We start from the raw sequence: 52,755 nt of genomic DNA on the forward strand, positions 1-52,755 counted from the left end.
TAGAGCTATACCATCCTTCCTTGGAACTGTCGTGTGCTATTCCATGGCAAGGATGGGCTTTGCTTCCAGAAGCACCCACTACTGATGTCCATTCAGGCTGCTCACAGCTCTCACGATGAAAAATGAGGCTGAGGGAATTCCTTGGCGGTCCAGTGGTTAGGAATCGCGCTTGCACTGCAGGGGGCATGGGTTCAATCCCTGGTCAGGGACTAGGATCCCACGAGCCGAGCGGTGCAGCCAAAACAAAGAAAAATGAAGCTGAAATGCCCGTCCACATACAAACGTTCTTGTGCACTGTGACGTGTCCCGTGAAGGGTGTGGAGAGTCACCGCTTCTCATCTGTCACACTGCTAACGACATGTGTCATGGGAGTTCTCAACCTGGTAGCCAGTGGAGGCCTCGGGGGGGGGCCTCGAACCCCTGAAATCTCACCCAGAGTTATCTGCGTATGTGGACTATTCTGGGGAGAGGGTCCATAACCCTCACTCGTCTTGAGGTTTCCAAAGGGCCTTATAAAAGCTAAAAAGTGCTGTCCCATGCTAACTTTTGTGCCTTTACGTAACACCACGGTCATGTGCTCACATGGACAGGGCAGGCGGCATAAAGCCTATTCCCTCCCAGCGGTTTTGCCAACAAGGATTCCATCTAGTGCTGAGAGGACCTTTAGAGCCAGATCTACGTCAAAAATTCTGGCTCCAGCCCTTGTTGTGGGCAACTAAGTAACACCTGAGCCTCAGTTTCCACTTTACAAAGTCAGGTGAGTAATACCTGCTTGGTGGGGTTACTGTGAAGAGAGAATGAAATCACCTGCGCCAGGCATCCCGCCCCCCCACCACTCCACCCTCCCCCAGGGCCTCTGTCCATCAGACCCCCAGCCCTCCCCTCCAGCAGCATTGCAGAGGCTGAACACCCCAGCGCCACCAGTTCCTGGCCCTGGCACCTCAGACAGGTACCAGGTAATCCTCCAATCCAAGCTTCAGCTCCCGCATCTGTAGCACAGGGCAAAACCCAGAAAGATCGACGGACCCTACCTCCTAGGGCCCTGGGAAGATGAGCTATCAGCGCATGAAGCGATTAGAAGCCGGGCTGGCCGACAGGGAGTGGTCCTCAATGTGCTCGCTGTTGCTCTGGCCCCTAGGCAACACCCACAGCATCTGAAGGGCACAAAGACACCGCTGAATGATCACCGGGTAATCAGGGATGCAGAGGCCAGGGGACGGCACCAAATGATTGCTTGCTCTCCTCATCAAATCATCTTTCAACCTAAGTCAGATGAACCCCCAAATCTGTCCCTCTTGGGGTCTTCACCCAGAGCCCCACCCTCCACCAGGCAGTTTTGTTCCACTCTCCTGTGAGGGGTGGAGGTCGGTTTCCACTGGTCTGGGCGTCACTGGAGGCCTTCAGAGTGAAACACACACCAAGCTCGTGGGTCTTCTCATGCGGCTAACGTCAACCTCTTGGTACTCACCTTGCTAATATCTTCTTACCAAAGACCCCTCAAAGCCAGGGGAGAACCCATGTGTCTACAAAGAGTTGCTCAGGTCTCTCCATCCTAAAAAGCTCCTTCGGTCACCCTCTAGCTACAGCCCCCCTCTCCTCTTGAAGAAGTCCCCGACCCCATCCCCTCCTCACCCCACCGTGGGCTGCCCCTGACCCAGCTCTGCACCAGTGACAGCTGTGTGGTCATTTCCCCGTCCCTCTACAGACCTCACTGCTAAGGGCCCGGTGACATGTGACCAGATCGACCACTTCCTCCTCAAACCTCGCCCCCCTGGCCTCCTGGCCTCCACTCCCCAGTCGGCCTCCTCCCTCCCTGGCCGTTTCTTCCAGATCTCCTGCCCAGCCGCCTCCTCCTCCACCTGCCGCCCAAGCATCAGTGTGGCCCCAAGTTCTGCCCTTGGCTCACTGCTCCCCCCTCCCTCTCTCCTTGTGACCTCATGGTCTGAAGTACCACGTATATCCTGATGCCTCTGAAATCTCCCACCCTGTTCTCTCCCCTGACCTTGTGTTGAGTGTAGCCCACTGTCCCCCAACACTGGCAGCTCGACAACCAGAAGATATCTCCCTTGCTCCTCTCCTCTCCTCTGCCAGGACCCCGGACTCCCTGAGGAGCCCTGCAGTGCCCCCCACCCCAGCTGGGAGACCTAGAAGGCTCCCTCGTCTCCTCCCACCTCCAGACATTCACGGGATGCTGCCCATCCCCCCTTGGGGCAGCTTGACAGTCGGGTGGCCCAGCAGCCGTAAGACTCAAGGTGCAGGATGCTTGGATGCCTTTATTTCAAGGATGTGGCTCAGAGGAGGAGTGGCTCCGAATGTAAGGGCAGGGCCGAGAAGGGGCACAGGTCAGTGGAGGGTAGCAAGCCCCACGGCTGGGGTCACACGGCAGTCTGACCAGGCCATGCCATGGACCCCAGGGTGGTCTGCCCCAGCTGGACCAGGGATGTCGCAGCCATCTCCCCCCGCCCACCCAGCTCAGGCCACCACAAGTCACCCCTGAGCTGGCCGAGCATCTCACCCCCAAGCGGCTGCTCCCTCCCCACCCACCCTCTTCACCCTCTTTCACTGCTTCCCACCCCACCACGCAGTTCCTCTGAATACAGACCTATCCCAAATAGCTTGGTTGTGCTAACCTGAATTTCTGGACCCCTGTCCTGTCTCCCAACATGACTCCTCTATGCCATGCTCCCCCAGCCTGCTAAACGCCTATTCCCCCCCACCCCCCAAATAGATCTTGACTGCCATCCGCCATCCCTGCCCTGGCCTGGTGTTCTTATCATCTTTTTTTTTTTTTTTTTCTTATCATCTCTTGAACTTACGGTTCCTGCTGCCCAGCCGGCCCCTTGCACCCTCCCTTAGAGGGGTCCTCTGCATAGCACCGGGCCATCTTGATAATGCACATCTGGGGCGAGGAGGCCCTGGCCGTGTAAAGCAGGGCAGTGACAGGTCTAAGTCTGGGCTCCTGGCTGGGCCCGCCCGCCTCCACACTCACTGCTGCCCTCTAGGGCCCCCAAACTGCTGGCAGGTCCCTGTACACCCTACTGGGTATCACACTTCTGGCTCCGGCTGGGATGAAAGGTGCTCGGATGAAAGACTGTTGCTTGGCTAACTCTGACCAACCATCCAGCATCTAGAGATCCCCCCAGGAAGCCTCTCTGAATCTCCCAGGCTAATGGCTGCGTGGCACTTACCGTACAATGAACACATCTTGCCACCTCCCGGGAGCTTCTCCAGGGCAGGAACCATACTTTGTCCATCTGGGGACAAACAGTAAGTGTTTGCATGGGGCAGGGTCCAAGCAGACAGAGGTGCACATTCTATTAAGATCATTTGAGGGACTTCCCTGGTGGCACAGTGGTTGGGAGTCCCTCTGCCAATGCAGGGGACACGGGTTCGATCTCTGGTCCGGGAGGATCCCACGTGCCATGGAGCAACTAGGCCCGTGTGCCCCAACTGCTGAGCCTGTGCTCTGGAGCCCGCGAGCCACAGCTGCTGAGCCCACGTGCCGCAACTACTGAAGCCCACACGCCTTGGGCCCGTGCTCCGCAACGGGAGAGGCCACCACGGTGAGAGGCCCGCGCACCGCAGCAAGGAGTAGCCCCTGCTCGCCGCAACTAGAGAAAGCCCGCACGCAGCAACAAGGACCCAATGCAGCCAAAAATAAGTAAATAAGTTTATTAAAAAGAAAAAAGATCATTTGAGGAGGGTTTGACAAAGTGATATTTACAAAGGTGTGGACCAGGGCAGTGGACCACAGGCTGTGGCCAATGCCCCCGGAAGGAGAGCTGCCATGAGAAGCTGTGACATATGCCTGAGGGTTGTGGCCAGCCCTGCAGGGAGAAAGCAGGGGTGACGGTGCCAAAGACCCCAAACCCTCTCTTTCCTCTGGTCCTTTGAGTTCCTGCTGGTGCCGCAACTGGCCAAACCCAGCTGGAAATCAGAGGGCGAGGGAGCCCCTGGTCCGTCATGCAGGTCAGCTTCGTGGGCACGGAGCAGGGTGGAAAGGGGCAAGAGGGACTCTGAGGAGCAAGTTAAGATGTCAAGCCCCAGGCAACAAATGTGAGATCAGAACTTCACTGCTGAGACGTCTGATCAGGGCTCCATAGGCTGACTGGCCTCCACTCCAGGAGAAAAGGACATTCTGAGTGAAAGACATGCACAGCCAGAGCTGTGGGCTCAGCGGGGCGTGTGCTGATGGAAAGGCAGGGGTCCAGTGGACGGGGCTGGAGAGACAAAGTGAGGTGCGGTTTCTGGGAGGGATAAACCACACTTCACGCTGAAGGGATGGGCGAGCAGAGTCTGGCCTCTGCAGGGCTGCCTTGGCCTGGGTTTTCCAGCTGAGGGATGGGTTTGGAGAAGCAGAGACAGCTTTTCCTGGGGGTGGGGAAGGACCCACGCTCTCCATCTGGGAACCCACTAAGGACTGGGTGCCGAGAGCTGCACAGTGAGACAGGGCAACATACCCCAGGCACAGTGACCGCAGTGTCACCGTAGAGACTACTTGGAACAGAAAGTGTAAAGCGCCTGGTACAACAGTGGCACAAAGTAAGCCCCCAATACATTGCTTTCTCAATACAATGGTGTTTCTTTTCTGCTCCTACTACCATGCGCTACAAACCCCAGGCCTCTAGATGGGATGATGGATGAAGAGATGAGATTTCTACACTGAGAGCTGCCTCTGGTGCATGGCTGGATTGTGACAGTGACTAGGCAGCAGCATGCCCAGACTGGTTTGGGGCCCTGGGATGGACGAGGAGGACCACTGTGCTGTAAGAGAATGGGTAGCACTTTGTGAAAACTAAAAATGGACAGGGAACAGCAGGACAAACCCAAAAGTGACCTCAAAGTTGTGAGATTTGTAAGGTAGGAAGGCTGCTGGTGCCACTGCCAGGACAGTCATGGAGAATGAGCAGGGGCAGAAGCCAAAGTTTTGGGAAAAGTGACTCACCAAGGCAAGCCCACAAGCTGCTGACCTCGACCCCCAGCCCAGAGCCTCTCATGTGGACCGCGTCCCACTATCTGCACTCTGTGAGCCAGATGCCCCAGTGCTCTGATGGCCTTGACTCTATTTTTCAACCCTTTGGCAAGCCACAGCCTTCTAGATTCTCCATCACCTGCTCTACCTCTAAGGCTCAAGTCAGGGCAATGGGCAGATAAATAGCAGCCAAGTGCAGAGTTGCAAGGGTTCCAGTGTGGGTTCCATTCCTATAATTCTACACTGTTACTTAGGAATCAACGGTTTACAGTGACTCCCAGGTGTCCTCTGTCCCCTTACACACAAGAGGTCCCACCGAGTCTCACACACCAGGGTTTCTCACCCTTGGCACCATCTCCACTCGGGGCTGGTGGTTCTTTGTCGTGGAGGCTGTCCTGTACACTGTAACATGTCTAGCAGCGTCCCTGGTCTCTAGGCACTAGATGCCACCCCCAGTTGTGAAAACCAAGTCTCCAGACACTGCCAAGTGTCTCCCGTGGAAAACCATTGCCTTATCCTTTGAACAGCTTTCTTTTTTCCTAAACATGGTGAAGAGTAAAAAATTTGGGCTTCCCTGGTGGCGCAGTGGTTGAGAGTCCGCCTGCCGATGCAGGGGACACGGGTTTGTGCCCCGGTTCAGGAAGATCCCACATGCTGCGGAGCGGCTGGGCCCGTGAGCCATGGCCGCTGAGCCTGTGCGTCTGGAGCCTGTGCTCCGCAACAGGAGAGGCCACAACAGTGAGAGGCCCGCGTACCACACACACACAAAAAAAGAGTAAAATATTCAACATTAATCCATTAGTAAACTTGTTTATTCTACAACCCTCTGGGTAGGGAGAGTGGAGGAAATAAGACAAAGAAAGATGGAAAAGCTTTGTCAAAAAGAAGCAACAGGCAGCCTGGGCACTGATGAACACTGAGGCCGATTTATGGTGACACATTGTCATTTTCCATCACGTGCACCGCTTTCTTTTCTCCTCCTACTCCCTTTCTTTCTGTCCCCTGCCTAAGCCTGAGGACTGCTGACTGCTTCCAAGGACATCATTTAACCCAATGAACTTGAGCCAAGGATTGAGCTGTTCATCTTCCCCCTCCCATCCATCCCACAGACATCCACCTGCCTGAAGGGACTGCTGCCCTCGGCAGCCCGTAGAAACTATGGCCTTATAAGGTGCTTCATAACTATCTTTTTTATTGTTGCCTGAACATCTGAAGGTATTAAAATTTTTTGTGTGCCTGAAAGCAAGTTTAGGAATAGACTAAAGTAGTTTACGTTTGGAAAGGTTAGAAACCAAATTGCAGTTAAAGGCTCCTTGTTCATGCCTGGCTAGTCCTGGTAAGAGATACCCAAGGCATGGCCAAAAGCCACACCTCATCATGGGTTTTCTCCAAGGAAGCACACACTGATTCTTTGGACACAAACGTGAATTCCAGTTTAACAGGGTTATCAGTCCAGACTTGGCATGGGAAGACAGCCTATGAACAGGAAACGCTGGGCATCTCGCCAGCGTGGGTGAAGTCCACGGGGTAAGGATCTACATGCAGATCTGCAACGCTACCCAGCACCGGTCCTTGGAGATATACCATAAATGTCAATTTCTGCTGACTCCTATACTAGACATCTGTACAGACTCCTAAATTGAGAATCCAAATTTTAACCTTTGAGCTCTCAATATTTTTTTGATAGGTAAGAAGTGATTTATTAGAATAGGATGCTGGTGAGGCTTTCAAGCAGGCAGGCAAGCATTGCGCTGCCCCGACTACTTTAGTGGGTTACATTTTCATAATCAGAGGAAGACAGGGGAGGGGGAGAAGACCTTCTATATCTTTCTTGAATAGACATCATCGGCTCCTCCTCCAGGTTGGGCACAGGAGTTTTCTTGTCCCTACATGGTGAGGCCAGGACTGTCATGACACTTTGGAAAAATTATTTCAGGTCTCAGTACAATGAGGGTCTTTCACTTTGAAATGTCACCTTTCCATAAATGATTGTTTTTGTGTGTGCGCAGAGCATGTGCTGGGGGTCATTAACTTGATGACACCACTGGGCAGGTTGTAGGTCTTATTCTCCAATGTTGTATTGTTTTTAGGGCATTGTGCAAAGAGCAGGTCCTAGGGGTCAAAGAGCACATTTTGGGGGGTCATTAACTTACTGGGGCTCTCAATATTTTTTGTGCATTTACTGAGCATGGGGGAGACAGCCATGAACAGGATGGACACTGTTCCGGAGCCCATGGGGATTATCAGTTATAAAGAGGTGTGAAAAGCACTGTGTCTGGCGGGGGGGCTGGGTACCAGTCATAGCAAGCACAGAGTAATAAGAACACTGGGCTCAATTCCACTGCACACTTACTCAGTTTTCAGGGGGACCTCAGCCCTACCTACCACCCAGCTGGAGGAAGCCTTAGCAGTAGGCATGAGGTGAGATCACAAAGATGGGGGCACCTGTACAGCGAAAGGGCTCTGCAAAGGTAGAGGTTTGCTCACAGCAGTGTTCAGAGACCACAAGGACCCCAGTGAGGAAGCACCTTGCTAATCAGCAGAAGGCTGTGAGGTGCTCTGAAGCCCTCGGACCCAGTGGGGGACCTAAAGGGTCAGAGGGGAGGTTTCAGACACAGCATCACAAACCTGCTTCCTCCCAATCCCATCACCGCTGCACAGCCAACAGCCTGGTCACCACACCTTGGGAAATATGCTCACCAGGGAGCCCCGATCCTGCCAGCTGCTCACAAGCAATGCTGCTTCCTACCCCTACCGGCTGGGTACATATGGCCCCATCCAAATGTATTTTTCAGAAAGTTCCTCATGTTTTTATTTTTTATTCTTTTTTTTTTATCATGTTTTGAAACTCAGTGGTGAAAGGAAGTGCTCAGTGATGCTGTGGAAAAGAACAGGACTAGGCACCAGAAAACCCAAGGTCTGATTGAATCTGCTACTTTCCTCTGTGGAATTCGGGGGGCTCCTCAGCCCCCAAGTCTACACAGTCATAGTGAAAGGTTCAAACCACATGGGTGAGACAAAACCCCCAGTTTTGTTTTGAAATGAACTCAAGCCACAGGTGGGTTAGCTATGACATGCCCTTGGCGAGAGAGGTACCCTATACCTTCCCCAAAACAAAGTACACATCGACTAACAGTGTTACTTAGGAAGCGCAAAGTTCTCCTCACCTTGAAAAGCGCAACACAGACTTGAACAGAGGAAATCTATTAGTTTGACATTAACCGCACACCTACTATGTGCCAGGTGCTGGGAACACAGAGTTAAAAGAAATAATATAGCCACGTTCCTATAGAATACAACCCAAGCCCTGGCCCGGAAGTGGGGAGGGTGGTGAGAACGGCCAGGTCAGAAGCTGGTGCGTGGGCAGCAGTGAGTGGACTTGGCAGCCCTGGCTCCTGCTGCCTGAACTGTCCCGTCCCCATCAGCCAGTGCACAGCCACAGCTCTGGGGGCCAGCCAGGGCCCCGGCCAATGCAAACACGTTTCACACACAGGTTTGGTTTTATCATCAGAATTGTTTTTTGTGGGAGGAGGTGAGAGCCACATCCTTCTATTCTGCCATCTTGATTCCTCCTCCCAGAATTTATTTTTAAAAAAGCAGTCATTCCTTTTTATTACTTTTATTAGTAATATGTTGAAAATGTCAGACCTTTGAAAAGTTGAAAAAATAATATAATCTCCAAATACTCCTCATTTAGATGTATCAATTGGTAATTTCTTGCAGATATCATGATACTTCACTCCCTAAGTGCTTCAGCACCAGACTTTTTAAAACCATAAATATATCTTATAAACAAAGGGAACAGGTAAGACTAAAATTAATTTTTTTATTTTACAAAAGAAAAAATATGTATCGGTGGACTGTCTCTCTGAAAGCAGTTACCTACTAGAAAGCAATTTAATTAATTACAAAGGGAAGCCTATGGGACAGCAGATCTGCAGCAAATAAATGGAGAACCATGTAAGTAATTCTTAATCGTTTGTCTATTGTAGGGACCTAGCCTGGAGAACCGAAATCCACAGACAACTCTAAAATCTCTTTTGAAGCAAGGGTTTCATTCTTCTTCCCTAGCGAACCTTTAACCAGAGCTAGCAGCAAACCGATGAGTTAACGTAACTGGGTAAGGACAGTGCCAGTGAGGTATATGAACAAACGAAACCTCTGCTCTGTGCCAGCCGGGAAGGGCACTGGGTTAGCCCATGGGGATGGGTCAGTACCGCCCACTCCCAGTCCGGGAAACCATGGGAGGCCAGGCATGGAATCCCTTGAAAAGGCCAGCACTGGGAGAGAAGTTCTCTCTTTCTCTCCTCTTCCAGCCCTAGGAGGTGGTACAAATCACCAGGGAGCCCAGAGCAGGGAGAGGGCAGGATGGCTCTGATCCCACACCAGATCATCAGTCTCGATTGACCAAGAGCTGCATCTATTTGCCATATAAATATTTGGCCTAAAATCAACTGCCAAGCAGTTTCATAATATCCAGGGGTATCCCAATTATTCAAGGGTTCTTATGAAATTCTCAAAATAAGTTTAAATTCATTTTCATTTAAAAAAGAAAAAGCACGGACTTCCCTGGTGGTCCAGTGGTTAAAAATCCTCCTGCCAGTGCAGGGGGACATGGGTTCGATCCCTGGTCCGGGAAGATCCCACATGCCGTGGGGCAACTAAGTCCATGTGCCACAACTACTGAGCCCGCACTCCAGAGCCCACACACCGCAACTACTGAGCCCTCGTGCCACAACTACTAAAGCCTGCGTGCCTAGAGCCCACGCTCCGCAACAAGAGAAGCCATCGCAATGAGAAGCCCGCGCACCACGACAAGGAGTAGCCCCTGCTCACCGCAACTAGAGAAAGCCCACGCGCAGCAACGAAGACCCAGCGCAGCCAAAAAAAAGAAAGAAAAAGCTTGTGGTATGTCTTACAAGATAGCCTGTCATGATATCAAGCAGGTGACAACAGGTTATCACCGAATCTGGCTGGAAACCACTGGCTTTAAAAAGTCATAATGAAACTGGCTTGATGCTGAAAATTGAGAAGCAAACTCATTTTCACTTTGAGCTTAGAAAGTCCACCTAATTTGGAAAATTACCTAATATTTGGCAAAACAATTCAGCAAGTGTCCAAAATACTGAGGGGAAGTGAACTGTGGTCCATCCTCCAGGTGGGAAAGAATAAAATGAAATCCTGAAATTTTTTGTTAAAAGATTGAATCACAAGACTAGGGGAAGGAAAGAAATGCAGCTGCTGGGACAGATTTGAATTTCAGGTAAGCATTTGATTCCAATATCGTGCAATTTTCGTCAAAAACAAGAATTCTCAGCAACTGAGAAAGAACAAGAGAGAACAAGCGGCCAAGAAAGGCAATGGGAGGATGGAGCAGGGAAGCTAAGGAGGCTGTGCCCAGCTGAGGCCCAGCCATGCCCCGCGGGGCCTCCTCCTCACTCTGATTGTGCAGGAACCAGGCCTCTGGGGCATCCTGCCCACCAGGGGGCACCCCCCCTTCTGCCCCCACGCGGCACCTCACTAAAGCGGGGCTGGGCTTGTGGGTTTCAGGAGGGAACTGCCTGCTATGCGAGCGCTGCTGCAGCCTCGCCACCCAGATGGGAGGTGGTTGGCTTCTGGCTACTTTTCCAGGAGTACTGATGGTGACAGGGTGAGCCCTGCATTCTTCGGCCAGGTCCCCATCTGCAGCCAGGGGCACACCCTCCAAGGTCGCTGGGGCAAGGGTGCAGTCAGAGCCATGCCTGGTGACCCTAGAGGCATGCCCACCAGTGGAGGCACCAAGCCCCCAAGGGGTGAGCTCCCCAGCTCCCCAGGCGGTGACTCGCCCAGGGTCACATGGCTAGTTAGCACAGGCCCAACTGGAACCCAGGTCTCCCAACCACAACCCCCAATGTACAGCTTTCCACGTTTCTTCAGCAGTGGGGCAGCAGAGGGAGTCAACCTGTGGGTGGAGCCGGCCGCTGCAGCAGACGCTTGGATGAGGTCTATGAACCCAGAGAGATGAGGCTCTTTGACTTGTCTTAAGGGCATAGAAGGGAAAAAAAACAAAAGCAAGTTTATACTCATAGGGAAACATAATCTGTGATTATAAATATTTCATGAGCAAAGAAAGCGGTACTGACTGAGAGACTGGGGCGGGGAGGGTGGACAGCAAATTAGATTCCAGTTTGCAAAGTGATAGGGCAGCTGGGAAAGCAGCAGAGCTGAGGCTATTCTGGGCTGTGTGCTGCCAGGGCCTGCGTCACGGTCGGGGAGCGGTCTCTGGCCCCCAGCCCCTGGAAACCACAGCCTTCCAGCGGTCAGCACAGAACACCTTGGGAAGAGTGTTTAAGCCCATGGAAGACCTGAGCTGAGGGGGGATGGCAGGACAGTCATTTGAAAGACTCCCGCAAACCTCCACAGGAGGGAGGCAGGAGCGGGGCTGGAGCGGGGCAGCTGGTGCCCTGTAGACCCGTGAGAGGATGGACGCACGTTCTGCTGACTAAGGGCAGGGGAAGAAGTGAGCCCGACCCTAGACAGCGAGTGCCCTTCAAAGCTAGAGGGCAGCTTTGGTCAAGCTGCCCTGGTCAGAGCAAAGGCCATGCCCTGAGCAGGTGGGGCCAGGCTGAGAATGGCAATCCCGCCCTTCCTTTCCCTCAGGACAGGGGTCTCTTCCTCCCCCAGCCTTCGGGAAGCAGCCCAGAAAGCAGAAGAATTAAGAACTTGCTGAGTAGCAGCTGCTGCAGCTGGGGAGACACTCCCCCCACCCCCGCAAAGCAGGCCCCGGTGCAGACGATTCCTCCTCCGTGGCCAGCGTCAGCTGCTGAAGCAGAGCAGGTCAGCCAGAGTCCGCCGGCCCTTCCAGAGGGCCCAGTGGAGAGGGCTGCTAGCCCCTAAAACACCCAGAGGCACCTTGAATCAGCCTTTAATCAGAGCAGCCCTGGAGAGCGGTGCACGCCCCGACCAGGAAGATGGAAAACGAAGAGCCTTCGCTTCCCAGCAGTCAAGGCTGAGCTGGTGAGGCTCCAAGTGTACCCACTGAATTCGGGAAAACCAGGTTATTATCCTCTAGACTCACAGCTAGTGAGAATCAGCTCAAGATGGCAAGGACTCATCAACCACAAAAGTAAGACCCCCGGACATTGTGGGAAGACCCCTGCGTGGAGTCATAGGATCTGGCTTTGAGAACAGCCAGAACAGCCACGTTAGCCCTGAAACTCAGTGTCCTCATGTAAAACACGGGACCAGTGGCCGCCAGACCGAAGGGACTGTGAGGAATACCAAGAATGCACGTACACATAAATGCTTTCAAAATAGACACTGAGTGCTATTCCAATTTAAGAGACTATTTACATCCAGCTACCTACTTGACACCTCTTGGACATCTCAGAGGTGCCTCCATTCAGACGCCATTCAGCTGCTCGTCCTCCCCCACCCTCGGGCCTCTCCCAGAGCACCCAGCTTGGTGTTCTGCAAGACCAACCATCCAGGCGTGGAAGCTGGACACCTGAGACACATTCTTGGCCCTTCCCCACCATCCTAACGCATTGCCAAGCCCAGTCAACTGCACCCGCTAAAGGCTTCTGCTCCCCTCCACCACCGCCCTAGGCCAGCAGGTCATCATGATGCAAAGCCTACATTCGTCCACTCTGGACTCCCTCGGCCCCACTCCACAGTCAATCCAACCATATCTCCCCCACCACCACCCTGACCCTCCTTGCTGAATACCCTCCAACAGCGTCCCAACGCCCTCAGGATAAGGAAGGCTTCCCAGGCTTGGCTGGCCCTGCCTCTCCAGCCCCATCCCACAGCACAGTCCCTCCTGCTCGCCCTGCTCCAGCCACATCGGCTTTTCCTTTGAGTCCCTGGGACTCACCCCATTCCCTTCTGCCACAGGGTTTTTGCATATGCTCTTCCCTCTGCCTGGAACACTTTCCCCTCCTCTATCACCTGGCTAATGCCTGTCCATTTATTTTTACTAAGGTGTAAAGTACAGTGCACTGAAGTATATAGCTCAGTAATTATTTAGATGTATACATTCACGTGACTCCCACCCAGATCTAGATTTAGAACATTTCCAACACGCATAAGTTTCCCTTGTGACCTTTGTGGTCTATGCTCTTCCCCACTCCCCCAGGTAGCCACTATTCTATCACAATACCTATTCATTCTTCAAAAGGCAGCCGATGCAACCTTTTCTCAGGGAAGCCGCCTCCTGTCCCACGGAAAAAGTCTAACCTCTCCAACGAAGGCACTTGTTACACTTGGGGATCTGCATGTGTTGGAGTCATTAGGTGATCTGTGTCAATTTGCCCAGGAGAGCACGGACATGTACTTATCCTCACCTCTCTTTCCCAGCGCTGGCAGCCGCAGAGCAATGATGACAGAAAACAGCTGATGTCTATCAAGTGCTTATTATCGCCAGGTACTCATAGGCACGAACTCATTTCTTACATCCACCGTAACAAGCAGGTACCATTATCATATCCCCGTTTTACAGGTGAGGAAACAGAAGGTGTAAGAAGCAAAATAACCTGCCCAAAGGCATTACGTGTAAGTGGTGGAGTCAGGATTGGAACCCAGGCAGTCTGGCTACAGAGCGTGTGTTCTTAATCATCATGCCACTCTGCCTCTCAGAGGCCACTGGAATGTTTAATGAGAAGTGCCCAGGACAGTTTGAATGAATAAAAGAGTGACTTTAGAAATAAGTTGATGAGATTCCATTTAAAGAGACTAAGGGAGTGGCCCCAGAACCTCCCCAAGGAGACCAACAAACAAATGGGAGGTAAACTGTCACTGAATCCCCTGCACAGGCCCACGATTTGGTGCTCTGCAAACACCGGAGCTAGTGCACTTCCCCAGGAGTCAAGGCAGGAAGCTGTCTGCTCTGGGCACAGAGAAGCAGCCGGTGCCTAGCAGAGGGCACCCCATGGTGGAGGAAGGATCACGGTGCGGGTTCTCTCAGAGGCTGGAGGCCACGCTGTGCTGGAGGAAACGGTCTCCCGGCTCCATTCACGCTAACCCAGCAACCCAGTCACCTTCATACCCATTTAGCACCTCCGGCCCTCTGACACAGAAAGATGACACTCTGGAAGGCAAATAAACAGTTTGCCTGGCTAGAAAGTGATATTCCATTGCATATCTACAAACTGGCATTTGGCTTGTACCCCAGTTTTCCAGAGTCTGATAATCCTGGGTGAGTTCACAGGCTACTGCAGGCAAAGACCACCATCTCACGTGGGACCTTTTAACTGTTTCAGTACCGTTGACCCCATGGCCACACCCAGAAAGCTCAGGAAGAAACGTACAGGAAAACATTTATTTTCTCACAGCACACTGCGCCCCAGGCTCCCTCTCAGCAGAGGCACGGCTCTCAGAACGGCTCCATCCATGAGCCCCCAGGCAGCCGGCGCCTGGGCTCTGCTCACACAAAGTTCTGGGCAATGGCCAGAACCTTGGAAAACTCGCCTTCCCTCTGGCGTAGGCTGGTGGGGATGGGTGTCTTGATTCGGGTCCCCACAGGGTTCCCGTTGTCCTCGATGAGGACCACGTTGTTAGAGTCGAACCTGGGGGTCATCCTGGGACCGGGCATACGATGCCCCACAATAAGCGCCTTTTTCTTCTGCCCCTTGATGGCCAGCAGGATCCGGTCGCCCACTTTGCCCACCCCGTTCTTGTTATAGACGTGGATGCAGCGAGGAGGGCGATGGTACGGGGTGTTTCCCAGGGCACTGTTGTCCACCACACGCACCCGCGTCATCTTCTGAATGGCACCAAGGCTCCCAGTGGTGCTGGCAGAAGAGGAAAAGAGTCTGAGGTCTGCATCTCTGCTGGTCAGGGCGCAGAGGCCTCTGCCAGACCAGGCTTGGCAGCGTGCACGTTAGCAGGGCCCTGACAGAGGCGGTGACTGGGAAGCCTTCTCTGTGCCCAAGGCAGTGCCCTCACAGTTCTTCACGGCTTCTGCTGCCGGGTCAGGACCTCGATCTGGATGGGTTTTAAAGAGGACCTGATATTCTGTTACAACAAACTGCACAGCAGACTTAATTTAAAGCCTTTGGTTTCCAAAAAGCCTCTGAGGATTAAGGGAATACCTTATGGGCCAGGCCTCGCCCACTGCCTAGCCTGCAAAACCTGCTCCCCCGGAACACACTGACTACCAAGTGTCCCATCTACATGTTGCTGAGAAACAGAAGGTACAAGTGAGTATGTCTGCTAAGGGAGTCCTTTGACACAACATAGCAGAAACTGAAAATAAGTCAAGGTAACAATCTTTTGTTTTAATGTATTTTTCCCCACTATAAAGAGTACCTATTAAAGGCAAAAAAGCTATTATTAAGCCATCTGATGACAGTGGGAATTCTAGTTTGCTGCCACTAGGACCCTAGTGCTGGTGTTCTCCCGGGTGACCCGGCATCCTCTTCTGTCATTCCACATGCCTACCCTGGGCAAGGTTCTCTATCCCCATTGTTTCCAGCTAGTAAATTCCATCTCCAGCCCCACTTCTCTCCTATCTTTCGGTCCTATATTTCCACTCTAACTCCTCATGTGTCCTACAGATGCTGCAAACTCAGTAGGTCCTACAGTGACTTCATTGCCTCCCCCTGCAAACCTCCTCCCACTGCTGTGTTTCCTGCCTAGATGATGGCTTCTCCAGAAAATTCAGCTCCTGAGCCATAAACCTCTCTCCATCACCATACACTGGCTACCCCGTTCTACTGACACCAGTCCTAAACACCTCTGTCCTTTCCCTCCACCCCCGTCGACACTTCCTCCATCCAGCAGCTCACTCTCTTACACCAAGACTATTACGCTGGTGTCCTAACCAGCTCCCTGCGCACCTCACTCTGCCAACCAAGAGCTCTTTTTAGAATATAAAACGGAGGCCACTCCCCTGCTCAGGACTGGTCAGTGGTTCCCCACTGTATACACTGTCAACAACCTGGCCTCTACGTACCTGCCCTCTTAGGTCCTCTATCCTGCCACTCACACATTCACTCTGAGCCCCGACGGCCGGGAATCCCTGGAGCTCTCCAAGCGTGCCCAGCCTCTTGGCCCTCCCTGGGGGCCTGGACAGGACCTGCCCCCATGTGCCTTCTGGGAAGGCAGCTGCTACCCTCCTCCTCCGTTAGCAGCCCCTGCCTCAGGCCTTCCAAAGAAGTGTACAAGCCTCTATTATTATACTGGTCACATTTTCTTAGAGTTATTTGTTTCCAACTTTGCTCCCGTGGCCAACTGTGAGAACTCTTCCAGGGCAGGAAGCAATTCTTATTCATCTCTCTATGACCAACCCTGGGCACAGGGCTCAGTAAACACTTGCGGAATGAGTGCACGAACAGGGCCAAAAGGCATGTTTGCCAACAGGAATGCAACCTGTGCTCTCCGCCCTGGCTTAGCATCTAAACGGGGAGGGGAGAGGTTGTCAAACTTCCATCATGCTTGAGTTTATGGTAATAAGTATGTGATTTAAAAAATATATATATATATATATATATTCCATTTTTAAGAGAGAAGGGTTTTCCCCCCTTTTATTTATATGTTTTTTTAAAATGAAGCATTATAGCTGATTTACAACATTCTGTTAGTTTCAGGTGTATAGCAATGTGACTAAGAATGAGTATATATACTCATATATATATAAAGTATACAGATATATACTTTATATATATATAAAATGTGTATATATGCATATATATGTATTTAGAGTATATGTGTAAATATATACATATATATGCATATAGAGTATATATTTATATATACACATATATGTATATATAGAGAATATATATGTGTATATGTGTGTGTGTATATATATAAAGTGTATATAAAATGTATATATATACATTTTCTTAAAAGAGAAGGTTTTAATGCACTGGAGGAATGATAGGGTTGAGAGACATCAGATTCACTATAAGAGTCTGGCAAGGATGGAGGTTTCATCATTCTCCATATCCATTCCCAATCCCGTCCTCAACAGCAATATCGCCTCCTTACCTATCCCCCTCACCTGGCCTGACCAAACCCCAGTTCCATCTCTGCCTTTAGATTTCCCTGACCCCAAGCCTACCTCCCTGAGTTTCCACTCCCACTCTAGTCACCAATACCCCACCCTGATGGGAGGCTTACTTAAAGACACAGCTTTCAGAACTTAATAGGAAAAGTTACCTGAAACAGCGTTGGCTCAGCGCTCTGCTCACGTGGGCGAAGGGGCCCCAGAGCCCAGTAAAGAAAGCCATGGGGTCCCAAGATGGCAAATCCTGCAGGGAAAAAGAGGGGAAAAGGATGTATTTCTAAGTCAATGTCCACACTCAGAGCCAGTAGTTTTTGGTGTTTGGTGTTTTTGTTTTTGTTTTTAAGACTTTTGGGGACTTGTGTGGGAGATGGCACTTTGAGCACAAGATCATTAGTCACTAAATATATATCTTAGTGGTTAAAAGATACGCAGATGATTAGATGGAACTCCAGCCACAATTTTGCTGATTCATATTCTAACTGGGGTCAGAGAACTGGAATGGCCCACCACAGTTCTCGCTGTAGCTTACACAACAGCACAGAGGATGCCTTCATAATTATATCACCTCCACAGCACGAATCCTCTGGGACACACCCAGGCAGGAAGCACTTCCCACATCCTCCACAGAGGAAAACCTGCACACTGGCCCCTTGTTGACACTCGTGTGCCTCTTGAAACCAGAACTTTTACTCCCTGGTGGAAAGTAGATTATCTGAGCAGCTGCCCAGGTTGTCTGTCACCACATCACCTTTCCCCCAAATGTAAAAGCCAGAACACCTGGACAGCTCAAGGTTAGCAAAGTAGTGCCAAAGGATGCCCTTGCCAAGTCACTGACCAAGGCCTCTATTTGGGTCGGTCTCCCAAATGACAACGTAACACAGAAAAACTACCTACTCGCTGTACAGCAGAAACTAACACAATATTGTAAAGCAACTATACCCCAGTTAAAAAAAAAAAAAAAAGAAAGAAAGAAAGAAAAAGAAAAACTACCTACCCCACACTGCAGCTGCAAGTGGGCTTTGGGAGAGCAAGCTGGAGACAGAAGAGCAAACGCCAGCCCAACACTGGTGACTGCAGCTTGCAGAACCTCAACCCTGTGCTCCCTAGCACCAACCTATATGGCCATCGCCAGGTTCCTGAAACACCTGGGCACCAGTGAGGGGAATATTTAAGAAAAACCTACAGCCAGCTGGTAATTCCAGCTGCAAGACATGCCTGTTTTCCACCCACATGTTTGGCTACAGAGGGCCTCATTCGAGAGCTCTGCTGAGAAAGCCTCTACCACTGTAGTATTTACACACAGCTTTGCCTTGCATAAGTTCAAAGCACCTTAGATAAGATTTTATTTAATAATGGTGGGGGAAAACTCACTATTTACTTTCACAGAAATACCTAAACACTCCAGAAATGCTTATTAACTACAATTTAGCCTCAAACCTCAAACTTATTCGCCATTGTTTTCCTTAAGACAACCCAGGAAGCGTTGGCCAAAATGTAAATATGATCAGAAACATATGCAAAAGAAGGCGGCCTGCTTACAGAACTACTAACATCTGACACACAGAATCAAAGACTATCAGATGAGGCCAGCTTTACCTTCACAGCTTGGTAGCCCTGGAGAAGGAACTATGAGCTTCGGCTTCCCCATCTGTCACACGGGGTTTCCCTACCTGTAACACCTACTCACAAGACAGTCGTGAGGTAAGCCACGCAAAGCACAGAGCGTGATGCCCGCACTCAATACGCACTCAATACCTATTAGCCCCCTCCATCATCATCGTCATCACATCACGTCCCGTTTCGAAGATTAGGAAACTGAGATACAGAGAGAGGAAGGGACTTGCATAAAGCCCCATAACTAGCCAAGGGCAGAAGCAGAACCAGAAGTGGACTCAGCTTAGGTCCAAGGGTCTTCCCTCCACCCCCTATGGCCTCACTCTGCCGTACAAAGCCCACTTCACACAGGAGCTCAGGGTGAGAAGCAGCTTTGACGGTCACCTGGTCTTTTTCTGCTTGCTTTCTTTATGAAAATGTATCGACTAGTTATAATGTGTCTAAGTGCTTTACATTATCATCTCATTTAAGCCTCACAAAAACTACGAAATGGAAACTATTATTAGCCCCATTTTATACAGGAGGAAATGAGGCCCAGAGAGGTTAGATAATCTGCCCAAGTCGCACAGTTAGGAGTGACAAAGCTGAAATCTGAACTCCAGTAGTCGGCTTCCTGAACCCACCCTCTGAATCAGCAGAGTTAACATGGTAACTTTAACTTAAATATTAATATTTTTCCAACTGTTAGATCATCCTTGTTCTATCAAGAATACTGATGTCACATGAACATTTTACTCAGACCTAACTCAGTGCTTGCTGAATCAACTGAAATGTAGACAAACACCAGGTTAAAGTCATTCACTTTCATCCAATTTAGGTTTTGAATACAATTTGAAGTGTAGGTGGCAAGAAGAGCTGCACACTCTGAGCAATAATGGAAAATTGGCTTTTAAAAAAAGGAATAAAAAAAGTAGCTCTGAAAAGCAGTCCTTCTGGTCCAGGCTGCAGTTACGTCCAATCTCAGCCAAGCCTTCCCATCTGATGCTGGCGGGCCCCTACTCTCACCCCCTGGGAGAAAAGAGGCTCCTCGGCTCCTCCACAGAACCCTCAAGGTTAGTCCAGCGCCACCCACATTCCTTCTCCTGAGAATTGCAATATCCAGCCTCTTCACACTGCATCGCTTCCTCCAGAGCATTTATGTGAGTCCAAGAAGTGCAGAAGTGCCTGGAGGCTTCCCAGAACTTTCCCAACTTGGGCATAACAAACCCCACCATTCAAGGAACCTCCCTAAAATCTACAGGGCAGCCTGTGCACAAACCACACCCAGGCCCCCTCTCTGTGCCTTGCTGAGAAGCCACCACCACAACCTGGGTCCCTCTCTGCCCAACCAAACTGCCCTGGCCCCAAACACACCTCCTGTGAGCAGCTCTGTGTAAGGCTACAGCATCAGCTGTCACCCCTCCTGCACACCAAGGACATCCGGGCGTCCTGTGCCAAAGGAACTCTCACTGTTCCAATTTTCACTATCCAAACTCAGACATGGAATAAATCTGGATTTTTTTTTTTTTTTTTTGGAGATAAGGCTGATAGCCCTTAACATTCTAGTTCTTGCTACTCACTATCCACAGAAACCACAGAGATCTTGACAACATGGCATCTGAACTCACTATAGGAACTCAGGAATCACACAGACTCCGGATTACCTGTACTACCCTCAAACACAAAAGTAATACATTCACGGCTGCAGGGAGCACCTCCATGTTCACAAGTAAAGACCAAATTCAAAGACTTTTCACTAGCTCTTTGGTGGATCTGATAGTGACCTCCAGACCCAAAGGACTTAAAGACATCAAATGGACAGCAGTAAGCATTCCTATGAACTTGAAAGCTAAAAGAAGCAAATATACTTGTATATTTGTATACAAAAAAATCTGTGGTCCCCTCCGCTGTCACCCCAGCAAAAGATCCCAGCAGGTCCTGACAGAGTGTGAGTACAGTAAATACGTGTTGAATAAAATAAATGAGGTAGCCAACAGAAAGACAGATTCCCCCACCCACGGCTCGACACAGGGAAATCCAGACACTGTAGAGACCTCATCTGTATGTCGGGAACCAGCACACATCACATGCAAACGTGCTTTAGGAGAACCATGGTGCTGGTCATGAGGGGATTAGCTCATGCTACGTCTACAGGCCCGTGGAATCATCTCCTGGGTCTGGTGCTTACACCGCCCACTGTGCAAAAACACCATCGCACCACTAAACAACTGGCTCACATCAGGTAAGAGTAACGAGGGCTGCAATTTATTTCCAAGCAACTGACTGACCTTGACGTTATTTCCTAGGATAAATCCATCCTGGAGACAGAGGCCCTGATTCACTTCAAATCAGTCTGTATAGAGTGCTTTGTCTCACAAGCAATGTTATTCTGAGTCCTGTGTTTGCACAGGAAGCCAACTCCAGTGAGACTTCCTCCTCTCCTCTCACTCAGAGGAGGCCAGGTATTCGGAAGACTTCGGCGCCAGAGACGGCTTTTCATGCCACTTCCTGGTCGGTACTAGTACTGCCATCCAGGTTCAGAGTGTGAATCATAACCTCTGGGGGTGGGGGGATGGGGAAGGCAAGAGAGAGTGAGAGAGGGACAGGGAGAGGAATTACTTAATACAATCCAAGAGCCGTGCTTCCTTCAAATCTTAGTTTAACTTCCAGATCTCCCTTCAGTTCTGGAGGCCAGGGAGGACTGTAGATTTTAGGGACACACAGGTGAGTTTTTCACTTGGCAGCACCTCATAGGTCCCATTGGAAGAACACTGCTCCGTGAGAGCAGGGACCGTGCCTGCCCCGTCCAGTGCTGCACGCTCCGGACCTAGAACAGTGCCTGGCACACAAATGGAGCTCAGTGAGTATCTGTTAAATGTACCAAATTTATCTGCAATTGCAATTCATCCTCCAGCTCCAGAGAGGCTCCACGTTGGTGGGTTGGTGGTCTTTCTTGTGCCCTTCACCCAGGCTCTCAATAACTTGGGGGAGCTTCCTAGACACTGAGAGCTCATTTTTAGCTAATTGTAATACATAGAGACTTAACTAGAAAAGCAGACAGAAAAAGCCTGATGCTTTGTGAAAAGTGAGAAAGTACCATTACTTGAACTTTAGGAATCAGCAAAATGTTGAACTTAGTATCACAGATCCACATATATTTATACATTGTTTCTACCTGAACAATTTCCATCTTTAGGTGCCTGGCACATTTCATAAATTTTAAAGGCCTTTCAAGAGAAACAGGTTCTAAAGAAAAGAGACAAAACAAAAAGTTCAGCCCAACTGCAAAAGAGTGTTTAAAGGAGATTCTGTTAGTAAGTGACAGAAGTGAAAAGAAACACTAGGAGAAATCAAGTGCAAAGCCCAGCCACAAAACGGACAAACTCTGCCTAGTGTAAGGATATAAATGTCCTTCTTAATTAAAGCAGGAAAAAGCAGAGGCCTGGCAGCTTCGAGGAAACAAAAAACAAAAGGGAACTCCCTGGACCCTCTGCCCTGTCATGCTGACAGCCCTTCCCATCTCCTGCAGGTTTCGCCCCAATCATTCTGGACCAAAAAGTACTCTTGTTTGTTGCTTAAATACTCATTACTGATTTGTCCCGGAAGGATTCTCTTTCAGGAAGTTTCGTGAATTTTTTTTTTTTAAAACATCTTTTGTGAGTTTTTTTAACCTCACGTAAGTATACATGTTATAGTTCTCAAAGTACTTTCACACAGATCACTTTCTTGGTTGATTTCATTCTTGAGCACCCAGTGGAAACAGAAAGATAAATAACAGAGCAACAGTTTGGCGAGGGTTGATTCCTAAGGATTTTGAACAGTTCTGAAGGTTCAATAGAGTTAAGTGCCATTTCGCAGGTGAAGAAATTAAGTCAGAGTTGCTAAGCGACCTGTCGGCTTGTCCTAGGAAGGGAAGGGTAGAAGGCTGTTTCTACTACACCCTGCACAATACTTGCCCAGCTAAGGTGCTGCTTTAACCACTAAGAAACTTCACAGAAACAAAAACGCCCCACACAGTGCAAGTATTCTTTCTCCTCTCTTAAAGCTGCCACATAATCTTTTGAAACTCGGGAATTAAAAAGCTGTCTTTTCAATAGATATCTGTACCACAAACAGCACAGCCTGGGACCAATGCAAAGGTGTGAGTGTTCACAGCGTTACTATCGAGAAGCAATAGCAATCCCTCATTAGCACCATGGGCTGTGTCTACCATGGCTACCAGTGAGGACCCCAGTTCTCAATCTGGTTCACAAAGGAAAAAACGTTTGCAGGGTTCTTGTCTCTATCTGTTGGTTAACTATGCGTGTTTATTTACCTGTATATTTGTTTGCTCAACCTTGTTACAGATTTAAAATCGTGGTTCTTAAAAATATCTGACAGTTCTCCATTATTCAAGTTGGCTTTTCAATGTGTAGATCTTACCGATTTCTAGCTTTGCTCCCCTGCCATCCCCACCTCACAGGTGTGCAAACACCTATAGTTCCAGAAATAAGTTTATAACATTCTTGGTATGGTCTAACTCAGAAAAACTGCACAAGGCAAAGGTGAATTCTACTTAATCATGTACATGTTTCTTTCCTATTAGTACCTCTACCAAGCTAGTGGCAAGGAGCCAGGTTTATAGAGATGTCAGGTGGGCAGGCAGGGGGATGGGGGTGGGATGAAAAGCCCAAAAAAAGGGTATCTCCTCCACCCCTCCTCCCCTCCTCTCCTGCCAAGTCTGTTTCCTTGGAATCCACTACTCCAGGCCTCAGTGACTCTGTCAAGCAAGGGTCATTGGTAAGAGCAAAGAGGCAAGGAAATGAACGTGTTTTAGCTTCACTCACGTAAGGGATGGTTTTTCAAGTGGGAGAACCCCTCTCTGAATTAACCAGTAGGGCCCAGGTCTGCAGCATAAGCAGTTTGTTTCCCAGATTCTGACCAGGGAGAAGAGTCTCACTCCCTGATTCTCAGGGCAGCACTATGGATGTCTCTTTAAAATCACTCAGTCCTGAAAGTGTTTTTCAGCTTAAAGTAGACTAGGAAAAGTACTCCTCTTTTCTAAAGACACAGATGATTTTTTTTTTTAAGTTTTCGACAAGGAGACTTTCTCACTCTGAGTTGTGTTTCACTGGTGAATAATAAGCTACCTGGCACTTTTCTTAATAAGAGAGCATATTACCTGACCCAGAGCAACATTTCTGGGATCTGAATCATAGCCCTCTCCCACGAGCTGGTTGTCATTGTTAAATACACATGTAAAATCACACCAGGGTGAACCAGAACAAACCACTGGCCTCTAAAAAGAATCAATTGTAACCTGATTTTTGAGACCCTCCCAAGTTCCCACATGGCCATAAGAACTATCCAAGTAACGAAAACAATAGGAAAATCCATCTTATGTGGGTCCAGGTGTCATAATCCCCTAAGACAGGGGTGGGGTAAGACAGGTTTCAAAGGACTCTTGCATCATGTAAGATTCTAGATGATGAGGAGACTCTAAATAATTATGTTCAGTGCTCAACAGAGCACCTAAAAAATGGGCTCGAGGGAAGGTTTTTACCCTTCATATTCAGGGGCACTAATAAAACATTTTGGCCATTGTTCCTTCATGGATTCCACGGTGTACTTCATTCAGTTCTCATTTCGGTCTTTCTGAAATGTTTCCTCTTCTCTCTGTCTGTTAGTATGTGGTGACCCTAATTAGGCACAGGCAGAAATAGATCTGGAATCCACCACATGTTAACACGCCTAACTGCATTATTAAAAAGATAATAATAGGGCTTCCCTGGTGGCGCAGTGGTTGAGAGTCCGCCTGCCGATGCAGGGGACACGGGTTCGTGCCCCTATCCCGGAAGATCCCACATGCCGCGCAGCGGCTGGGCCCGCGAGCCATGGCCGCGGAGCCTGTGTGTCCGGAGCCTGTGCTCCGCAACGGGAGAGGCCACAGCAGTGAGAGGCCCGCGTACAGCAAAAAAAAAAAAAAAGATAATAATACATGAGAAGTGCCTCCTAGTGGTCCTCAGGGGTCCCAAACCCAGGTAACTCTGGACTCCCATTTCCATTTTCCACATATCCATTACAAGGGCTACTTGGCAATGGATCACACCAGATTTACAACTATAAAATTAACACAACGTGTAAAAACTTCCATAGAAAATATACATCCAAGAAGCTCTAAGGGCAAAATGGACAATTCCATAAAAGGGAAAAACAACAACACAAATAGGACAGATTCCTTTTCATCTAAAGGTCTTGCTGCTACCCAAAACAGCTCCCAGAATTCAAACCTACAAAGACTCCTCTCACCAGGCAGTCTACCATACACAGCTTAACCCCACCTCCCTTTCTGGCCTTCTTAGGAAGGCAACCTACTTCCTACCCCAACAAAATCCTTCTTCTTCCATTGTACGTATTTCCATGAGTGAAGGGTAAACTGTCTTCTAGCGTAGTAACCTCCCTGAAAAAAGAGACCCACTCTGTTCTTTATTCTATATCCCTGGTGTGCTAACTGCATCCTCGTGGACAATTTTAAATGACTCTAAACGCAGGCTGATGAAGGCAAGAGCAAACAGGAGAACACAGGAAACCAACGTTTCGAACTTTTCTGTGACACACAGAAACGCATTGCATAACACCTCCTAATACCCTCACACACACTCACACGTGTGTATACCTGAAGCAAGTGTCCAGAAACAATACTTACCCTAAGTACAATGCTCTCTGATATTTTCTATTCTACTTCATTTTTTCTTAAATGATGGCCATGATCCACTAAACTGATTTCCAACTAACCGATGAGACTCACTTTGAATGGGAATTCAGTTTGAACTGCATCAAAACCTTACAGCTGCATTAAACAAGGTACTAATGAACCCTTGAAAAAGCCAGCAGACAGCAGAGACACTGATCAGCCACAAGAACCAGACACACCCAGGTAGGCAGTGCCCTTCCTCTGTCCAGCAGCCCAAGTTCAAGTATCTCCCAACTTCCCACCTTTTCCCTAGTAACCCGAGGTGACTCTGTCATATGCCCATTTGTTAACCTCTTTATAAATTCAGTCCATCAATCTCTTTGGGTAGCAAAGTTCATTTACTGCCCACCGTGAAAAGCAATACTTCCTTTCTGTCCCCAGACCATCCCCCATCAAGCCTGAAGGGAAGAGAGCCTTCCAGGAACCCACAATTAAATGGAAAACTTGGTATTCCGTGTGCCTCTGTGATCTATTTTGTGGGTAACATACAGGAGTTATGCGCACACACACACACACACACACACACACACACACACACACACACTCCCTCCCTCCCTCTCTCCTTCCCCTCTCTCTCTCTCTTCCTTCCAGCCTTAATCCCTGGCAGGTGCAGCCTCTGATGAAATGAGAAACCAGGGAAACCCCTTCAGCCAGGGTAGCCACTCATCGGCATGACAGTGAAAGCGGTGGACTCACTCTCCACACCACAGAAGCGCCTGGCAAACGAGTCACAAAGTCATCTCAAGACCCAAGTTGGGAAAGGAAAGGGAGAAACAGAGAAGTGGACAAACCCGAGGAGCCGCGCCAGAGTGACCGGCCGAGGCCACCTCGGGAGACCTAGCGGCAGACCGCCCAGTCCCCGGGAAGGCAGGTGAGCGCGGGCCGGGGGCACGGGGTCGCAATGGCCACCGGAGCCCTCGCCGCCCTTGGGGGATGGGAGGGAGGAGGGTCCGGGTCAGAGGCCTCGTTCCCCGTCGGGACCCTCCCACTGCCCCTCCACCCCCAGAGGGCCCACGATCCTCGCACTCCGGCCCTTCCTCACCCATCCCGGAGTGCGCGCCACCCCTCCTGCGGGGAAGCAAGGGAGAGAGGAAGCAGAGAGTTAGGAGAGTGACGTCCCCTCCGCCCCCCCCCCATCCATACCGCCTTCGCCGCCCTGGAATATCCTGCCGCGGGCCCCCACAGGCCCAAGGCCGCCTTCCCCCTACGCGGCCTCTCGCCCTGCGCCTGCGCGTCGGACCCAGCTAGGCGGACGGTGATCTGAGAGTGCGCCCGCTCCTTGCGTGTGCTGGCGTGGGGGGAGGGACCTGCGAGGCCCCGCCCCCTCATCCTCCCCCTCCCTCCTCCCGCTCCCCCTCCCCCAGACACTGCCGCGGCCGCCGCAGGAGCCCGGAGCTCCAGCCGCCCAGCGACTCCCCTCCCCCTCCCCCAGCCCCGCCCCGCCCCAACCCGGGGCTCCGAGCCGGAGCTGAGTCTGCGCCTGGGGGTGAGTACGAGACCCTTCCCCAGCCCCCTCTCTTTTCTTTGAGGATCCCACCACCACCCAAAGAAAAACCCCGGTCTCAGCTGCGCGTCCCCTCCCTTCAACCTCCTGCGGGACCCAGAGGTGCCCGGGCCCGCGGGACCAGTGGTGCCGCGCGCTGCCCCCAACCCCGCACCGTCCTGAGCCTATCATGTGAGTGCTCCAACCCCTGCCGGGGGTCCAGAGGTACACCTACCTCTGTCCCCACCCCTCGAGAGATCCGACGGGTGGGACCCCCGCCCCCGGCCCCCTAGCGCCACTCTTCTCCCACCTGCCCGGTCCAGGTGCGCGTCCCCTCCGCGGTTCCAGCAGCGCCCCATCAGCCCGCCGCCGCTGTGAGGAATCTGCCGCCCCCGCCCCCGAGTTTTGAATTCCAGGGTCTCCAAGTCCAATGTCCTCGGTGTCTTTTATCTTTTCTCCTGCTCCAGGGGCCGAGTACCCCAGAAGCCGGCCCGGGGCAGGGGTTCGGGCTTCGGCAAGGGCAAGGTTTGCGAGGCCGGCCGCTGCCCCCGGTCCGTCTGGGGACTGGTCGGAGGACTGGGGAGGCGACTGGCCCCGGGAGTGTGTCCTCTCCTTGCGCCCCACACAGTACAGTTCATTCATGAGCCGCCCGGGCCTGCGTTGGAGGGTGCGGTGGGGAAAGGATTCGGACTCGGAACCGGAGTGGGGCAAAGGCCCTGTTGGGGGGAGGGGGGGCTGTGTGCTTTGTCCCTCCTGGCCTGCTGGACCACCTAGGGAGGACAGTCCCAAAGCTTTGGCGCCTTCTTCCCCAGAAGAGGAGGACGCTTGGGAAGTGGAGAGGAGAGGTCAGAGGGGCTGGCTGCCCTTGGGGCTCTGTGCTGCTTCCTGCCTGGGTCCCCTGGGTGGAGGTCTGGCCGCTCAGCACTCCACTTTCCTGGAGGGGGGGCGGCGCACAGGCGGGAGGGCCAGGACTTCTGTACCCAATACTACTCTCTAGCCTCTCCCTGGGTCTGCAGCAGCCCAGGAAGAGTGAGGCCGCCCTAGCCCCTCCTGAGGAGGGGCCCCCAGACCTGCCTCCCAGGAACATGTGAGGAGGGGAGTGACAGTGTCTGTCAGGCTTCCAGTGGGGGGCTGGGGGGTGGGGTGCTGGCAGCATGACTGTCCTCCAGGGTACCAGAGGGTCCAGGCCCTGGCATGCCCCAGGTGGCACATGCTGGGGCCTGCTTTTGGCTCACCCAGTTGGGTCTTGGCCTATGGGTGGGTGGGTAGGGATGTGTCAAGGCAGAAGGCAGGTGGTGAGTAGCTAACAATCCCCTTTTGGACACCCTACAAGTTCCCTCCAATTACAACAGTTTTGAAGACCTGGGTTCAAATTCCAGCTCTGCCATTCTTTAGCTGTGCGACCTTGACAAGTTACTTAACTTGTCTGAACCTTAGTGTCAGTTAAAAAGTATGTTTACTACCATCTCCTTACGAGATTACTCGTGGGCATCAAACTAGATAGTACAGGTAAAGAGCCTGGCACCCTGCCTGGTAGTGGATCAATAAGAGTTCTCTTCCCTGAACTTCTGACCCATCCTGGCATAGCACCACCCTCCCATGCCCCCACCTCCCAGCCTGCTATAGATGGATCAGTTTGTTTGAAGAGTTTGGAAACATTCTCTGCCACTCGGTGGCAGAGTCCTGAAAGCATTGTAAGCCCTTAGGTCTAGACAAGAAGCCCATCCAGACTGAGGGGTTCTAGCATATTAAATTCTGTTTTATTTTGCTTTTTACCAGTTCTCCTTCATTAAACCAACCCCTTTTATTCCACACTTTATTGATAACAGTAGCTAATTTTTTTAGAATCCATTTGTACCTTGAACTGTATTAAGAGCTTTACCTAAATCATCTTGTTTAATCCTCAAAACAACCACATGATTGAATTATTATCCCCATTTACAGACGAAGGAACTGAGGCCCAGGGTGGTGAGGTAGTGTCGCCAGGTCAGAAGCCAGATCTGTCTCATCCTAGAGCCTGTACTCTTAACCACCAGGCTCTGTTGCTGGTCCCCTACACCTGTCTCAGAACCTGAAATCACAAACCCAGGATGGAAGGTCTGGGAGCTAGAAGCAAGAGGGAAGGCAAACAGGTAGAAATAGGATGTGGCATTTCTCCAGAGCTGTAGCTGGCAACCCCCAGCCCCCAACCCCCAGCATCCTGATGGAAGTGGCTCCTCTGTTGGCTGAGGCCGAAAAGTGCAGTGGTTAAAAGCATGGGCTTGAGCCAGGTTGCCTAGGTCCATACCCAGATCTATCACAGACTAGCTGTGTGCCATTGAGCAGGTGATGTACGCTCTCTGTACCTCAGTGTCCTCCTAGGGTTGTGATGGCGAGTAAACAAGATAACATTTGTAAAGCACTTTGAACAGTGCCTGGCACAAAATACGAGTTAAATAGGTATTTGATAAATGCATTCTTTTCCTACCACTTTTATCCCCATTTGTGGATACATTTTTGCCCATCTCTCTTAATAGAGCATTAATATCTCTTTGTTACATATTGAAAGACTGAGGCCCAGGTTACATAGTAACAGAACTAGCCTCCATCTTCATCTCCTCCCAACAGACCACACTGCCTTCCTATAATCCCAAGCCCTAAATTAAACCTTTCCTAGTAACTCTTTAAGAAAAAAACTTTTAGTTTATAGCTCCCTCCCCACCCCACCCCCACCACGCAAACACTTCTTGATGATAAAGTAACCATCAGTTAGCTAGAAATAAAATCCCCCCCATCACTTTCCCTGCACACTTCCAGCTAAAGCCTCAGTGTCAGGCTAGAGAAATTCTGGGATACCACTGCTCAGGCAACCCTGTGGAGTGGATAAACTGCCCCTCCCTCCCCCAAACATTCTGCCTCAGTCTCTTCCCTTCTCTCATCTGCTCTCAGTGAAGGCTTTGAGAGCAGCTGCTCTGGGTGAAATTGAGCCCAGCAACCCCGCCTCCACAATTAAGAGCTTGGAGTACCCTGTCAGCAAGCCGAGCCACCAGCCCTGGCTCCACCCTTTCCTGCCCTGTGACCTCCCTGTGAGTGGCTTCTCCACCCCGGTCCCTGCTTCCTGCCCTGTCAAGTGGGGAGTGTGCCCTGCCTTCCTGTTGGTGCAGGTGGGAAGAGCAGTGCAGTTGCAGAGGGGAGAGTGCTTTGTGACTGTAAAGAGGGAGGCAGCAGATGGACCTGGTGACTTCAGTTACTAAGCACGTACCTGGACCCTCACCTACTCTACTGGGTCCCCTTATGTAGGAGCTCCCAGAATGTTCCACCCTCCTTGGAGTGGAGAGGATAGAATGGAGGGGGGATGCTGCTCCAGGGGTTTGTACCCATTACATTCTGGCCTGGTGGAGCCTTGGAGTTTTGGAAACAGGCAAGGAGTGGGTATGGGCTGGATCAATTTCTGGAGTGCATTAGAGTTGGGACTTAACAGAGGGGGGACTTGTGTAGAGGCCCCCCAATTACCACAGCAAGATACCTATACCTACCTTTAACCTTTCCTGGTGCACCTTATGTTTACATACCCAGGCTCCCAGACACACCCACATACACACCCCCACTTAGAGACCAACGACTCTCTTCATTTCCGTGGACTGCCATGTAGTCACCCAGCTCCCCACCTCTCACCCCACACACACACAGATACACATATCTACACAAGTTTACACACCTAAACACACACATTCTCACAGAGCTGTGGTGTTCTCTAGCCAGAGAACACGTAATGAGTGTTCGTGAAGCTTCTGTGGTCTGCAGAGTCCTGTTCTAGGCGCATCAGAAAAGCATTAAGGTACCCTGAAAAGTGTTAAAGCTTTAGAAGGAAGTTGACCTAGGTTTGATCCCCAGGTCCATTATTTTATGAGCAGTGTGACTTTGGGAAACTTACTTAACTTCTCTGAGCCCCATGCCCTCATCTTAAAATGGCAATGACATCCGACTCTGGAGTGTCAATGATTAAATGAAAAATGTATATATTCTTGAAACAGTGGGCGCTCCATACATGGCACCTGCTACAATTACTAAGTTAATGGGGTTTTTTTTAAGGCAACTTGGGCTGGAAAGGAAGAGGGAGGCATAACACACAGGGCAGTTATTCCCTTAGCCTTCCTAACCCAGAGACTCCCTGGGACCAAGTGAGACACACAGACAACCCCAGCTTCCCTTCCATCTGAGAGCTGGTGCGTCTTGCCCTGCAGTTGAAATTTTAGGAAGAGGCAGGGGAAAATATGGGATTGGTGAGCAGGAGAAACCCTCCAAACCACCCCAGGGGGCTGGGGGACGCTTGCTTTCCAGAGTTACAGTCACCGATTCTAGGTTTGTTGTTCTCTGTCTTTGCCTGGTTTCCTTTCTTCCCTGGGGACTGCCCCCCCCCACACACACACACCTACAAGGCAGAGCTTCAGTGTTGTCAGCAGAAGGGACCCCCAGGGGCCCTCCAGTAGGATGGGGGTGGGGCAGTGGTGCCACAGCCACACTTCTCCTCCACCCCAGGAGCCTCCCCAGAACCGGGCTCAGCTCGGTCCCCAGGCACTTGCAGAACCCAGGCATCCAGGCTGGCTGCCCCTTTCCTCCTCCTCCCTACCCATCCACCAGACCCTAGAGGGCTGGACAACCAGACAGTGGCAGGGAACCAGGCCGGAGGACACTACCCTGGCTGCAGGGGGCTTGGGCCAGGTGAGAGGCCCCCACCCACTCTCCCTTCCTTTGCAATGGAAAAGCTTGCTGCAGGGCATGGCATTCCCAGCCTGCCCTGCTCCAGGGGCAGGAGCAGGGCACTCTGGGAGTTGTAGTCCTCACAACTCAGGTGCAAAGAAAATTGATAAGAGGTGAGGAGGCTGGAGGGGGGAAAGGTGTAGTTTCTGCCGTGGCCCAGGAAAAAGAATGAGGGTAAACAGGTATAGCTGGGGTGAGTGAGGCAGGTCACACAAACCCAGAAGTCCTGCTTTTTTTTTTTAATCTCTCAGAGATTACTTTTTAAAATAAATTTATTTGTTTATTTTTGGCTGCATTGGGTCTTCGTTGCTGTGCACAGGCTTCCTCTAGTTGCAGCGAGTGGGAGCTACTCTTCATTGCGGTGTGTGTGCTTCTCATTGCGGTGGCTTCTCTTGTTGCGGAGCACGGGCTCTAGGCATGCGGACTTCAGTAGTTGTGGTGAGGGGGCTCAGTAGTTGTGGTGAGGGGGCTCAGTAGTTGTGGCTCGCGGGCTCTAGAGCGCAGGCTCAGTAGTTGTGGTGCACGGGCTTAGTTGCTCACAGCATGTGGGATGTTCCCGGACCAGGGCTCGAACCCGTGTCCCCTGCATTGGCAGGAGGATCCTCAACCACTGCGCCACCAGGGAAGCCCCAGAAGTCCTGCTTTTTAATGGACCTCCCACTCTGACTCCATCCTCAGACCCCTGCTCTGAGGACAGAGGGACAACTCTAAAGCTGAACATCTTATTTTGAAGCCAATTATATTGGGAAGGTGATTAACAGAGTTGAAAACTGAACAAATGAAACCATGCCATTTTTCTAATAGGGGTAGAAAGAAAAGATCAAGATTAGGTAACTGGCTCCTGACCCATCCTCCTCTGGCCTAGAGACCCCTCCACTTAGACCTAAGAACCCTCCCCATCTTCCCTCAGGCTCAGCTCTGCCCCCTGCCTGAGACAGAGACAGAGGCAGAGGCAGAGGCAGAGGGTTTGTGTTGGGAAAGAGAGAGAGAGAGGGAGGGAGAGGCAATGTGTGTGTATGGAGGTGGTAGGAGGTAAATGCTAGAGACTCACAGACAGCTTCCAGCTTAGAAAAACCAGTCTCCCTAGTCCAGACCTGAGCCAAGTTCTCTAGATCCAGGGTGGGGTTGCATCCCGAGAGCCAGTGAAGGTAAATCCATGTGACTCAACCCTCCCCTCCCCAGGCCCTTATCTCCAGAGGCCACAGCTTCCACCCACCCAGGCAGCCCGGGGATCTGCCCTCACTGTCCCCTGCCCACGCCCATCCTGCCGGAGCCATGAACAGAACCGTGAGGGGGACAGGGGCCGAGCCCAGCTGACTGCTCTGCCCTCTTCCCAGGAGGACCATGCGGCAGTAGCAGCCATGCTGCCCTTCCTGCTGGCCACACTGGGCACCACAGCCCTCAACAACAGCAATCCCAAGGACTACTGCTACAGTGCCCGCATCCGCAGCACCGTCCTGCAGGGCCTGCCGTTCGGGGGCGTCCCCACCGTGCTGGCTCTGGATTTCATGTGCTTCCTTGTGAGTGCCCACATGCCACCCTCCACCCTTGGCACTCACACCCTGTACATAGCTGGCCAACATCTGCAGCTCTAACCACTCTCCCACCTGCCCTTGACTCTCCAGGCATGACTGCAGGAGGGAATGCCCATCACCCAACCCAAGCCTAGCCTCTGACCATTCACCCCAGCCAAAGTCATCCCTTTCTAAGACAAAAATTCTGCCCCTCTGCCCTGCCGTCCTGGCTAGTCCAGGGGGTGAACGACCTCTCCTCCTGCCAACCACCCTCTCCTTCCTCAGGCACTGCTGTTCTTGTTCTCTATCCTCCGGAAGGTGGCCTGGGACTATGGGCGGCTGGCCTTGGTGACAGATGCAGACAGGTAAGGCTCTGGGACCCGCCCCTACCCCTACACGCAGGCTTGCGTGTGCACGCACATGCGCACACAACACACGAGCACCCACACATCTCGTCCACACTCCTCGGGGATAGGAGAAGAGCCAGCCCGTTCTCATCCCTTTGGTGGGGGGATGAAGAGGGACTGGTCCCCGAGCAGGCGTGGGGGCATGAGGGCCCACAGCTGGGCCTTTGTCCCTTGCCAGTCCCTGGAGACCCACCCCTGCCCCCGCTAACTCTGTCTGTTCTCTGTCCCCAGGCACCAGCGGCAGGAGAGGGACCGAGTGGAACAGGAATAGTATGTGGGGCAGCAGCCCCCTCATCCCCACTAAACCAGCTTTCCCTTTTCTTCTCTTTCATGCTTCTCTTCTCTTCCTGCCACGTTGCCGGTTTCTCTTTTCAGCTTTCCCCTCTGCAGGCTCATGTTCGGATTAACACAGGTGGTGTGCTTTGCAGAGCAGGGGGCTCCCCAGCTTGTCTCTGCCACACTCCCCCATCTCTCCCTCCGGCCCCCAGCCTTGGAGAAAACCCTCCCCATGTGCCCCATACACGCAGGCCTCAGCAGTCCCGGTTCGCTGGGGTGGAGGAGCCATCCTCCCGAGAGCCCACAGTATAGTCATCCTGTTGGTTGCAGAGACAAGATTGGGTGTCTCCAGTGGCTTCTCACCCCCTAACAGCTAGTTCTTCCTATTCCAGGGTTCCCTGCTCACTTCTGGAGGCCTGGGAGGGGGGCTGCCAGAGAAGCTCAGAGTCTGGCCTTCTGTGTCCATCACCGTCTCTGTCTATAGGCCTGGCATTGGAGTTTCAGCAGCGGCTGGGGTCAGGGAACAGGGAGGGTGGAGGACACCCCCCCAGCCCCTCTAGGGCTCTCCTGGCCCAGCCTGGCCTTCACCACACGCCCTCCACTGCCCTGTGCCCGGTGTGGGCTCTTCTCCCCCATCCCCCACTGGTCAGCTCCGGAACTGCAGGGCCAGCTCACATTCTTCCTTCAACCTCCACGGGGTGCTGATGAACACGACCGCCTCCCTTCACCCCCATGCCCTGCATCAGTGCCCCCCAGGTCCCCGGGTCCCCTGAAGGGAAGGGGCGGGTTTAAGGGAGGCAGGGAGAGAGCAGTCACTCATCCCTGCTTCTGCCTCTGCGCTTTCTGTGCCTTGTCGGGACCCTGGAACTCTGGAGTGGAAGCCCACCCACTTCACCTGGCTCCCCAGGGACTCGGACTCACCAGCTCTCTGATCTCTCGTCTCCCCACCCCCAGTGTGGCCTCAGCTATGCACGGGGACAGTCATGACCGGTATGAGCGTCTCACCTCTGTCTCCAGCTCCGTCGACTTTGACCAAAGAGACAATGTGAGTGCCCTCCCCGCAACTTCTTATCACCCCCTCCTCCAGGGCAGGTGGGCTCAGCAGCCTGTAGCTTCCAGTGTTATGGAGTCAAGGGCCTATGGAGTGTGGCCTTTTCCTCAGCAAGCGTAATGCTTGTCTGAGAGCCACGGGGTAGCCCCTGGACCCAGAACTCCTGGCTCTGTCTTCTATGGCAGCCTCCAAACCAGCATAGGTTGAACATCTGTGATTTCTAAATGTCATTTGCCGCGATAGAGTTCTGTGCCCGCCTCCAGTGATCAATGCTAAGGACGACTTTTTTCTTAGATGTGGTTCTAGAAGTAATAATGAGCCTTCCAGGCCCACCTAGCAAAACACACAATCCATTGTGCTGCTCAGAGGTTGCAGGCTGGCAGCCCCTGGCTGCCTGGGGCCAGCTGACCTGCTTGCAGATTGGAGCTGAGGGGCAGGGGCCCCTGTAGACAAGGCATGTACTTGGTGATGCAAGGGGACCCCAGACCCCTTTCAGGTCAGACACCACACTCCGACATTACCTGCCTGGCCCTCTGTCATTCTGCCGGGGTCAGAACTCTAATCCTGGTCAGAACTCTAATCCTCAGGCCCTAGGGTGGCACTGATCAGTCCAGCTTAGGCTGTGGGCCCTGGGGGCGGCAGCTCCTGTAGCCACTATAGCAAAAGAGGCCTGTCAGCTTCCTGAGTTGGACTCATACTGGTAAGTGGCAAAGCAAAGCTATCACCCCTGCCAGCCAGAGGTGTCCAGATGATCCCCTGCCAGCCAGAGGCGTCCAGATGATCCCCAGACTCAGGTGATGTTGGCAACAGGTAGCACAGCCCTGCATCTTAGCTGGAGGGCACCTCTCTCCCTCATCCCGTGTTATGTCTGTACCTCCTCCCGGTAGGAAGTTGGGGGAGGGTCTCTCTGTCCAGCCCTGCCCCACGTATCCCCACTCTGCCCTGAGTGGGGTCTCTGTCTGAAGACAAGCCTTGGGGCTTGAGAGCAGGAGATTGCAGCTCACAGTGACCCTGGGTTGGTCCCTCTGGGGCATCCTGGAAGGTAGGTGCAGGACCTTGGGCAGCGTGGCCCACCGCTCTGCTCTTGGCAGCCACGTTGCAAACTCTCCGTGTTAGCTGCAGGCCTGAGCTCCCTTCCTAGAGCCCTGAACCCCACCCATCCCCACCCTGGCCCACACAACTTCAGGACTTTCTCCAGTTCTGCTGCCCCCTTGGGTGTTTGTGGGGATCTGCACTCTGGGCACGAGGGTCCGCCGATGACCCCCTTTGGCCTTGGTCCTTTTTCTTCTCTGAGGGCTGGCACCTTTCCTGTCCCCTTCTCTGGGGATGAGCTAGTTTCTGTGGGGACTGTGGGAGCTGTGACAGGTGAGCCACAGCCTGCAGGTGGGTACGAGGTCGGGGTTGGGTGGAGGGCAGGCTTGAGGGGGAAGGGAGGCTCGGGCTGGTGGGGCGAGGACTCTAGCCGATAGCCCTCTGTCCCCGCAGGGTTTCTGTTCCTGGCTGACAGCCATCTTCAGGATAAAGTAAGTGAACGGTCTTCAGGCTCTAAAGAAAGAAAGAAACAGAAACTTCAGACCTGTCATCTCCCTACAAAGTCCAGAGACCAGCAGCTTTGAGGGCCTTAGCACTCCTAGCCAGGCCCCTGCTGTTCCTCCAAGCCGGCCTCACTTTATACCCCCCGACAGTCTCCTGTGCACCCCCCTGCCTGGGGTCCCGCTCTGCCCTCCGCTCTCCCCGCCCCTGCCACCCCATGAGAGCAGGGGCTCACGCCACCACCTCAGAGCCTCAGGCAGCTAGCGGGTGGGGGCGTCAGGTAGGCTGGGAGCAGCCAGCCAGCAGCAGGCAGGAGCCAAGATCTGGCAGGCAGAAGTGAGGAGATGGAGCCAGAGTGCGGCAGGCAGGCAGTGAGCCCTGAAGGAGGCAGGAAGCCCGGACAGGTCAGCACCACCACCGCCCTCGCCCCTGGGCCCCTGGGGCCCCTCCCCAAGTCTAAAGGGCTTCGCCAGCACCCCTGAAGCACCACTGCTTCCCAGACCTCCCTCCTCCCTCCCGCCTCTGCCTCTACCTGCCCCCATCCTCGTCCTCCCTTTCCAGATTATCCTCTTACTTTTCTCCCCATTCCTCACTGTTCTTCCTCTCTGCAGTCTTCCTTCTTCTTTTCCTTCTTTCTTTCTCCCCTTCTTTTTCTTTCTTCGCCCCTCATCCCTCTCCTCCTCCCCTATTTCCCCTTTCCCTCCCCTTCTCTCTGCATCCTTCCTTTTTCTCCCCCCACTTCCTTCTCTCTCTTTCCTCCCTCCCCTCCCAGAACATGGGGGACCCAGAGCTCCCCCTTTCAACCCCGTGCTGCTGCCAAACTGGCAGGGGCTAGGGCGGACGTGGGCTGGGGTGGGCAAGGGCAGGCGAGCCAAGCGGCCCCTCTGTTGCCCTGGTCCTCACCGCATCCCTCTGTCCCCGGTGCCTGCAGGGATGACGAGATCCGGGATAAATGTGGCGGCGACGCTGTGCACTACCTGTCCTTCCAGCGACACATCATTGGGCTGCTGGTGGTCGTGGGCGTCCTCTCCGTAGGCATCGTGCTGCCCGTCAACTTCTCAGGGGACCTGCTGGGTCAGTGAGGGCCAGGATGGGCGGGGCGGGGAGAGGAGGGGGCAGGAGAGGATGTGCCCTGACCCCACCGTCGTCCTCTCCCTCCTCCCACCCACCCAGAGAACAATGCCTACAGCTTCGGGAGAACCACCATTGCCAACTTGAAATCAGGGTAAGGGTGGGAAGCTGGTCAGTGAGGCCTGGGTCTGCGGCCAGGGTCTGGGTGGGAACAGGGAGGAGAGGAAAAGGGGAGTGTTCAGGAGAGAGATGCTGAGGCTGCAGAGATGGCTGTGGGTCCCTGAGGGCTTGGGATGGAAACAGAAGGAGCAGGTCCCAGGGGTGGCCAGACAAAGAAGAGCCGTGTGCGACCCCGGGCCAAGGAGGGCTGGCTGGTGATGGTTGGAGGGCGGTAGAGCCAGCAGGTAGGGCATGAAGAGATGACTTCTTGGGGACATTTCAGTTGGAATGGAACAATCTTGGGGTCTAGAGGATGTGGGGTGTGGGGCCCACCTTGGGAGGGGATCAGAAGTGCTCTAGAGGGGCCTTGTACCAGGGTTTAATTAACAGTGGGAGGTTGGGGGTGTCTGAGAGTGTTCCCAACCCCGGTGGCTCCACGCATCCCTCTGCCCGCCAGGAACAACCTGCTCTGGCTGCACACCTCCTTCGCCTTCCTGTACCTGCTGCTCACCGTCTACAGCATGCGCAGACACACCTCCAAGATGCGCTACAAGGAGGACGACCTGGTGAGTGGGGCCGAGCCCAGGTCCGCGCCCAAGCCCAGCCCCTCCCCTTCCCTCCAGGCCTCTCCTGCCCGAGTCCTAAGGGGTATCGGCTCCGGGTGAGGCCAGCTGGCTTTGAATCCTGGCTCAGCAGCTCAGGATTCCTCCGCCCCACCATCCTGCCAGTTAAGTTACCTCTCCCAGCCTCAGTTTCCTCATCCGCGAAATGAGAGAACAGTCCCTCTCCCGACGTAGGTGGGGGGTGAGGTGAGGCCGTGCATGGAAGGCACCGGGGCAGGAAATATCTGCAGTGGATATTACGGGAGTGATTGTCCCTCTCCTTCAATATTCACTCCCCAAACCAGTACTGGATGCCCACTGCATGCCACCCACTGTGCTGGGGCCTCACAGCCTGAGGATCTGAGAGTAGAACCCCCTCTTCCCACTGTGTAACCCCTCAGGGAGCAAGGGGCCTGGGGCTCTCACTCTGTTCACTGCCTGATTTCTATTAGAAACACTCCCCCTGCTTTCCCTGGGCCTGGCTTCTCCCAAGGCCTCCTCCTACTCCTGTCTGCTCCTCTCTGCTCACCTATTCCCCACCCCTCCCTGCATTCTCCCGGATCGGAGCCTCAGGAAGGCCAACCTGCCCCGTCTCACCCCAGGTGAAGCGGACTCTCTTCATCAACGGAATCTCCAAATATGCAGAGTCAGAGAAGATCAAGAAGCATTTTGAGTGAGTAGCTCCTCCACCCCCATCCCTAGGACCTGTGGACCCTTCTTTGCTTTCCATCTCCAAGAGCATCCTCACACGCCTCTCTCTTGGGGGGGTCGAGGGCTGCAGTGAGGGGTGGAGGTTAGGCTAAGGAAGAATTCTCTGACTCCAGGGCGGTCTAGCACTTGGGCTGGACTTCAGAGCCCTCAAAGAGCAGGAGAAATACTTGAAAAATGAGTCCCCTGGGCCTCTCCTCCTGGCTTGAACAGGGTCATGGATTGTCGACCCCAGGTCCACGGGCCCTTGGGGTGTGTGGCTGTCTCAGAATTGTGCGTGGCATTCCAGAGCTTGTGTGCAGACTAGCAGGGAGAAGCTCCTCGGCTTTCAGTGGATCCTCAGGGAGCCCAGGAGAGCCTGGACTGCATGTTCTCCAAGACACTTTTTAGCTGGAAGTCTGTCTTAGTGATGGGGTGGATATACACCTCCAGGTGGCCAGAACAGTCTGTGTACAGGATTAGGGATCCTATCACACATCCATCTGTCCATTCAGCAAACGTTCTCAGGTGCTGTTGAGGTCACTGTGATGGCCTAGGGACTATAAAAATGAATACGAGACCATCAGGCTCTCAGGGGTTTGCAATGCAGAGACCAGCTTTAGGGGCCAGTCCAGGGGCTGCTCAGGGATTGGTCTGGGGTCAGTATTAGGAGTTGTCCAGTGGTTCTGATTAGAGACATTGGTGGTCTGGATCAGGGCTCCGTCTCTGGTCAGGATCAGGATTTAGTGAGGTCTGGATGAGAAGTCATTAGTCGTCCTAGATCAGGACTGGATTGGGGTTGGATTCCAGGCTCCTGTATTACAGGAGAAGGACTGGTTTGTGACAGGCATTTGTGGGTGAATACTCTTTCATTCAACATGCATTTATTGGCCACCTTCTGTGTGCCAGGCATAAATCAATTAGAAACAAGTCCTACCCTCATACAGTTTATAGAACAGCAGCCAAAATTAGATCATCAGTCATTGGTCAGTGTGAGAAAATGATTTGGGGTCCCATCTGGGGTTCAAGCGGTGCTCAGCATTAGGGGGCAGGCTGGGTCAGGATAAAGGACAGTGTGTGCTGAGAATTAGGTGACATCTTAATGTTACCATTCAAGTGGCATCAGCCGTCAGCTTGTACAGACAAGTCCTTTACTAACAGGGATCCTTTGAGCACCTGCTATGTGCCTGCACTGGGGCAGGAGTTTGGTGATATGGCAGGAAACAAAGAAAAAGCCCCTGCCCTCATCTGCTTACATTCTAGTGGGGCGAGGCAGTTAGCAAAGAAATGAACTAGTCAAGTAGGGGTAGGTGCTAAGAAGAAAACCAAAGCAGGGAGAGGAACAGGGTGAGCAGGGTCAGGGAGGGTTGCAGTTTCCGATGGGGTGGGCGGCAGGGGTTCTGGCAGGGTGAGGTTAGAGCAGAGCCCTGAGTGCAGTGAGGGAGTGAACCCTGTGAGTCAAGCATCCATTGATCCAGTACACTGTTTATTGTACACTTACTATGTGCTTCATCCCAGGGAGACAAAGAAGAGCCAGACTTGATCGGTGGGGAGCTCACTGTCCAAGTTGTCTGTTTCAGGGGTCAGTGGGTGATTTTGTTTAGGAAACAGTCTGATTAAAAATAGCAGTCAGCCTATGAGCGGGGGTTGGGGAGACTGCAGTCCTAACTGGAGTTTTTAGGATCGGTACGGTGAGCATTATGGAACAGCCATTTCATTGACCCGTTCATTCCACAGCACAGTGGGTATTTACTGAGCACCTACTATGTGCAGGCTGTTGGCCCAGGCCTGGGTATATGGTGCTGAGCAGGAGGCAGCCCTTGTCCTCATGGAGCCCCTGGCTAGCTGTCAGCATCAGGCAGGGTCTGGGGTCCAGGTCTGCAGTCTGTCTGGGTTGGAGGACTGACCCAGCACAATCAGGGGTTATCCTGTGTACAAAATCAGGGAACCTGTGTGGTGGGGATTAGGGGATTAGAGATTAGTCGGGTGAAAATGAGAGCTCAGCCTGCCACAGGGCTAAAGGCCCTTCCAAAGAGGAACCCTAAAATGGTTTGAGCAATAGCAGTGTCTGGGGAAAAGTCTGAAGCCTCCTGGGAAGTGCTTTTCAAGGACCCCATCCCAGATTTAAGTTTCCAAATTCTCATGGGTTTGGTCCATCTTGTTACTTTAGAAGCATGTCTCCTGAATCTTTAACACTTGGTATTTCCTCTTTAAAAATTAAAAAAAAAGAAAGAAAGAAAGAAAGAAAAAGACAGGGACTCAGTTTAGATTAGGGATTAGGATCAAGGAGCCCTGTGTGATCAGGATGAAAAAGGAAGTGCTCCTCCACTTAGCCTGCAAGCATCACTCGAGCCCTGCCAGGTACCAGGCACTGAGAGTCTATCTGGTCAGTCTTAAGTCAAGGTGGGGTCAATCTCGGGTCAGGATTTGAGGGTCAGTATTGGGTCTGGGTTATGGATCAGTTTGGGTCAGGTTAAAGGATCAGTCTCCGGCCAGGGTTAGAGGTCAATCTCAGGTCAGGTTTCAGGATCAACCTCTGGTCGGTCTTGGGCCAGAGATCATTCTGTAGCCCAGGGTTGTGGGTTGGTTGGGGTCAGCTGATGGTCAAGGTTAAGTATTGGACCGTAATCAGGTCTTCTAGGAGCAGGGTTAAGAGAACAACCATACTAGAAACAGTTTCTCTCAACTTAAAGTTCACAGCCCCAGACAAGAATCAGACCACAGCCGTGGTGTCCCCAGCGCCCCATAGGTACACGCTCACGTCTGGGTCCATCCATGCCCCCACCTATGTGTGTACACTCCCCCAACTCAGATAAGCATGAGGAAGAATTTCAAAGTTTTATTCTCAGAAGCTGTCATTTTTGCAGACTCAGAAAGAGGGAACTTGCATTGGGGCTGTGTGTCTTGAAGGTGATGGGGTCACAGGGGAAAGCTGGGGGCAGGTGGGCAGGCTCCCTGCAGAGGATGATGGTGGACTGTGTTTCAGGGAGGCCTACCCCAACTGCACGGTTCTGGAAGCCCGCCCATGTTACAATGTGGCTCGCCTGATGTTCCTTGATGCAGAGAGGTAATGGGGCCGGGGGCAGGGGCAGGGGCAACACCCGAGGGCCCCCTGCCCATTGTGGAGGGCATCTTGGCTGCCACTCAAGAGCCTGGCTTCCCTTCCAGGTGTTTCCCGGGACATTTGATTTTCCATGCCTCATGGCATGCAGGATCTTAGTTCCCCAACCAGGGATCGAACCCGTGCCCCCTGCAGTGGAAGCGCAGAGTCTTAACCACTGGACGGCCAGGGAATTCCCAAGGGGCATTTGATTTTAATTCACCCCCTGGAATGCCTGTCAGTTCAGCTCTGGAAAGAGCAAGGCCTGGAGGTTAGAGGAAAGGGGCCCACTGTTACCCTTCCTCAGCTACAGTGTGCGAAACTTAGGCCAGACTACAGGAAGAACTTCTGCCCCTCAAGTGATGGTGGGGAGACACTGGGCTGGGGACATGTCTGAACTATGCATCCTAAACAAACCAAAGAGTAAGGTGGCCCCTGTCCTTGGGGAGTGGACTGCATGACCCCCTAGCTGGGCTACCTACCCATCCTCCAGCCAGACCCAGTTGGGCAGTAGGTGACCGGGCACCTGGGTCCCACAGGAAGAAGGCCGAGCGGGGAAAGCTTTACTTCACAAACCTCCAAAGCAAGGACAACGTCCCCACCATGATCAACCCCAAGCCCTGCGGCCACCTCTGCTGCTGTGTGGTGCAAGGCTGCGAGCAGGTACAGAGCGTCCTGGCCTCGGCTCAGGCCTCAGCGCCCCCAGACTCCTGATGGGTGAGGGTGGGAGTTGGAAGGCCCCGGGGAGACAGGTCACAGTGAAGATGGATGTACCCCACGGTGGGGCCCGTCCCACATCCCCAGGAGCACACACACACACGCACACACACGCACACGCACGCACGCCTTGCACATAAATACCCCAAGGTGAAGAGACTCCCAGAGGAAGCAAAGCTGGGGTGTGGACCGCAAGCAGGTCCCCATCTGTTCCTGGAAGCCCTAGTCCCATTGTTGGGTTTGCCCCCTATCCCTACAGTGACCAAGTTTTCAAACCCTAAATCAGAAGAGGTCAACCAAGAGGACAGCTTGCTGTATTTACTAGCTCTGTGGCTTTAGGCAAGTTTCTGAACTGCTCCATGCCTCAGTTTCCTCATCTGTAGGACAGAGCTACTTGTACCCACCTCCCAGTGTAGTTGTGAGGATAAGCGAGTGGACGGAGAGCTTAAAGCAGTGCCTGGGCTGCAGTCAGCTCTGGGCAGTGCCCGCTGGGTGCTGCAGGGACCGGCGGCTCTGACCAAGGCCCTGCCTCACCCGCCCTGGCAGGTGGAGGCCATTGAGTACTACACGAAGCTGGAGCAGAAGCTGAAGGAGGACTACAAGCGGGAGAAGGAGAAAGTGAACGAGAAGCCTCTCGGCATGGCTTTTGTCACCTTCCACAATGAGACCATCACCGCCATGTGAGCTCCACCCACCCGCCCCGGCCCCTAGGGACTAGCTGGGGCTCCAGGTCCCAGGTAACCGTGCCCCCCTCCCCCCAGCATCCTGAAGGACTTCAACGTGTGTAAGTGCCAGGGCTGCACCTGCCGCGGGGAGCCCCGCTCCTCCTCCTGCAGCGAGTCCCTGCACATCTCCAACTGGACCGTGTCTTACGCCCCTGACCCCCAGAACATCTACTGGTGAGCAAAGGGGGATTGCGGGGTGGCTTCGTGGGGCCGGCGTGGGCTCCAGTGGGGAGAGGGAGGAGAGGGAGGCCCTAGGTGTCGCTGGGGACGGATCAGGCGTCCAGCCCTGGAGTGACGCCTCCGGACCTTCCCAGGGAGCACCTCTCCATCCGTGGCTTCATCTGGTGGCTGCGCTGCCTGGTCATCAATGTTGTCCTCTTCATCCTCCTCTTCTTCCTCACCACCCCGGCCATCATCATCACCACCATGGACAAGTTCAATGTCACCAAGCCCGTGGAGTACCTCAATGTAAGGCCCACACCCCAACCCTCCACACTGTGTCCCCAAACGCAGATACCAGGCCCCAAATCCCTCCTGGCAGTGGCAGGCGGGGAGTGGACCACATGCCCTCCAGTCCAGCTCCTGTTCCGCTTTTCTAGCCCAGCCCCGCTAAGTAGGTCCCACATGACCATGGGCTGCAAACCCCTCTGTGCACTTCCCTCGGGCTCCCTGCCACCTTCCCCCTAGGAGGGGCCTCCCTTGGGTTTACACACTCCTAGAGGGGCTCTGAGGGAAGAGAGAGCCTGGGCCATTCCAAACTGATCATGTGACCTTGAACAAGGTCCTTCTCCAAATCCCTCTGTCTCTCCAACCAAAGAGTGAAGGGTCAGACCAGACCCTTGGCTTCCAAACTTGGATTCTGATGGCCTTCATCAAAAGGAATCTTACATGAAACCCAATGTAAGAAAGCGAGGTCGCTCAGATGGCAATGAGTGTGGGGGCATTTCTGCTGCTCTCCCCTCACCTCTTTTGCAAACCTCCTTGGAACCTCAAAGTTCATGAGAAGGCACTTTGAAAATCATTGAGTGATGATAGCATAATAGATAAGACCCAGGCTGCCTGGGTTCAAATCCCCCCCACCCACTGCTTACTAGCTAATTTACTGACTCTCATTTTGCTTCAGTTTACTCATCTGTAAAATGGGGTAATATCATTAATGTAAGAATTAATACATGAAAAGTACAGGATCAGTAGGTGTTCCCAGATGCTAACTACTAATATTATTCATGCTGGGATTGTACATATGGCCCTGGCCCCCAGATGTTCTGGACTTCTGACATGAGGCCCTGAGAGCTGGGGGGCCCAGGGCTCACTGGGGAAGGGGGCAGGTAAGCAAAGCAAGCTGGGCCCACTAGACTGCCCCCACCTGACGCATTCTGCCCCCCTCTGCCCTTTGCAGAACCCCATCATCACGCAGTTCTTCCCCACCCTGCTGTTGTGGTGCTTCTCGGCCCTGCTCCCCACCATCGTCTACTACTCTGCCTTCTTTGAAGCCCACTGGACACGGTGAGACACCCCCTACACACACACCACGCCTCACTGTGGTCCTCCTGGGCGCACAGCCTCTGCCCTCAGGCTCCCTGCCCTGGGCAGTCCCAGAGCTGGCAAGGGAGGGATGGTGACCAGCATCCTCACCTTGGGAAGCCCCTCTTCCTTCCCAGGGAACCCTCCTGGGACACCATACGAGCTGGGGGAGCAGGCATGGGGGCTGGCTCATCTGACCTCTGCCCCCCCACGTCCCCCGCCCCAGCTCTGGGGAGAACAGGACCACCATGCACAAGTGCTACACCTTCCTCATCTTCATGGTGCTGCTCCTGCCCTCGCTGGGACTGAGCAGGTGGGTTTCGGAGGAGGGGATGGGAGCTGGGGTCCGGGATTGCTCGAGGGGGAGGGGGAGCTCAGGCTCCCACCTCCTCTACAGAGCCAGGGGCCCCATGTCTGGGGGGACCCCCAGAGCTTGTGGATGGGCCTCCCCCTCCCCTGGTGTTCTGGGCCATTCCAGCTCCCCCACACCTCCCCTCTCCTCTCCTCCCCTTTCCTCTCCTCTCCTCTTCAGCCTGGACCTCTTCTTCCGGTGGCTCTTTGACAAGAAATTCTTGGCTGAGGCAGCTATTCGGTTTGAGTGAGTGACCGGGGTCCCCAGGGAAGGAGACCAGTTGGTGGGGGTGGGTATTCCCCCATGGGATGGTGCAACAAAGCTCCCACCCCTGCAGCGGGGAGGAGGAGGGGGCTTGTATCACAGTCAGGATCATCCCAAAAGTTGCCCCACAGGCTGTCTTGGGTGTATACATGGGATGTCCCGGGGTCTGTGTCGGGAACCTCTCTGGATTCTGAGGTCACCCCCGAGGTGTATTTGGGGCTTTGGGGCCCACACTTGGGGGGTTTCTATGGTGGGCTTTGGGGCTTGTATCCTGGGACTAACCATGGGAGTCTGGAGCTTCACTCGGGAGGTTTGGAGAGGTCTATAGTGGGATCTTGGTTGTACTGTGGGAGTGACATGGGGGTTCCTAGAGGTATCCCTGAAGGTCTCTGGAGCCACACCTTTGAGTATCTATGGAAGGCTCTTGGGCTCACACCTAAGAGTGCCTATGGGGGACTCTGGGGCTCACACTTTGGGGTGTTTCTGGGGCACAAGTTCTGGGAACACCTCTGAAGTCTCGGGCTGTCATCCAGAGTTGTGACCCTGCAGTTCTCTGGGAATCGCAACTTCCCCAGGAATCCCTTTGAGGGGGTCTTGGGGGACACGAACCTTGGCTGTTTGTGTGGGCACCAGCTCTAGGGGTCTTGCTCTAGGCCATCTGTGGTAATCTTGGGCTCACACTTGGGGTGTCATGGGTACTGACAAAGGTCCCTGGGCTTTCCCCTCTGAAGATCTCTGGGGTAGGGTCTCTGGAGCTTGAGTTCTGGAGGTGTCCGAGGCTCATACTCCGGAGGTGACTCTGGGTTAAGTTAAGGTCTAAGGCAGGGAGCCTTCTGGGTATTGCTGGGGCTCCCACCCTTGGGGGTCTTTGGGGTCACGGGAGGGTTGGGGGGAACCTCCGGCATCACACCCTGGACACTGGTGGCCTTAGGGGTCTCAAGCACTCTCTCCGGGGGTCTTTATGGGGCACAAGTTCTAGGGGTGCCTCTGGGCTCACTCACACTGAGGGGGTCTGGGGCTTACTTTGGAGGCATCTGTGGACACTCTGGCGTCTGCCTCTGGGGTTCACACTCAGGGGGCACTGGGACACAGGTGCTTTGAGGGCTGACCTGAAGGGTCCACGTGGAAGAAGGCACGTTGGGGGTGCTGGCACGCTGGCAGTGGGCAGGGGGCCACCGGGTCCCCCAAGGGTGCAGAGCTGGAGCACCCGGTGCCTGCAGGTGCGTGTTCCTGCCGGACAACGGCGCGTTCTTCGTGAACTACGTCATTGCCTCAGCCTTTATCGGCAACGCCATGGACCTGCTGCGCATCCCGGGCCTGCTCATGTATATGATCCGGCTCTGCCTGGCGCGCTCGGCCGCCGAGAGGCGCAACGTGAAGCGGGTAGGGCCACCCGGGGCAGCCGCGGTCCGCACAGCGCCCCCTAGTGGGCCCAACCAGAAACAGTGGCCGCCGTGCTACAGTGTGGGGGCACCCGGGGTGCTGAGACTTGGGCAGCGAGTTCCGTGGCCCTGGGTTACCCGCTTCCCGTCTGGGGCCTCAGTTTTCCCATGTGTACAGTGACAGGTTGACACAGCTAACCCTGAAGGCCCCCGCCAGTTCTGACAGTCTAGTGTTCTGTGATGGGGGTTGGGGGAGGTCTGGGTCTAGACCTAGGGTCCCTCTGCCCTAACCCCACACGAGGGCTCTGGGCATCCCATTCCCAAGCCCACAAGCCTGCCAGCCCCTCGTGCCTCGAAGGCCCCTCCTGATGCCCCATCAGTGTGCCCACCCTGACCTCCGTCTCAGCCACAGCCCCTCTCTCCATCGGCTTCACCCTGCCCTGCCCTGGACATTGGGTTCCTTCTCCCCCTGGCTTCTTTCCTGCCCCCCTCCCACTTCCCACCTGCCCTGAGCCCCTCCAGTCTGCCCCGCCCCTCTCCAAGCTACCCTCCTGCCCATCTCCCCCCCAGCATCAGGCCTACGAGTTCCAGTTTGGCGCAGCCTACGCTTGGATGATGTGCGTCTTCACGGTGGTCATGACCTACAGTATCACCTGCCCCATCATCGTGCCCTTCGGTAGGCACCGCCGCGCCGGGACCTGGGCCCTGCTCGGGGGGACCCAGGACCTCTCCCGCTCCACTCTAGCAAGGCAGGCCACCCGAGTGGACAGGGCCCCGGCTGGGAGACCGGCCCCTCGGGCCTCCCGCCCGGTCCCTGGCTCAGTCTGGGGCTCGGCCAGGGGGGAGGAGGGGAAAAGCCATCTCAGCTCAGGCTGGACTCAGCTGGTGTGCTGGGCCCCTGGGCCAAGTCTCCCCAGCACAGCCACGTTTGCTCACACCAGTGCCTTCACTCAGGTGGATATACTTGGACACACATCGCATGCCCACTGAGGTGTACACACACATACACACACACAGTCCTACACAGAATCTATGGGCACACTTGTACACAGTCCCGTAAACTCAGGAAAGACCTTTGGGTTTCAGCGTGGTCCTTACTACTCATGGAAATACCCTGCTGTAGCTGTACCGTGTGACCTGGGCAAGTCCCTCTTCCTTCTGAAGAAATTTAGCAAAGTTTCTCTTCACCCCAATTATCACCCCCACTGGTGGCCTCTCCTTTCCCCCCACTAACATCCTAACCCCTCACCACCCTCCCTGGTTATTGAAGGCTTCAAACTCCCAAACTAACCACCTTGTCCTCATTTGAAATTTCCCATCCCCTCAACCTCCAGGAAAATGGAACTTACCACCTAATTTATACTCACCTGTTTAAGGGCAGAGATAGGAAGAACGATATGGGTTTTAAGAGGATGCTTGCTGACCCAAACAAATGGATTTCTAATAGTAGAATTCCTAGGGAGGGGCTTCAGAGTGAAGGGGTTGAGGCAGTGGAGGCTGAGGTTCCGTGGTCCTGCGAGGGGCTTGGGGCTCTATTCTCTACTGGGCCTGGGGCAGAAGAAGGGGGACCAGCCCTTCAGTGACCTCAAAAGGCCCAGGACAACCCGTGACAGACACACAAAGGTCCGGCAGCTCGAGGTCAGGGCCCATGTGGCTTCCCCCAGGGCTCATGTACATGCTGCTGAAGCACCTCGTAGACAGGTACAATCTCTACTACGCCTACCTGCCGGCCAAGCTGGACAAGAAGATCCACTCCGGGGCTGTGAACCAGGTGGTGGCTGCGCCCATCCTGTGCCTCTTCTGGCTGCTCTTCTTCTCCACCATGCGCACGGGTGAGGGCCGCCCCCCACCCTCGGGGACTGGGGTGGGCGGTGGGCAGAGGAGACTCCCGCCAGAGTCGAGGCAGAGCAGGCCACGGGAGGCCACGCAGGCCGGGGGTCGCAGGCCCGGGGCCTGGGAGAGGCCCCAGCATGTGCGAGCGTGGGAGTGCGTTCAGAGGATCAAAAGCCCGTGGGACGGGGACCCGGAGGAGAGGTAACGGCCCTTTCTCTGCCCGCCCCGACACCAGGGTTTCTAGCCCCCACGTCCATGTTCACATTCGTGGTCCTGGTCATCACCATCGTCATCTGTCTCTGCCACGTCTGCTTCGGACACTTCAAATACCTCAGTGCCCACAACTACAAGGTGTGGGGCAAGGGGGGCAGGGAGGTGGCCGAGGGCAGAATCTCAGCAGGGTGGGGTTGGGGGATTGGGAGCTGAGGGCAGGGATGCCGAGAGAGAGCAGGGTCGTGATGATGGCTGAGGGCCAGGGCATTCCCCCCATTGCTTGACTCGTTCTGGGCCCCTCAAGATTGAGCACATGGAGACAGATACCGTGGACCCCAGAAGCAATGGACGGCCCCCCAGTGCTGCCGCTGTCCCCAAATCTGCGGTGAGTGCCCTGCTCCATGGCCAAGTGTGGGGAAGAGCCTCTGGTGGAGATCCAGCCCCAAAGCTGGGTGTGCCATTAGTCATCCAGAAAGGGAAGCCTGTTCCAGACCCCGGGGCGGTGTTGAGCAGGGGCAGGGAGGGATCTGGCTTCAGCAGCTGGGGGCTGCCCCACCCCGCCCTAGGAAGAGGGTCACCGCCCCTCCCCTCACAGGCCATGAGGTCCTCCCTCACCCCTTCCCCACGAGGGGCAGCTGTCCACCCTCACCCCCACCCTTCTCCCCCTTCAGAAATACATCGCTCAGGTGCTGCAGGACTCAGAAGTTGACGGGGATGGGGATGGGGGTCCTGGGAGCTCAGGGGACGAGCCCCCGTCATCCTCGTCCCAAGATGAGGACCTGCTGATGCCGCCTGACGGCCTCACGGACACAGACTTCCAGTCTTGTGAGGACAGCCTCATAGAGAATGAGATTCACCAGTAAGGGGAGGGAGGGCCCTGGAGGCCACGCTCTACCCCCACCCACCCCGCCCCCCACGGACACTAAAACGCTAATAATTTATTAGATCTAAAGCCCCTTCCTTCCCCATCCCCTGCTTTCATTAAGGTATTTAAACCTGGGGATTTCACCGCTCTCCCCCACCATGGAGGGAGGGAGGGAACCCCCCAACCTCAGTGAGGAGAGCCCCGAGCCGGCCCCGGGGCAAAGAGGGGTGTGGACAGGGTTCCCCCCAGATCAGTGCCCCCCCTGGGCTAGTAGTATGATCAGGAAAGGGTTAATAAGAGCCAGGGGGTACTGGCTGGAGACCTGCTGGGGGCAGGTGGATCAAGGGCTGCTCCCCCAGTTCTTACCTCCCTCCCCGCCCCCAAGTCCCCCTGGGATCTAGCACTCCAGGGAAGTAGAGCCTCCAGCCCCTAAGGGGTTGCATGAGAGGGGAGGGGGTGTGGAGCGGGAGGAAGAGTCAGGCCCCAAGCCAGGGGGGGTGACCTGGGGGTGGGGGGTGGGCGTGGCCGACACTGGAAAATGGGGTTTTGCACTGTTGTTTTTTTTTTTTTTCCTTTAAAATAAAAATGGAAAGAAAAACTCCAAGGCAGGTGTCTGATTTGCACTGCTGCCCTGGACACATGGCTGGCATCCAACCACCCTTCTGTTGGTCTGGAGGACCTGTGAGGTCAGCATCCCCATGTGACCTGGGCAAGAGACTTGTGTGGAGCCTCAGTTTCTCCATCAGGGAGAGGAGAGAGTAGCAGGAGGGGCCTGCTATATTCACAATGCCAGCCTCTCCACCACCCTCCCCCTGCATCCCTGTCACCTCTGCCTCTACCCCCTGCCCTGAGGAAATTGTGGGACCACTCAGAATTAGGAACAGGGACGTGGGTGCACACTCTGAATTGCTGAGACCCACACAAATGGTACAGAGATTCAGGGGAGAAAGGTCGTGCAGAGCCACAAGTTCCACACTGGTCCAGGAAGGCTTCCTGGAGGAGGAAGATCCCAGGACAGCTGCTTCCAGAGAGGGACTTTTAGTGGGCTGCTCTGGAGGGGGAGAGGCAAGAAAATAGGGCCACAGTAGTCGACCAAATACTGTCATTATTATTTGTTGTCATTGTTGATGCAATTTATTGAGTGGTTATTATGTGCCTGGAATTACACTAAGTGACTTCTATGCTTTTTTTTTTTTTTTTTTTTTTTTTTTTTTTTTTTTTTTTTTTTTTTCCGTACGCGGGCCTCTCACTGTTGTGGCTTTTCCCGTTGCGGAGCACAGGCTCCGGATGCGCAGGCTCAGCGGCCATGGCTCACGGGCCCAGCCGCTCCGCGGCATATGGGATCCTCCCAGACCGGGGCACGAACCCGTATCCCCTGCATCGGCAGGCGGACTCTCAACCACTGCGCCACCAGGGAGGCCCTATGACTTCTATGCTTTTTAAAGCATTTACTCCTCAGAGCTGGCTGTGAGGTCAGGCGTGGGTTTGCTGTCAGAGTTACATGAGATAATACATGTCTAGTGCTCACTTGGCCCAGTGCCCAGCACATGGTAAACACCCCATCAACGTCAACTGTAATTAATACTATGCTCATTAATAGTACCTGCAAAGCAGGTGTGGTTTTCCTCTTTTTATGAGTGAGGACACGGGCTCAGGGAGGGTATGGGGTTTGCCCAAGGATACCGGCCTGGGAGGGATCTTGGAGAGGTTCTCCTGAGGGAGACTGGAGAGGGAGGGAGACTGGAGAGGGAGGGAGACTGGAGAGGGAGGGTCTCCAGGCCCTCCAGTTCAAGTCTGATCCATCCTCTAACATCCAACTCAAATTCACCTTCTAAGAAATTTCCTGTGACCATTCTAGCCTGCCCTCCAGAGGCCCACAGGGTATACAGCGTGTATAACAGGAGCCAGACGACCTGGGCTCCAGTCCTGGTTCTGCCGCTCACTTGCTGTGCATCCCCAGGGGAGCCACCTCTCCTCTCTGGCCCTGTTTCTGTATCAGTAAACTCAGGGAGCATGACCAGGTGACCCCTAAGGCCCTGGAGCATCCTCCTGCCCACCTGCCACCCACCACCCACTGCAGAAAACAAGAAAGAGAGTCAAAGGACTCCCAGAAGGGAGGGGAGACTCAGAGGAGGTAGAGAAGGAGGAAGAAGCAGGTACCCCAAAGGCCTGCAGGCGGTCAGCAAGAAACGGCCAGCAGTGGGGACAGCAAACAGAAAAGCCTGATAAAAATCGCCTGGATGTCCTGTGTGTCAGATCCGCAGTCTTGGGAAATGTGGACCCCAGGGGGCAGGCATCCCAAAGTCCCAGGGCTGGAGTTGCTGCCGGGCCAAGGGCAGGGGAACAGAGAGCCAGCCGGTGGATGGGCAGAAATTGGCTGAGTTTCCAGCAGGGATCACACACAGCAGCCCCCGGAGGCCACAAACAGCAGTCTCACCCTTGATCCCTCCTTCAAACTGTCCTGAGGACCTACTGTGCACCGGTGACACAGTGAAGAGCAAGGCTGCCTCCTGGGCACCCACAACCGAGGGCACGACAAGCCAGACAGAGATGGGAGTGCTCGCTAGGGCCAGCACTGTTCTTAGCACTTTCTATGAGTGAACTACAGGCAGACCGCAGAGATACTGGGGTTTCCATTCCAGGACACCACAATAAAGCAAATATCGCAATAAAGCAAGTCAGACGAATTTTGGGGGTTCCCAGCGCACATAAAAGTTACGTTTACACTGTAGTCTATTAATGTGCAATAGCATTATGTCTAAAAAAATGTACATACCTTAACTTAAAAATACTTAATTGCAAAATATGCTAGCCATCTTCTGAGACTTCAGCAAGTTGTAATCTTTTTGCTGGTGGTAAGTTCTAAATACTAAAATGTGACCCAAAGACACAAGGTGAGCAAATGCTGTTGGAAATATGGCCCCGGTAGGCTTGCTTGACTGACACAGAGTTGCCACAAACCTTAAATTT

General features: G+C 53.5%; 2 protein-coding genes across 3 annotated transcripts; one reads left to right on the forward strand and one right to left on the reverse strand.

Moving 5' to 3' along the window:
- Positions 1–14,251: 14,251 nt before the first annotated feature.
- On the reverse strand, positions 14,252–26,552 carry MRPL14 (mitochondrial ribosomal protein L14). The gene is made up of 3 exons (XM_082639037.1): positions 26,431–26,552; positions 17,114–17,205; positions 14,252–14,742 (listed from the first exon to the last, which is right to left on the reverse strand). The coding sequence occupies exons 2-3, from the start codon at positions 17,182–17,184 to the stop codon at positions 14,376–14,378; spliced, it is 438 nt and encodes a 145-aa protein (XP_082495163.1). The 5' UTR covers positions 17,185–17,205; positions 26,431–26,552; the 3' UTR covers positions 14,252–14,375.
- Positions 25,899–50,274, forward strand: TMEM63B (transmembrane protein 63B). Of its 2 annotated transcripts, none has more exons than XM_082639035.1 (24): positions 25,899–26,158; positions 32,848–33,030; positions 33,310–33,389; positions 33,663–33,701; positions 34,662–34,752; positions 36,244–36,281; positions 37,223–37,365; positions 37,465–37,516; positions 37,979–38,087; positions 38,726–38,796; positions 41,797–41,877; positions 42,450–42,573; positions 43,174–43,307; positions 43,389–43,526; positions 43,667–43,820; positions 44,752–44,858; positions 45,103–45,189; positions 45,409–45,474; positions 46,713–46,875; positions 47,445–47,550; positions 48,539–48,706; positions 48,943–49,058; positions 49,225–49,305; positions 49,592–50,274. In XM_082639035.1, exons 2-24 carry the CDS (start codon positions 32,872–32,874, stop codon positions 49,781–49,783), a joined length of 2,499 nt encoding a protein of 832 aa, XP_082495161.1. In that variant the 5' UTR covers positions 25,899–26,158; positions 32,848–32,871; the 3' UTR covers positions 49,784–50,274. The 2 variants fall into 2 exon arrangements, with proteins under 2 accessions (XP_082495161.1, XP_082495162.1); XM_082639036.1 differs by lacking the exon at positions 25,899–26,158 and adding an exon at positions 26,627–26,773.
- The last annotated feature ends 2,481 nt before the right edge of the window (positions 50,275–52,755 follow it).

The sequence above is a fragment of the Mesoplodon mirus genome (assembly GCF_964341445.2).
Source record: "Mesoplodon mirus genome assembly, chromosome: 12".
In the NCBI taxonomy this organism is placed as follows: domain Eukaryota; kingdom Metazoa; phylum Chordata; class Mammalia; order Artiodactyla; family Ziphiidae; genus Mesoplodon; species Mesoplodon mirus.

Coding starts and splice junctions, on each gene's coding strand:
- MRPL14 (XM_082639037.1), bottom strand. CDS start 17,184: ATGGCTTTCTTTACTGGGCTCTGGGGCCCCTTCGCCCACGTGAGCAGA. Junction 14,743..17,113: donor CTGAGCCAACGCTGTTTCAG/GTAACTTTTCCT, acceptor CTCTTCTGCCAG/CACCACTGGGAGCCTTGGTG.
- TMEM63B (XM_082639035.1), top strand. CDS start 32,872: ATGCTGCCCTTCCTGCTGGCCACACTGGGCACCACAGCCCTCAACAAC. Junction 36,282..37,222: donor ACAGCCATCTTCAGGATAAA/GTAAGTGAACGG, acceptor CGGTGCCTGCAG/GGATGACGAGATCCGGGATA. Junction 46,876..47,444: donor AGAGGCGCAACGTGAAGCGG/GTAGGGCCACCC, acceptor TCTCCCCCCCAG/CATCAGGCCTACGAGTTCCA.